Raw genomic sequence first — 71,815 nt, forward strand, 5'->3', positions numbered from 1 at the left:
TTGCAAGAACTTAAAACTGAAATGTTACATGTTAAAACATGTTTCAAGTCTTGAATACATCATAAAATCTGCATTCCATGTCTGGAGAAATAACAAATTATTGGCCGCATGCTTGCTTCAAAGTGCAATAAGCAGAAAATAGAGTCAATGTGTTCTTATCCAGCCAACATTGTTTATCTGTGATGATGCACATTCTCATCCAAACTCAAAACTTATTTATCAATTAAAGGGGAATCACCAATTCACAAGCTCAAGTCAAGATGCCTCTTCCAACTTATGCATAGGCTCTGTCTAACAAGCAGACCCAGATACTTAAATTCAAATACATCAGTTGGTTTACTTAATTGTCAAGCTCAATGGGTATTTATTATCATGCTTCAGAACCTAGTTGCCCATTCATTAGTCAACTTTCATGTTTGGGTTTGATAGAGTATACTACATATCCTAAGTGATTGGTAAAACATATAAGCATTTCTTACAGGCAGTTACTCACTCCCAACTCCTTTTTGTGATTAAAGTAAACTCAAAACTTGGTTACGCTTGCTCCTCTTAATGAGGAAATGTTAGGTAAATGAGAGTTGAACTCATAAGGTGCTTCAAAGACAAATTTTGGGTGGCATGTTGTATAAGGTGCTTCAAAAATCATAACAATGAAGTCTTTAATTTATCATCTCAATCCCTTGTTCTTTTTTGAATGTTCACACCATCATTGAGAGAACAACTTATACTTTACCAATCACTTATGATAAATTTTAATTTATCATCCCAATTATAACTTGAACTTTTGAAAAAAGAATTATCAATATTGAAGATCTCAATAGCAATTGAGAGAACAGGTTACAGAGGTTAAAAACAGAGACCTTGGAACGTGGTGCAATATGATTTATAATCAAATAAAATGACATTATTCGAAAACAGCATATTTTTCCTAAATTTATGCCCTAAGATTATTTCTCAGGGACAAAATTTAAAGAATGAGATCACCTCATTCTGCACTTTGAATGGTCAAAAAAGAATAACTTGAAGGGAAAACAATTGAAACTGCTTGTTTGGCTATGACCCAACTACCCACCAAAGTGATAATATAGATTAACATAAGATATTTTGCTTAGTCACATTAATCAACTTTATAGAAGATTAATCTGACTCAATTTTATTTTATATGTCTTGTTTCAGTTTTTGTCAATGTGAAATCTGAGACCCATTTTCCATGTTCCGGCTCTGTTTTCCACTGGAAAAGTTGCTGGAAGCAGTGACCACATCAATACTTTGTTCAGAAAATATTAAATAATGGTTCTGCTTTTGATGCTATGCCAAATAAAAGTCAAACATTCTAGATTGCTGGTTAGCATTTTCAACTTCAAAGCTTTCAGTTTGCAACCTTGCTCATCTTCTTTCCAACCGAAGCTGATTTGATAACTCTGTTTCTTCCACCCCTCGACCATTTCTTGTATACTATGGGAGGCTTGTGCTCTGTCTCGATTTCGATTGAGAATACCATCTCCTTTTGTTGCAATCACGCAGCAAAGCATGCGAGTTATGCTTGCAGACTGGGGAAACATTTAGATGTTCTGGAAACCAAAACGGAAGAATTAAAAGCATTAAGAAATGATGTGAAGAGGAGAGTTGAGATTGCTGAAAGGCAACATATGAAGCGCCTTGACCAAGTTGAATGGTGACTGTCAAGGGTTGAAGCATTGGAAGGAGAAGTTGAAGATTTGATGAAGGAAAGTGTTAATGAAAAGAAATGTCCTGGACGTTGCTGCCCCAAAAATTGCTGGTCCGGTTACAAGCTAGGAAAAAAGGCTGCTGAGATGTTAAAAAAGGTGAGAAGACACAGGAAGAAAGGACAACTTGAAAGGGTGGCTGAAACACTACCTCCAGCACCAGGGGATTTAAAGCCTTGCGAACCTACTGTGGGTATGGAGTCCATGATTTCAACTGTTTGGAATTGCCTCAGTGAAGAGCAAGCAGTAATCATTGGCTTATATGGAATGGAAGGCATCGGCAAGACTACTTTGTTGACTCAAATCAACAACATGCTCCTCAGCCTTCCCAGCAATTTTGATTTTGTGATCTGGGCAGTAGCTTCTAAAGACCTTAAACTTGAAAAGATTCAAGATGAGATTGGAGAAAAGATAGGGTATTCTGACAATATGTGGAGAAATAAACATATTGGGCAAAAAGCTATAGACATATACAGAGTCTTGAGTAATAGGAAATTTGTTTTGCTATTAGATGATTTATGGGACCGGGTTGATCTAACAACGATTGGAGTTCCTGTACCAAACCAACAAAATAACTCCGAGGTAATCTTCACTACACGTTCCAAAGAGGTGTGTGGTCTGATGGAAGCCCATAAAAGGTTCAGAGTAGAGTGCCTGCCACCACCTTTTGCTTGGCATCTGTTTCAAAAGAAAGTTGGAAATGACACTCTCAACCTGCATCCAGATATTCCTAAGCTCGCAGAAATTGTGGCCAAAGAGTGTGCTGGTTTGCCATTAGCACTTATTACAGTTGGTCGAGCCATGGCCTGCGAAAAGACACCAAAAGAATGGATTCGTGCAATTGAGGTTTTAAGAAAATGTGCCTCAGAATTTTCAGGTATGGGGGATAAGGTCTTTCCTCTTTTGAAGTTTAGTTTTGATCATTTGCCTAATGAGAAAGTAAGATGTTGCTTCTTGTATTGTACCTTATTTCCAGAAGACTTTGTCATTTCCAAAACTGATTTGATAGATTATTGGATTTGTGAGGAACTTTTGGATGAAAGTAATGACAGAAATAGAGCTCAAAACCAAGGCTATGACATTATTGGGACACTTGTATATGCGTGTTTATTGGAAGAAGAAGGTGATTATGTGAAAATGCATGATGTGATTCGTGATATGTCTCTGTGGATAGCCAATGTTTCTCAACGAAAACACATTAAATGCTATAACTAATGACTTCTTCCAATCTATGCCTAATCTAAGAGTGTTGGACTTGTCCAGTAACAGTGGGATAACTGAACTGCCCCAAGGAATTTCAAAACTGGTTTCCCTAAAATATCTCAATCTATCCAAGACAAGCATACGACAGCTGCCAAATGAGCTCAAGTCCCTGGAAAAGCTGGAATATTTGAACTTGGAGCATACATATGCACTAAATACAATTCCATGCCAACTGATATCTAGCTTTCCATTCTTACAAGTGTTGAGAATGTTTGGTTGCGGTTTTTCTGATCTAGTTGTGCACGGTAATCTACAGTCGGGGGGAAATGAGTGCTTGGTACAGGAATTGCAGTGTCTGAAAAAATTGAGCATGTTGAGTCTCACGGTGAAGAGCGCTTTTGCACTTGAAGGATTTTTAAGCTCCCACAAGTTCAAGAGCTGCGCTCGAGACCTATGCCTTGAGTTTTTAAGTGATTCAAATGTTCTAAATATTTCATGTTTAGAAGATATGAAGCAACTCAATATGCTAGAAATCTCTGATTGTAACAGTTTAGAAGAGCTGAAGCATGATTGGTTGCAGGAACCAAGAAAGATACTCACATCTATTGATTTCCACAGCTCAATGATCCTCAAGGACAGATGCTTCAACAACCTTCAAAGAGTAAGTGTAGATAACTGTACACGATTGGGGGATTTGACATGGCTCATGCTTGCCCCAAACCTTGCTAGTCTTTGCATATCAAGATGCTCCCAAATCAAAGAAATAATCAGCACAGCAAAATGCGGCAGATTTGCAGAAGTACCAGGAAGTATTAAGCCATTTGAAAAACTTGAAGTTCTCCACTTGTCTTACCTACCAGAACTAAAATGCATCTACCAGGATCCCCTTCCATTTCTAAGTCTCAAGGAAATCTCCATATTTGGGTGTCCAAGGCTTAAGAAGCTTCCGGTCAATGTAAAGAATGCTGAAGGACATGGCATTGCCATTCATGGATGGGAATTCTGGTGGAAAGAATTAGAATGGGAGGATGAGACAACTAAAAATGCTTTTGTTCCCTGTTTCAAATCTATGCCCCTCAATATCTCACCACAGTAACTTACAATGAAGCAAAGAAATGCAGTATCAGAACATCATCAAATTGCAGATGAATGATTCTCTTTGTCATAGTTCGCTTTTTCATGATACTGAAAACTCTGGTTTTCTTTGTTGAATCATACTCCTTTTCCTTCTTTTTGGTGAGAGAATCATACACTTTGATGAACTCAGAAAATTTCAATTTGAGCTGTCATACACCATAAACTTGGGGACATCTCTGCTTTGTAACTTTCTTTCGCATCAGGTCACACAGGGCTTGGAACTAGAATTTTAATCTTTCCAAATCCAATAGTTTACAGTGAGCATTAATCCAAGAAATTAAGCAAGAAATTTTCAAGTTTACAATGAGAATTCGCTATCTACCTACGAATTTCCCATATGCTTAGTGAAGGAATGAATTTCATTTTCCTGTATGCATTATTTCTGCTACTGCACTTGAAAATGTCAATATCAGGATTTTACCATGATTGTAAGACGTAGATCAGGTCAGATTTACAATTCAACCTCATTAATACTTTAAATTTATAATGATTGTTCCAATCTCTTATGGTGTGCTTCAGAATTCTGACCTACACATCCTCCTTGTTCAAGTTACTAATTGAGATTCCAAGTGCACATTGTTCCTTCATCTTTCCTCTACATATCGGAAAGAACAAATATATAGATAACTTGCAGTCTCTTTTCCTATCAGTAGACAAAGGAGTTAAAATATGCATTTTATCAAAGTCTAATCCAATCTTTAACTTTCTTGAACCAATACCTATCCATGTTGTGCTAGGCATACAAAGGATTAAAGTGAAACACACACATACCTTACAATAACATAAAACCAAAATGTGACATGTTAAAACATGCTTACAGTCATAAATACATCATAATATCTGCATTCCACATCAGGAGAAATAACAAATTATTGTCCACGTGCTTGTTTCAAAGTGAAATAACCAAAACATAGTCAATGTGTTCTTATCCAGCCAACACTTTCTATCTGTGATGTTGCACAATCTCCATTAATTTCATTCAAAAAATTATGAACTAATACCATCACATTCTCATTGAAGTTCAATTCATTTATCAATTAAAGGGAAATCACCAATTCGCATGCTCAAGTCAAGATGCCTCTTCCAGCTTATGCATAGGCTCTGTCTAAAAGAGTCAACCAACCAGCCCAGATACTGAAATTCAAATACATCAGTTGGTTACTTAATTGTCAAGCTTGATAGGTATTTATTATCATGTTTCAAAACCTACTTGCCAATTCTTTGGCTAACTTTCAGGTCTGGGTTTGATATAGTTAGTACATATCTTAAGTGATTGGTAAAAGGTATAAGCATTCCTATAGGCAGTTATTCACTCCTAACTCATTTTTGTGATTAATGTAAGCTCAGAACTTGTGAAATGCTTGCTGCTATAAACAAGAAGATTTTAGATAAATGAGAGTTGAACTCACAAGGTGCTTCAAAGACAAATTTTGGGTGGCATGTTGTATAATGAACTCATCATATCCAACTAATATACCACATAAAAATTTTAGAACAATTGACTAAGCAGTCTGATTTATTCAACATGCTAAATGACCCAAGGCTTCCCCTTCATATTTTACTACACCAAAGAGGTACTTCTTCTCATTAATAAATTTCTTCGTAGTTTCTGTTCTTATATCCTTTCTTAATAGACACAAATAATACAGAACAATACGGGGATCATTTTCAGTACTTATTCCCCAAGAATGATAAGAAAGCCTGTAATCAAAAGGGAAAAAAATCCACAATAAGAATGCATAAAACTACTTATTTAGCACCCTTTACGTACCTTCCTCCACAGCTTGCTGTGCCCACTTGATAGTTGACCTGGCCAATGCATCCATTGGGTCAATACATTTCTTAAGAAGAGGATCATCCCGAGGCAAAAGATCACGCATATCATCAGACGCAAGGATAACAGCGTTAACCGCCCTCACCAGGAGAACCTGGAGTGCAATTCTCAGCAGATTCTGTGCCCCTTCCATGTCTTTTCTATTTAAGGCATCAATTGCAGGGATTACAGTGTGTTCCATGGTTGCCTTATCTGGCAGCACAACCTCAAAACCCTACATTAATATATTGAAGTAATAAATAAGTGCTCAAATTTGCAAATAACTAGCATAATTGTGCTGAAACTAGTATCATATAGGTTTAATATTTTTCAGTTACAAAAATCATATGGAATTTAAAGCTCCAAAACAAGTAATTCCGAATTTAAGACAAAAAAAAATAAAGGAAAAAAGGCAGAGAAAGAGACATTTCAACAAGGTCATAACCTTAAGGTCCATAACATCGGTGCCATCAAATTTGGGGAACTTTATCCACAAATCTTCCAACATATGTACAGCAACATTGCCAAGTGAAATGAGGCTATAAAGATAAATTGCATTTCAGTCATAACAATGAAATCTTTAATTTATCATCTCAATCCCTTTTTCATTTTTGAATTTTCACACCAACATAATGAGCTTCTAAGTAAGAACTTAAACTTATGACCAAATTATCAATATTGAAGATCTCGATGGCAATTGAGAGAACAAGCAACAGAGGTGAAAAACAGAGACATTGGACCTTTTTGCAATATAATTTATAATCAGATAGAATTAGCTCATATCATGCCAAACATATATTCCAAACAAGCTAAGAGGTAACCCCCCTCAGTCAAAGACAGCCCATGAACGTCAACAAAAGACAAAGCTAGTGTTGTTCTACTGTACCTGCCTTTCTTCAAAATTCAAAACTTTTAGTTAGTACATGTATTACCTAAATATTTAGGCCTCGTTTGGTTGATAAATTTTACTTTCTGTGTTTTGTTATTTGTCTGTGTTTTCTATTTATTTTTTATTTTTACTTTTTCCTTTTGCAACACACACACACAAAGGCAAAGGGAACCATATTTAGTACCTTCAAAAGCATTTGCAGCACATGAAGGTCGACCATGAAGGCTACTGTTGCCTGACTAAAATACCTTCTTTTGCTTGTAAATGGCCATGATCAATTTAATAGTTTATTACTTAGAACACAAACTCTCCTAGGATACAGTCATTTTTCCCAAAAAGGGCAAGAACATAAATTGAAACAACATTTTTCTACACTAAGATTATTTCTCAGGGCATAACAATTCAGAATAGCAATAGAAAAAATTTAAAGAATGAGATTACCTCATTCTGCAGTTTCTCTTGGTAAAACCCTGCTTTTAAAGTTGCATCTGTGGCAAGTACCCCAATTCGCAAAGGGCTCCCAGCTTCCAGTGGTTTCAACTTGGCTTCCTTAAGCTCCCTGGCAACACACTCACCCATATGAAGGGAAGGAACAGAACATCCCTTAAACACTTCATCGTGCCATGAGTGTGAAATATGACAAGGCACCACAATGCAGTGAGCTCCTGACTTCTCAAGGAAGACCCTTTTACTCCATAGATTTTCAACAATCCGGGTATGATCGAATTGTGAATGTTCATTTCTAGGGCAGAGAGAAGCAGAATTCCTCTCCATCGATAAAAGCTCCCTATTCAACACTGGATCAGAGCAAAGAACAAAAGGCATGCAATTCTTTTCATTCTCTTTACTCCAATGCACTAGTTTTCTCACGAAATTGAGACTGGAATCAACAGATACCCCTCCAATTATTCCCACGGCATTTGGATGACTAAGCAAGGTCCCTGCAGAGCTAATTAAAGAAGCTGTACCTGAACTAGAACTTTTCTTAGATTCAGGAAATTTCCCACTTTCATCAGTGTGTAAGATCACTGAGGATGGGGACATAGCTAGAGCCGGATCCAACCTTCTCTTACAAAAATTTCTCTGCGTAGTTACACAACTCCACATGTAAGATGGGGAATTCAGTGACATTTGCAAGCTTCCACCCAACATCTCAACATAAAAGGTATCAAATGAAACCCAAAATACAAGTATAAGATTCTAAATTCCAGTGGGAAAATATGAGGTTCTGGCAACTGAAATCCACCTCTGGAACTAATGAATTAGCAAAAAATTCATAGTTCACCTGAGAAGGCCAAAAATAGAAACCATCTCAACATTCTGATATCAACCAACAAAATTCCAACTTTCAGAAACTGCTAATTAAATAAGTACTCAAAAGACCATGTATAGTATCTTCTACTCGATTTCTACCTTCTACAACCAAAACCACTTACAGAACTAGCCAAAAGGCCAAACTTGATCAACCTTCAACCTTCAACCTTCAAAAACCAAAGTTTTATCATAAACCCTACAAATGAAAGCCTAGCTTTTCCAAATTTTAGCTCGCAAAAGATAAAACTGTTCTAACAAAGCAAACCAATTCCAAACGACAAAACCACTCTAACAAACCAATTAGGTTCACCTTAGCAAAACCCAACTTCCAAACCCAGGAGGGCTTCCCTCTCCAAGCCTCCGGACTTCAAAAGAAGAAACCAAACAAAAAGAAGCAAAAATCAACAAAGGCAAAGTGAAAGGCGCAAAAGTTCCAAGCTCCGAGGACTTCCTTGATATGCACCAGTGTTTTAGGGATGGACCAGCGGCTACTGCAAGTGGGAATCCTTGTGCTTTGAATAAGCATATGGATCTCTCTATATCATATTTTTCTCACTGTACTGATAACTCTGGTTAAATTTTAAGTGGGAAGAAAACTGAAAAATAAAAATACAACAAAGTGAAACAATTGAACAGAAGTAAGTCTCTGTCTGTGTCTGTCACCTTTTGTTTGTAGCATGTGCAACTTGGGGACCCTCATTCTGCTCCGACAATGTCCTTCTCAGTCTCTGTGCTTTACGGTTTCCATTTAATTTTTTAATACAATTGCTGCTTTAATTTTTCCTTTTCAAATATCATATAGCATTAGTCATTTGGTTAATGTGCCTTCCTTTTTTGATCCATTCTCACCACTGCTTGCTTCTGTTATCTGCCTTGCTTGGTTTTGGGCCTTCACCAACTTTCTCAAACAAAGGCTGAAACATCATTTTCTATTCATTAAGCAACTCTTTCATTATTTTTTCCTGATTTTTAGTCATCAATGAAGCTAGCTCAAGAGGATACATTTCCATTAAGCAAAGCTTCAGAGACTCAAGTTTTTTTTCCTTGGAAGCAATATATTCATTTAATATTTATTCAAATTTCTCCTTCATTGTCTTTGTTATTGACTTCAACTCAACAACATCAAGATTTAGTTTGGGGGATTCGCTGGATTGGGAAGGTTTTGGTTGGCTAAAGACATGAATAAGAAGAACTGAGGTCTCAAGAAATGAAGTGTCCTGTGAATTTGCAGCACAACTGAAGACACGAAGGGAGTTATCGGGGGGTGCAAATTTTGGGCCTTTGCTGGCTATCTAAGGAAGAATTGGAGAAAGGGAGGAGGGACTGGACTAGCTGACTATGAAGAATTTGGTTTTAGAAGGGTTAAATAGTTATTATAAAATATAATATATATTTAATGTTTTAAAAATATAATATAAATTTCAATTCTTCCACTCATTTGGTTAAGAAATCTAGATATCGAAAACTAACTAGTCTTTAATAAACAAACTGGTCGTTTAACAAATTTGGTTGAACTAATAGAATTAAATTCAATTTGGTTAGTTTATTTAGATGGATTCCGCTTTGCTTAACTCTAGATGTAGTTGACAGAAATTGTTTTATAATTAAATACCATTTTCATAATGAATAAGAAAGGTCCAAAGAAAAGTGTAAATTAAGATTGAAATTTGAATTTGATTCTTTTACTTTTTAATTTGGTAGTTTAGTTTCTTTATTCCAATTTTAATAAGTTTAGCTCACGCACTTTTATTAAAAGTCAGTTCAAGAATAATTACTAGCAGTATTAAGATTTTACATTTAATTTGGATAATATGACATTTAGCTAATGACTTGACATGAATTAATCATTTAATTATGCGACACATATTGATTTAAAGAATATCATACTTTATTTTAATTAAATAATAATTAATATTTTTAACATTTTAAGGAAAGGAATTTTAATATTTTTTATTAAAAAATTCAAATTAACATGTTATATTATCAATCAAAATTTATGCAATTGAATTTAACTTCAAAAAAATTTAATTTCATTATCAATTATTCTTGAATTGACTTTTCATAAAAATGTAAGAAGTAAATTCATTCAAACAGAGGTGAAATGACTAAAACCATATAATAAAAATAGTAGAAAGACCAAATTCAGATTTCCACTATCTATTTCATGAAGGTGAAGAGTATTTATTAACTGGATAGCATAATGTTTGAATCTACTACTTGCATTTAAGGTGAATAAAAGTTCCTTATTATTTTTCTAGGACCATGCAAATGAAGAAATTCATATTATGATTGTCAGCCAATATTTTCTAGTTTCTATTTCATTGAGATAGAATTAAATCTTTAGGCAACTATGCTTGGTCAAATAGGATGATGATTAACATTTTTGTCTACTTTTGTAACATATGATTCTAAACCACAAATTCCTTAAAGAAATAGCAACTCGACAAGACTTATTTATTGGTCATCAAAGGCCCCCATTGCCACAATTTGTGAGTCATGGCTAAGGTCGAAGACTCGGGGAGTATTAGACATGACAGCACTAGACCAACTCAAAGTTCCAAGCGGGGACATCTGTTTGCTGAGCAACATGGACAGATTACGCAATTGAGAATTTTTCACCCTGGGGTCCCCTTGTGCTTTGCTAAGGAAAATGGATCCTGGCCATGTGCCACGTAGCAAGAGAAAGTAATTGATAAGGCTGCAGAGCTCAAGCCGAGGAAATGTTTTCAAGCCCTTACCATGAAAGACTTGGGTTTAACCTGTAAAACCAACAGCTGATTAACCACATCTGCAATTGCCTGTGCCAAGTCCCTTTTATCGAATAAATGCGTAGGATATCTAACCAAGCACGGTCCATTTACAACTTTGTCCACATTACCCAACTTGTAAAGTAGTAATATTCACGTGTATATATAAAGTGTACACTTTACTGAGCAACTTCTATTAAAATAATGATGTGATTGAATAGTATCACAGTTCACATTTACCTGTAAAAGTTATTTGTTTTGATTTATCGAGCCTTATAGTTTTACTCCATAAAAAGCAACTTACATGTTAAAAATTATGTGAACATTTGGATACCATATTATATTTTAATACACATTTGAAGTGAGATTTAGAATTCTCTTTTAAAACCGTGACACATGGCAGAGACATATATCATAAGTTGGGGTCCAATAGCGAGTTAGTGACTTGCAACAAGAAGCCTAGGTGCCCAACTTTGTACAATCTAATCCAAAAATTAGCTATCTGCTGTGGAGCTTGCTTATGTAAGGTTTAATTTATCATTGAAGCAAAATCATAGTAGTGAGATTGCAATACTGTGTAAAATTACAATTGGTGTAATTGGTTTTTAGAAAGACATCGATGACATTGTGGGAGAGAGAGAAAACAACCATACATTTCTATTTAAGTTACAAGCTATTTGAATCTACTCCAGTAAACTGTACAGAGGTAATCCAACTCCCTAGTCCCTATAGAATCTCAAAGTTGCCCTAAAATTACATCTCAATAAGTTTAAAATGATTTGTCAATAATCTCTATTCCATGAAAGTTCTGTTGTATCTTTCCTTCCCAAGATCCCAAGGTGGGCCTATATGTTAGGTACTCAAAAATGTTACCACCAAAGTATGCATGCTGGATCTGCCTTCACAGAATTTTGACTCGCCTTGCTTTGCAACTATGGATTAATTTTCTCACATCCCTTCTAACTGACAAAAAGGCACAAACCATAGCAACAATCATTGTTGGGTACATATGAATAGCTTTTGTGGGAACCATAATGATTTCTCTGAGAAGGCCCCATATTATAAGCATCGTCCCAAAAAGGCTCATTCTTCCGTGCCTTAAGAGACTTATAAATGCTCCTACAACAGCCAAGTAGCTCCCTGCAAGAATCTGGTGCAATGCAAAAATTGGAATATGAGATCATTGGCTTAAAATTGAAGAACATTGAATAACCAAAACTTCCACATGTAATTAGACATTGATCAATGATCAAGCAACATATGAGTCCTTTGCCAGTAAAATTTTGATTTAAACCAACCTCTAGGCGCTGAAGATCAGATGCTGCAGGAGGCTTCCTCACATTGGTGAGGTTATATAACTTTAACAATTTGCCATAGCTTGGAAAAGACCTGTTTTTGATGATAGCATTGGCAATAGCCCCTGGATACAGAAGAACCTTAACTACACATGTAGGGAAGAGCTCACTGGCAATCAACTGAGAGGATGTTACCTCAATAGGCGTTTTGCATATTCCAAATCTACATGGTACCCTGTAGAGTTGAGAAAACAACATGTTAAGAAGGTTATTACTAAATGTGTAGATGATATTGACAAATATTTTTGAGTTCTTTCTGCGCTTTAATGGCATTTTGACAAATTTCCAAACACATTTTATCAGCAGCGGAAGAGTTTTGAAAGGATTTCAGATTCTAAATGAGAACAACACCTGCATTAATCCTGGATCTGTATGCAGGCTCCTACGCTATTTACAGAAGAAAAAGATATAGCTTGACTAGAAATCAATTCTATAACATGTCATGGAGTAGATTCCTGGTGCGTTTCTCTTGTTTGTCAGATGTGGCAATATAATTTTTAAGCACCAAAGAAAAAACAAAAACTAATAGGAGTTATGTGGCTGGTTGCAATGCAAGAAAAATACCACAAATATGAACAAACAAAAGAAATCCAAAAAGAGAAAAGGAAGTTAAGAAGTCAGAGTTGTAGCATAATGCTATGCAAATTGCACTAGACTTTCCAGATTTTGGTTAAATAAAAAATGTGGTGGCCAGGAGAAGAGAGAAAAGCAATGGATAGCATGGAATATTCTATTTCTGTGAAATTAAAAGAAAAAGAAAAAAGGAATCCCAGAGGCATGTGATGCTTATACATTTTTAATTTTCGTCTCTTGTTGCTGGGTATAAACTACCAATCCATCATTGTCAATAAAATTAAAAATTAAAAAAAAATTGGGATGGGAGGAGAAATGGGGTTACCTGAAAAGAGGGATTTGAAAGATGATAAGAAGGAAATACATAAAAGAAGCAATGCAGGATATGAAGCTTGCCCATTTCCTTGAAGAAGCCATTGGAGAAGGAACCCACGATATGGAAGGGAAAAAAAATTGCAGCGAGGAAATAGGAGAGAGAGAAAATAGAGGGAAGTTATTGTGGTAAAACTTGTTGGGAAGGGATGGAAATCACGGGGTCATATTGTTCACACGTCTGCGTTTGAATTTTGCTACCTTATTACATGTATTCCCTCTCTCTCCACGAGTTTGAATTCCTACCTTCAAATAAAATAAATGAATCCTCGATTCTCGACACCTCCCTAATTGGGTTTCTTAATTGCCCTTTTTCCGGAATAAAAAGACATGGGGAAACAGACAAACCGTCCTGTGTTCCATGTGAAGCTTGAGTTCCGATACTTTGTAATATCTATCGATTTGTTGCATGCCATTTTCTTTGTATGCAATATTAGTTTAGAATGGAAAATTGTTTCTTGATTTATAGTAGTAAATACTGTCCTTACGTTAAATATGATATAAACAATTGGTGTTATTTCCGAACATATATATTCAAGCATCAAGCTGATCCATTTATTATGGTGATTGTAGACTCCAGCGCAGTAATGGGGGAGGGTGGCAACCTTGATTGAAAGTAGGCAACATCCGTAGAGAAATTTATTACATATGTTGTTGCATTTGCCCCGTCAATGATGTTCTTAAAGTCCGGTTAACTGGTGTCCACGGTGAAAGAGTCTACATAGTACGAGACAAGCTAAATATGTTTAAACCTTGCTTGCAGGGGCTGAGGGTAATATATTTACGAGGGAGTGTATTTTTCTAAAATTTTTAAAATTTTTTATATGTTTTTTATTATATACTTACTGCCTTGTCAAAAGTATCTTCTAACTTTTGATAAATCAATTAGTTAAATGATAGTATTCAAGTATCCGAGTATTTGGCTCATTGATTGGTGCATTATTACACTACTTAAAAAGCATGATTCGAATCCCGCCCTCATCCAATTATAAAAAAATTAATAATAGTACTCAAAGTTAGGCACTATTTTTCATCCTTTCAAATTAAGGGGCTTAAGACTTAAAAGCTTATCATATAATTTTTATTGGACTTTAATCATCCTTCTTCTTAATTCTCATTTAAGGAATCAAATAGTATACAGTTGAATATATTATCTTTAACTTGATGGATACAACATATAATATAATCCTGAATGATCATATATAATTGTGTTTCAATAGTTATTTTATATTATACTTGTCGCAAAAAAAAAAATAATAGTACTCAAAGCTAGGCACTATTTTCCATCCTTTCAAATTAAGGAGCTTAAGACTTAAAAGCTTATCATATAATTTTTATTGGACTTTAATCATCCTTCTTCTTAATTCTCATTTAAAGAATCAAATAGTATATAGTTGAATATATTATCTTTAACTTAATGGATACAACATATGATCTTATCCTGAATGATCATATATAATTGTGTTTCAATAGTTATTTTATCTTATACTTGTTGTGTAACATATTTTAATATTAGTGAACATGATATATAATTTGTCAAAAGACAACTGTCTATTGCTACATGATATATAATTTATAAGAGTATCCCTTTCTCAATGTTACATGATATTTGTTTATATGGAATCCTCTTCGTCTTTAGCCTTTAATAAAAATTGATCAACTTCACTCCTGCACATGTTAACTTGACTATCATTGATGAAAAATGTACATATTAGTAGATTTGTCAAAATGGGCCTAACCCATTAAGTCAACTTATTTTTTATTAAATATAAGGTAGGTTGGATTTGAAAATTTAAACCCATATTAGAATCGAGCCTAAATAAGTCAGCCCATCAGATCAATGAGGTGGGGTGGGTTAAGGCGGGCTAACCCTGTGGGTCAAAAAAATTAATAATTTAATTAATTTAATAATTTATACATTTAATTATGTAAAATTAATAATTTAGTTACCAATGATATTGCATATTTTATATATTTCAATGTCTTTAATTTTTACTTATCAAATTAATAATTTATTTTAGATTAAAACTTATTATTTCTTTTTCTTTTATGGTAATGAATATTAAATAATAAATTGATAATAATTTAAAGCTTGAGACATCATTGTTGTCTAAACAAGAATTAAATGTTTTGCTTGAGGATGAGAATTGAGGAGCATATAAATGAGTCTTGAAGTTTTTATTATTTGGTTATATATGTATGTTTATGAGATTAGAGTTTATGTTAAATATTTAACTTTATTTATGTAATTTATTTATATTTGATGTAATTTTTTTAGTTTATAACATGTTTTTATTATTCAATTTATAGATTAAATCATACAACAATTTTATTAATAAAAAATTTATTAGATAGAATTATAAAAATAATTTTTTTTGAAAAAATATAAATAGGTTACCTAACTTGACCCATAGGTTAGCAAGGGGTGAGCTAAGCTGAAATTTTGATGACTCATGTAAAAAATAAACTAATCCAGCCCAACTCAAATTTTTTCAACCTACAAGGGTTTGGGCTGGACTGAGCCAAGTCAATCCATATTAACAGCTCTACATATTTATGCATATGTTTCAAGATAATGTGATAGTTATATTGAATTTAAGTTATTTGTGAGAGAAATTGTTTGGTTTGCGTACATTTGAATTTGAATTTTAATTTGATGGAGTTGTGATGGTATAGATAAAGTGTCCGAATCCCCCCATTTGATAGGATTTGAATGCTTCTAGTTTGAATTCTCCTTTATGTCCTTGCAAAATGGTGGAGCTACACTAATCCTACTTCGTAATAGCAGAAACCTTTGCCTGGGGAGGGGTTTGGTGAGTCCATCAGCAAATTGGTCAAATGTGGGGATGTATGCTTCGTTGAGTTTTGCCAAAATTGACATGTTGCCTTCAAAATGATGGTCAAGTGCATAATGTTCCATTCAAAAGTGAAATACCAAAATTTTTTAAACCGTAACTTTTAATTATAATTACACATAAATTTATTAATTTATAAAATAAACATTTTATCTTAAACAATTAAATAGTGTTAAAGTTTAAATTAAAATATTTAAAATGCTTTTTTTTTATTTTTTTAATCAATTAACGGCCAGATCTGGTTCAGATCTAATCAAATTTCTCAAAGAGCACCAGTTTGGTGCTGCCAAGGTCAATGCTTCCCAAGAGGCACTGGATCTGTTCTCCTTCGTGAGCTCCACGTTGGGTGCTCCTCACCCAAGGAGCACCACCTGATCGATGCTCCCCTCCTTGGGTGAGGAGCTCCCGATTAAGTGCTCCCCAGGGAGCACCCGATCAAAGCTCCTTGGGGAGCACCATGTTGGGTACTGCCGATTTGGTGCTCCTTCCTGGGGAGGGAGATCTGACTCCCAGTCCCAGATAAGAAATTTTTTTTTCAAAAGAAAGAAAATTAAAAATAAAAATATATCATTTTTATATTATGATAATTTTAAAAGTTGATGAAAGATAAAATTATTTTTTTAATATTATCAATTAATAAAAATAAACATTCCGTTTTAAAAATATAAACAATATTAACAGAATCTATAAAATAATTAAAATATTTTTTTATTAATTTAAAAAATTATTTTTTTTAAAAAAAATAGAGAACACCGAACTCCCCAAGAAAGGGGAGCATCGTTTTGGTGCTCCCGTTCCTTAGGGAGCACTGATAGATGCTCTCCCTCGGTGCTTTCTTTTTTTTTAATTAATAAAAAATTAATAAAAATTATATAATAATAATTTTTAAAATTAATAAAAAATAAAATTATCATTTTAATATTATCAAGTCATCAAATTAACAAAAACACTAATGATTAACTAACGGTTAGAATTTATGTGTCAAGTAGAAGATATTTTTTTAAGATGTAGTGTCTATTTTGAAAACTAATAGATTTACTTGCAATTTTAATTAAAACTTAGAATGATGTAATTTATCCTTAAATTTAACTTTTCTTAATAAACAAACATAAGTCTTTACTTGATGGGCAAACATAATTTTTAAAAAATAATATTAATTTAACTTATGAAAATTATAATATTTTTCATGAATATTAAATACTTTGTCCATCAAAATTATTTAGAGGAGCTTTTTTTTTTCAAATGTGGAATAATAAAATCCACCAATATTTCAAACTACCAACGTTTACACTTTTACACCATCCTATCAACTTTAAAAAATTAATGACTAAAACACTAAGAAAAACCTTAACTTTTTTTAAATTTCAATATATAAACAAGTATATTCTTATTGCGCCCAATTGAACTCTTTAAGTATTACTTTTGTTTAATCAAATCCTTATTTAGATAAAAACCTTTAAAATTCATTATCATTGTCATACTGTCTATGCGACTATTATCTATGCCATGCTGACGCCTACATGGCATGTACATAGCAAATTAAGAGCTCTATACATGCAAATGTGGAATGCCATGTAAACATCAGTTTAGTATAAATTTTGACATGGACATTGATATGAAAAAGATAATGACCACATAGATGGTGGCGTGGCCTAGGTATATATCAAACTTCAACAGGCTTCCTTTCCATTCAAACTAAGAGATTAATTAAGTAAAAATAATATTTTAAGAGTTCAATTAGATACAAATAAGAAAAATAAAGGCTGGAAATTTTGAGATGGTACAAAGACTTAATTTTTTAATATTTTTAACCTTTTTTAATCCTTTTTAACAAGGTAGTTGATTGAGCTGATAGTCAATTTGATTATTACATTCATACAGTAATAGCAAAAAGGTACAAATTGATATTCTTCTCGTTTCTATTCTATTGTATACTTTGACAATAAATACTATTCATGCTTTCGAATGTTCTCCGGTTAGAGCACATGCAGGGTACGGCTTGGGGGCCTGTAGACAAGAATCAATCCCTTTTTCTTGACAATACGTCAATACCCTTACCCTTACCCTTGCAAGTTGCTGATATATCTTTCTTCAAGGGAAATTTCCTATTTTCTGCTGCTTTCTTCTTTCCAGGAATCACTGGACCACACATCACCTCCCGACGGTGAACAGGACAAATGGTGAGCTTTTATTAAAATTTTACTGCCTTTGTCACCCCAATCTCTCCGACTTGCATGTGACTAAATTTTGTTTATTTGTTAACAAATCATGTAGAGAATTTCAGATCTTAAAAGACATCCTAAATAAAGTAGAAACAAAGACTCTTATAAAATTATATTTAGTCATAATATTTGAAAAAAAATTTTAAATTATTTTAAAAAAATTTTATTCGTTTATTACGTTCAATGAAATTTTTATATTTTTATTTAAGATTAAATATGCTTTATGATTAATGATACATTAATTATCAATAATCAAAATATCACTCATTATTTTATATTCACATCATACTAACTTAAAAAGTAAAAATATTAATTTTTTAATAATTTAAAATTTTTTTAAATATTATACTTTAAATTTTCTACACGGTAAAAGCTCTGAAGTAAAATATTTATATCACATAATACCATAAGTTCGTTAACCTAGTGAGATAATTGCAATTGTAAAGAAAAATGTCATTTGTCTTAAAAATGCTCTAACTATGAGTATGATGCCAACATCCCAAAATTTTCCAATAATAGAAAAATAAGAATACATGTAGCTTTCAGTTAAGTAAGCCACCATTTCATAATGCTTAATTTGTCCAATTGTCTTCCACTATTAAAAGCAAAAAAAGAATAACAGCAATTAATTAGGGAGAAGGCTCCTTCTGATTATGATAAACACGGAGTCAACATCATTACTCCTAAGCTGTCGCAGTGGCGTGTTTGTTTCATCTTGTCTTCAAAGGAGGAACTTAGAGCTCTCTTTTACTCATACAAACATATTTTACCAATTTCTGCTAATGATAATCATGACATAGAGTAAACAAAGCATCATTCCTTCAACGTGGCCAAATTTTAGTAGCTATAAACTCTTTAGCATAATATGATGAGCATCTTAAATAAATAAAATGTGTTAGGGACCAGCCTAGAACCAAAAGTCAAGATTAATTGCTACAAAAGCAAAAGTTCAAAGAGATTGGTGCAAATGGGGAGAGAGATTTTGTCCATTTTTATTCTCTTTCTCTTGCCCTTTGGGCTCTTCCGAGAACCATCCACTCTGTTTTTATATGAATAAAACAGCAGACTCACATGTGGGTCAGATATATAGTCGATGTGGGTCACACATCTCAATACCGTATGGTCCAATCATTCACCCTCCAATAATTGCCTGGTGACTATCCCAACCTACACCAACCGTATATCAACTCCTCTATGCCTTGAACTTGAAAAAAATCTGCCACCATTTTTTTTCTCTGTTCTGTACAAATGTGGAGCACCCTTCCCTTTGATATTCTAGCTAAAGTCTTCTCCTTCCTCTCCCCAGACTCCTTGGCATGTGCCAGGTCGGCTTGCCGGCAATGGCACACGTGCGCCAGGACGTACCCCTCGACACTGCCTCAACACCACCAATCTTGGTTCTTGGCTTTGCCAACTCGCAACCGTGGCCAATGCTGCTATGTCCATAATCCGGTGGTCGACAATTGGCACATGCTCTCACTTGATTTCTTGCCCGACCCGATTCGACCGGTTGCATCTATTGGTACCCTCATCCTTGTGAGGCCAACGAATTGTACAATCCTTCAATTAGCTCTATGTAACCCGTTTACTAGGCAATTTAAGTACCTTCCAATGTTGAACATCACTAGGACCAATCCAGCCGTTGGTGTTGTAATATTAGAGCCAGGCCAACCTGGTCCAAATCCACATTTTAGAGTTTACGTGGCAGGCGGGATGTCCGAAGCATCGCGTGGCGGTGCTACGTATGAGGCCACGCTGGAAATGTATGATTCCATGGATGACGCGTGGCACATCATGGGGTTCATGCCTGTGGAATTTGCAGTAAGACTCACGGTTTGGACACCAAATGAGAGTGTATACTCCGACGGTGTATTGTATTGGATGACTTCAGCCAGGGCTTACAGCGTGATGGGGTTCCACCTCGGTTCCAACACATGGCGAGAATTGAGTGTTCCCATGGCAGACAGGCTGGAATTTGCTGCACTGTTGTGGCGCAATGGGAGGTTGACACTTGTCGGCGGCACTTGTGGAGAGGACGCATGTATATGGGAGCTGAGGAAGGGAGATAGTTGGGGCTTAATTGAGAAAGTGCCTATTGAATTGGGGATAAAGTTTTTGGGTGGGAAGAGGAGTTGGGGTACTACTAAATGTGGGGCAACTGAGGGGGCCATTTGCTTGTATAGAGAATTTGGGTCAGGAATGGTAGTTTGGAGAGAAATTGAGGAAAAGGTTAGATGGGAATGGTTTTGGGTAGAAGGGTGTCATTTCATTAGGGACAAACAAGTGCAAAATTTGCAAATTAAAGGTGTGTTCCTATACCCAAATCTTGCTCCATCCTGCCTTCTAAGTTGATAAATGAGATCAATACGTTTATTAGTTTTGTGTGCTTTTTTTTATTATTATTTTTGAAACTGCAATTTGCTACTTGCAAGTGATGAGTCAGGTATAAGATGAAATAGAACAATGAAAAGAGAAATGAGGAAAAACAAAAAAAAAATCTTCTATATTTTCGCATTACAAGAAATTGGATCAATGCTTTTATTAATTTTGTTTGCATTTTTTTTATTTATTTTGAAAGAAAAAACAAAATGTATACTTTCATATTACAAGAAATGGAAACACCAAAAACAATATTTTCATATTACAACAAATTGCTTTTTTATTATTTTTGAAAGAGAAAACAAAAATTTATATTTCATATTATAAGAAATGGGAAAAAACAAAAAGCAATGGTTAACAATGTCATCAATACTTTTATTAGTTTAGAAGCAATCTTATATATTTTCATATTACAAGCAATGGGATCAATACTTTTATTAGTACAAGAAATGGGATCAACACTTTTATTAGTTTTGTTTTTTTTTTTAAGTTCTGTCTGCTTTTTTTTTTTTCATATTACAAGAAATTTAACAGTGATGTCAATACTTTTAATAGTTTTGAAGCAATCCTATATATTCCACATTACAAGAAATAGGATCAATATTTTTATTAGTTTTGTTCTTTTTTTTTTTGTATTACAAGAAAAGAAATGGGATCAATTCTTTTATTTGTTTTGTTTACTTTTTTTTTCACATTACAATGCTTTCTTTTTCATATTACAAGAAATCTGTTATTACTTTTTAAATTTTTTTTACATATTATAAGAAATCTTTTTTTGAATTATTTATATATTTTCATATTACAAGAAATGGGATGAATACTTTTATTAGTTTTGTTTGCTTTATTTTATTATTTTTGAAAGTGTTAATAAAATTTTTTTATTCAAATCTTTTTTTTTCATATTACAAGAAATCTTTTGGTACTTTTTTTAATTTTTTTATCGAATTTATTTTAAAATTATTTTTGAAAGTGCTAATAAAGGGTTTTTTATTCAAATCTTTTTTTTTTCACATTACTTGAAATCCTTTATTACTTTTTTAAATTTTCTATTCAATTTTTTTAAAATTCAATTTTTTTAAAATTATTTGTGAAATCTTTTCTTTCTCTTTTAGATAGTAAAAAAATCATTTGTGAAATCTTTTCTTTCTTTTTTAAAAAGTATTTATTAACGCTAGAAGAAGGGCTTGAACCTTCGACCTTGTGGTTAACAGCCACACGCTCTAACCAACTGAGCTACTCCAGCTATTTGAAATTTATTATTCTAAAGCTACATAATATACAAAAACTAAAAGAAAAGTTAATTTAGTTATGTATGTTCAAAAATTTTCAATACTTTCATGTTATTAATATAATGCTACACAATTTACATCTTATTATTAATCTTGTGCTATACTATGTACAAAAAATAAAATAAAAGTTAATTTGGTAATATATGTTCTAAAATTTTCCTTTCTTGTAAAAAACATATATGCAATTTGTTATCCTAAAGAAGAAGCTTCAACCTTTGACTTTGTAATGCTACATATGTACACATACTGTACAAAAAAAGAGTTAAGTTAGTTGTATAGGTTCTAAAATTTTCCTCTTAGAAAAAGTTAATTTAGTAGGAAAGGCTTGAACCTTCAATCTTTGGTTAAGGTTCACACGCTCTAAACTAATGGAGCTATTCCCGCTATATTTATAAAATTAATCTTGTTTTACACAATGTACAAACTCTAAAACTATTAAATTTGTAATAAAGAAAAAAATTAACTGTATAATATACCAAATCTAAAACTATATGTTAAATTTCATATAAAGAATTTATATACAATTTGTTATGCTAAAATTTTATTTGTGTACAATTTGGCTTAACCCTTCAACCTTTTGGTTAACAGCCACACGCTCGAAACCAATTGAATTACTACATTTTTATTCATAAAATTAATCTTGTGCTACACAATGTACAAAATCTAAAACTATATATTAAAATCTAAAACAAAAATTGATTATATAATGTGCAAAATCTAAATTTAAAACTATATGTTAAAATCCAAAATAAAAATTAACTATATAATATACAAAATCTAAAATTATATGTTAAATTTCCCGTAAAAAATTTATATACAATTTGTTATTCTAAAATTTTCATTTCTTATAAAGAATTTAATATACAATTTGTTATGTTAAAAGAATAGTTTGAACCTTTACACTTTAACTAACTAAGTCCAACTATATTTATAAAATTAATCTTGTGCTACACAATGTACAAAATTTGTACAAAATTTAAAACTATATATGTTAAAATCTAAAACAAAAATTAGCTATATATTGTACAAAATCTAAAACTATATGTTAAAATCTAAAACAAAAATTAATTATATACAATTGGTTATGTTAGAAAAAAGTCCTAAATCTTCGACCTTATGCTTAATAGTCACACACTCTAACCAACTAAGCTACTCCAGCTATATTTATAAAATTAATTTTGTGCTACATAGCTACTCCAGCTGTTTTTATAAAATTAATCTTGTGTTATATAATATACAAAATTTGTACAATTGGTAAAATTTTCCTATTACGCTAAATTTTTTCTTTCCCATAAAAAACTTATATACAATTTGTTACGCTAGAGGAAGAGGTTGAACCTTCGACTTTATTATTAAAAACTATATGCTTTAATCAACTGAGCTACACTAGTTATTATTAAAAATTATATGCTTTAATCAACTGAGCTACACTAGCTATATTAATAAAAATAATTTTATATTACATAATGTATAAAATTTGTACAAAATCTAAACCTATATATTAAAATTTAAAACAAAAATTAATTATGTAATGCACAAAATTTGTACAAAATCTAAAATTATATGTTAAAATTTAAAACAAAAACTAATTATATGAAATTGGTTGCATTAAAGGAAGGGCTTAAACCTTTGACCTTATCCTTAACGTCACACGCTTGTCGGTAATAGCTACATGCTTTAACCAACTAAGATATTTCAATTATATTTATAAAATTAATCTTATTTTATATAATGTACAAAATTTGTATAAAATATAAAACTTATTAATTTGATAAGATATGTTTTAAAAGTCTTTATTTGTTATACTCTAACCAACTAAGCTACTCAAAATAATGTACAAAATCTTGCCGTTAACAACCACACGCTCTAACTAACTAAGATATTCTAATTATATTTATAAAATTAATCTTGTTCTTTATAATGTACAAAATTTGTATAAAATATAAAACTTATTAATTTGGTAGAATATATTCTAAAATTCAATTATATTTATAAAATTAATCTTGTTCTATATAATGTACAAAATCTGTATAAAATATAGAACTTATTAATTTGATAGAATATGTTCTAAAATTTTTTATTTATTACACTCTAACCAACTAAGTTACTCAAAATAATGTACAAAATCTGTACAAAATCTAAAACTTAACAATTTGATAGAATACACTTGTCGTTAACAACTACACGCTCTAACTAACTAAGATACTCCAATTATATTTATAAAATTAATCTTGTTCCATATAATGTACAAAATTTGTATAAAATATAAAACTTATTAATTTAGTAGAATATATTTTAAAATTCTTTGTTTGTTATGCTGTAACCAGCTAAGCTGCTCAACATAATGTACAAAATCTGAAAAAAAAAATTATAAAAATTAATAATTTGGTCGAATATTTTCTACTCAAAATAATATTTATAAATTAATATTGTTCAATGTACAAAATCTGTATAAAATATAAAACTTATTAATTTGGTAGAATATGTTCTTTATTTTATTTATTAAAGTAGAAGAAAAGCTTGAACCTTTAACCTTGTGGTTAACAAGCATACGCTCTAACCAATTGAGCTACTCCAATTTTTTATGATAAATAATAAAACAATTCTTACATATATTTTTGTTTACATGTAACTAGAATTTCTAAAAATAATACAAAATGAACGGATTTGATAGATCAATGTAATTTTGATTTGAATGTAATATTTATATTGACAATCGTGTTATTTTTTATTTATATTTAAATATTTTTAATTTGACTAAAAAAAGTATATTATATAATTTTTACATTTGAAACTTCAAATGGTATTAGACTTTAATTTCTTGAAGTGGAATAGCATTATTGTATATTATACTTACTTAAAATAGTCATACATTTTTTTAATTTTAAATTATCCAAGGGTTTTGTGTGATGGGTTGGACCAAATTAGAAGAGCTATGATTGTTGAGGTTAGATCCAATGTAAAAGAGTAACCAATTTTTTCACCAACCTTTTTTCTTTATAAAGAGAGAAATTAATTTAGATTTTTTTTAATAAGATATCAAATTTGGAAAAAAAGAGATTTGACTTTAATTTTTGAAAGAATTAAAAAAAATACCTACAATAATATGTATTATTGATTGAATAGGAAAAGAAATTTTCTTTTTTGTTATGATAGTAGTTTTTTTTCTTCTAAATATGTCATATGAGTACACAAACTAAATAAGAGGAGGAAATTAATAGAAAATTTTTCTTGTTGGATTAAGAGAATATAAAGAAAAACAGATAATTTGATATTCAAAAAAGAACCCAACACAAACCTAAAAAACAAAGCACAAACTTATAAATCTTTACAAAACTTAAAAGTTATTATAAAGCTCTTATGAAAAATAATAACTTTTAAAATTAAGTTAAAATTATTTGATAAATTTACTTTTTATAAACTCTTTTTTATAGATAAGTTGTTTGACAAAATAACTTATATAAACTCTAATTTTAGTTAAAATTACCATAAAGGGTATTTAATAAATACATTTTTATTACTCACGAATTTCTTTGTTCAAAATAAAAAAAATTAACTTTATTTTTTATCTATTTAAAATGAATTTTTGAAAATATAAAAAAGATTTTTATATAACACTAAGTTTGTAATTAATAATAAATCATAAAAAAAGATTTTCACAAATAATTTATAAGTAACATATAATTCATAAATAATTTTTATTGAATAATAATAAATAAATAAAATTAAGAGAAAAAATGAATCAAATAAAAAAAATGAGCCATGAAAGAAAGCAATGAGTCAATTACTAGGACCCTTAACCCTAATAATGGAAGAGAACTCAAAAAAAAAGAAGAGAAATTTAAGGTGGTAGTAATAATTCAGGAAAATCACATTTAGCTATTGATGTCCTTACCAATAAAGTTTTCCTCCATGAACAATATTATCTCAACAATCATAATTAACAAATATTATTTCAATTTTCATCTAATTTATCTTAATAACCTTTGACTTATTTAATTAATTATTTCAATTATAATCATCAAATATTATATACACCATAAAAAAGTTAAAATTAAATAAACATCACATAATTATAATATCAAACAATAAACTGAGAAATATCAACTAAAAAAGAGAGTTTTGAAAGAAAAAAATGATAGAAAGTAAAATGAAAAATAAAATAGAAAAAAAATAATACCTGAATGCAGTTTTAAATTTTGGATCTTCTTTTTTTTTAATTTTTGTAAGAACAAAAAAAAACCTTTGAATGATGATTTATTAAAAAGAAGAGAGGAAAAGGAGATCGATAGGGAGAGAGGGAGAGAGTTTTTTTTGAGAAAGAGTCTTCTTAGGAAAAAATAGCTCTCTTAATAATTTGGTTTTTTTTTTAAAAAAAGAGAAGAGAAAGTTTTTAATTGGAGTTTTTTTTAAGTTCTTTTTTTTAAAATTTTATTCTTAAAAAAATTTATCTTTTTTTGAAAAGCTTTTAATGAAATCCTATTTGACCTAACTTCTGTTTTTAAGCAGTAGATAAATTAAAAATAAATAAGACCAAACAGGCATGAAATTAAAAAGAAATCATCAATCTTTTTTTTTTGTTTCCTCAAAATTTTGATTTGGGTCGTTTTTCAAATTTTTCTAACAAGAATTAAAAACCAAAACAAAATTGAATTGGCCCGAATTCAGAATTAAGATTTTATAAAAAAGATAGAAAATGTCAACAATATTTTAGACAAAAAAACCAACCCAAGGTTGTTGGGAATTCTGAGGTAGCAAACTGGTTGGCAATAAAGAAAAAAAGAAAAGCCATTTAAACTTAAGAAAGTAAAGAAAAATAATAAAAGGAAAAAAAAATCCATCTCAAATAGAGTTGGAATCAAAGCAAATCACCGTCAGTTTAGGCCAAATAAAATGAATAAAGAGCTATATGGTTACTATCACATTTTTATGAACCTTTCTTTGCTTCAACTCTATCTTTAACAATTGAATTTTGCAATGACTAAATCCTAAGTTAGAGTTTGAAATTCTACAAATTCTAATTTTTATAACACATAATTTACATGGTTTTTTGAAAAAAGTGAAATGATCTTTGAAATAGTATGTACTAATAATACTTTAATATAATCTTAAGAGAAGATTTTTTTTAACTTTCAAAAATAAGGTGTTTTCATCAATAACCATCTTTATAATTTTTATTGTTTTTAGTTAAGAGAAAAGATTTTTGAACAAAATTGTTTTTTAATCAAACCTTTTCAAATTCAAGGGCACTTATTCAAAAAAATGTTACTAAATGCCATGTTAAAAAAAAATTTCTACACATCATGTTTAAGGTATTTAACTTCAAGAATTTATGTCCTAATGAAATACAAAAATAGAAATCAAGTTACACACTATGTTTAAAAATAATATTGTCACACACCATATTTAAAAAAATATTGTTACATGTCATGTTTAAGGTGTTTAACTCTAAGAGTATAAGTTTTAGTGAAATACAAAGATTAAGACTAAAATGCACGTCATATTTAAAAAATAATTTTGTTACACACCATGATCAAAAAATTTTTGTTATATACCATGTTTAAAAAATAATATTGTTATACATCATACTTAAGGTGTTTCATTTCAAAAGTTTTTCCTATTAAAATATAAAAATAAAGACTAAGTTACACGTCATGTTTAAAAAATAATATTGTTATACGTCATGTTGAAAAAAAAAATATTATTGCACGTAATTTTAAAAATGCTTAATTCCAAAAGTTTATGATCTAGTGAAATACAAAAATAGAAACCAAGATACACGTCATGTCTAAAAAATAATGTCGTTATATGTTGTGTTCAAAAAGATGTTAAATTTAAGAGTTTATATCGTAGTGAAATACAAAGATAGAGACCAAGTTACACATCATGTTTAAAACATAATATTGTTACACACAATGTTCAAAAAATAATATTGTTACACACTATGTTTAAAAAAATGTTGTTATACATTATGTTTAAAGTTTTTAACTCCAAGAGTTTATGTTTTACTAAAATATAAAGATAGAGATTAAGTTACACACTATATTTAAAAAATAATGTTATTATAAGCCATGTTCAAAAAAATGTTGTTCACACTATGTTTAAGGTATTTAACTCTAAGAGTTTATGTCTTAGTAAAATATAAAGATAGAAACCAAGTTATATACCATGTTTAAAAAATAATGTTATTACACATCATGTTAAAAAATAAAATTGTTACACGTCATGTTTAAAGCATTTAACTCAAAGAGTTTTTATTTTAGTGAAATACAAAAATAGAGATCAAAATACACATCATGTTTAAAAAATAATGTTGTTACAGGCCATGTTTAAAAAAATATTTTTACATGTCATGTTGCAAAATTAAAGTTGTTACATGCCATGTTTAAAATATTTAACTCCAAAAGTTTATGTGTACAAAGATAAAGACCAAGTTACATGTTATGTTGAAAAAAAAATTGTTACACATTATACTAAAAAAAAAAGTGTTATACACCATATTTAAAGTGGTTAACTTCAAGAGTTTATATCCTAATGAAATATAAAGGTAGAGATCAAGTTATACTATATATTTAAAAAATATTATTGTTACACACCATGTTCAAAAAATTTTTACATGTCATTTTGAAAAAAAAAATTTACACTTCATGTTTAAGATGTTTAACCTTAAAAATTTATATCTTAGTGAAATACAAAAATAGAAATCAGATTACATACCATGTTTGAACCATGTCATATTCAATAGATTTGTTACACACTAAATACATTAGACTTGTTACATGTTGGCATGACGTGTAACAACTCTGAGTAGTGTTCTAATTTACAAATTTCGCTTATAACTTCAACCCATTAACTTTGGAGTTCTATGAATGTTAACCAATAAGCCCAAAAACATACATTCATATTATCTCTACTTTTTTGTCTATAAATCGACAACGATATGGTAAGCAATAGACAAAGAGAGATGGTAATAGTGATAAAATTAGAGAAAGTTAGATGACGAGAGAGAAAATTTTGGAGTACAGTAGATAAATGCAGTAAAGAGAAATCGATAAAATTAGATAGAGTTGGATAGCGAGAGAGAGAAATCAAAAACACAGTAGACAGATGTTAGAGAAAGAAATCGAAAGAAAAAATTGTGATAAATGGTTTAATTTACTTAAAATAGCTTCAAAGGCATTTTTATCAAGTTATAATAAAAATGAGATAAAATTAATTAACTTTATATTAGAGGTTATTTTTAAAATAACTTTATGAAGTTGACAATTTTTCATAATTTTCTCTAATTTTGATGTAATATAGCAATAATAATTTCTCTTTTTACTTCCTCTGAGGAGTTATGGAGAAAATAAGTCACCAATCAATAATCTATAATCACATTCATTGCCAATTAACAAAACAAAAAACCTTAAGTCATAAGTTTGCTTTACCACAGCTTGTTAACCATTTATAACTAGTAAATCTTTATTAATGATGGTTAAAAAGTTTTTTCCTTTTGGAAGCTAACGGCTAAAAATTAAAACAATGTTAGTGACTAAAGAATGGATTTATATATGATGTACTGTTATGTCTTTTATAAATTGTCATTGAATAAGAGGTTATCACCTCATGAATCAGTAAATTTAAAAATTTATAAATCTTTGAAAATAAATAATTAAAACAAAAAATTTATAATAGAAAAATATTTATTCTTTTAAGGATGGCCTTTAATTTTGACATGGCATGGCACTATAAAAGGCTCCTAAATTATTTTAAAAAATTAAAATAAATATTTATTCTTTTACTGTATTCAATTAAATTCTTACATTTTTATCTCTTATGACTAACGGTTGAGTAACTATTATTATTCAAAATATCACTTGCCATTGATATTAAGTTGACATGGAATGTAAAAATATCACATGATCATATCATTGTGTCATGTCAATATTTATTATAATATATTAGCATGCCACGTTAACATCACTTGATATAAAAAATAAAAAGATACCTTTCGACTAACAACAGCAAAATCTATTTAACTCAAAATAAAAGTATAACGACTTGATTGAATATCATAAAAGAACAAGAGTTTATTTGAATTTTATGAGTAGTTTAAGATTCTTTTTGGTATTATGCATTTTGACATGTGCCTAATAATTAATAGAAGAAATTTTTTTTCTTGAACAAATATTTTTGATGAAATTTTTTTTTGAATAAATAAATGCAAGATATAAACTACATATTGGAAGACCAAATGAATTACATATTCATTGTTGCATTACTAATACTCAATTAAATGTACTTTTAATATAATTAAGAGATAGTATTACTTTGCGCAACAAAATGCATACTTAATAAAAAATATGGTCATTATATAATTGAAGCCACTAAAATAAAATATGCAAAGTAAATCAACTTCAAATAAGAAACAATAAAAAAAAAAGTACTTCTGTTTGATTACTGGCACATAAATGCGTGCTTAATTGCCGATATTGAATTGGTTGTTATTTATTTCATTTTTCTTTGGATCGATTGTTTTAGAGAAATCTCATATTAATTACCTCCTCTAAAACATTATCAACTTAATATATATAGTCAATTTGTATTATTTAAAGTTTGAATTTTAAAATATTATAATATTACTTATCTAATCAAATTGCAAGAATAAATAGGACTAGAAAAATAGATTGATATTTGATCTTTTTATTTATTTATTTATTTTGGGGTATTCGGTTATTTCAGATTTTAGAATGCGGTTTTTTATCTATTTGGGTCAAATTTTGGTGAATAAATTTTTCATTTGAACCAATAAAAAATTAACTGTGAAACAAAATATTTTTAAATTACTATATATATTTTTAAATAAATTTTAAATAAACTCCTTGTGATATGACATTTTGTTCATAATACTTTTAACTTTTTTTTAAATGAAAAATGGTGTTAAATTTTCAATTACATTATTAGCAAAAAGATAATAAGACTCTTATTATTAAACTCCTAAAAGTAATATAAACTCCAAAAGCAAACCCAAAAAAATCATGGAACCCACCTGAGATTAACATAAAACAAGAAAGAAGGAAAGTAAAATTTAAGAAATAAGAAAAGTAAAAACATCTAGACAGAAAATAAAACCCATTTTACAAAAGAAACAAGAGGACTTAATAAGGATCCTCAAACGCATCAAAAATCAATTAGACCAACAAACCAGTAATGTCTTTAGGTTTTTTTTTTTTTTAAAGGCAAGAACTAAGGTTTATAAATATAAGGATTGTATTTTTTTTAATTTAATAAGGTTACACTAATTGGAGTTATTGTGAAATACAAAGTTTTGTTTGAAAAAAAATAAAACCTTTAAGATGTTATGGGAGAAAATATCATACTACAACGGGTTTATGTAAAATTTATCTATATATATTATTTTTAATAATCCTTCCTAGTTGTTTGAAATAACTTATTATTGTGAGATTTATATATTATTGCTATGTTGAAATCTATATTTGTATATATTATCTAGAGATGTTATTTTTATATATATTATTTTTAATTAATATGAATTTAAATTTAATTTTTAAAAATTAATTTAAATAATTTGATATTCGATTGGTTTAATCATTTCTAGATATTTGATTCGATTTAATTTTATATGTTTTAAAATTTGTAATAGCGAACCAACCATTTGCACAACCTTATATTTAATCATTTAGTTAGTAGCAAAATTCCTTGATGAGGAGATTTTGCTCTAAAAGAATTCCCTCTATTTAGTTATAATTGAATTTTATTTTTTTTTAATTTGCAGCCAACCTTGCCTGTCCTTATTTAGCAAAATTGAAGTAAACAGAATCAAAATTTGTCCAAACAGGACCAAATGATGTTTGACCATGTCGGTCACAAATACCAAGTGATCCTCGAGAAATAACTGGATGAAGGATAAGGATGGAAGCATTCCCTCTTACTTACACGTGCAAAGCCGAAATGTTATTGGTCTGTCATTGCCCACCTGTTCAAAGCTTCACGTTTCAGCTACATGCAGTTGACTTGCGACAACATGACTCCCTAGTTTTTGCTCGTTTCATCGTCATCTTTCAATGATTTCCACTGCCCATTTTGATAGTAAACGAAACGAAACAGTTAAATTCCTCTTTGTCTTTGTCAAAAGCCGTCAGGGGAACTCTTTGTTCTTGTTTAATTCGAATCTTCTCTTCAACTCATCCAAGGTATGCTTAATCTATGCTACAATTCTTAAGATGTTTGCTTGCATGTTAGAGTTGCTTTGCTCTTGGATTTTTAATGGAGTGTTAAGAACTGGGCTTGGACTTTGGGTTATTTTTAACAACTGGGTGTTGTTTATCATGGATAACTTGGCGGATTAATGGATATACCTCATTGTATAGAAGCTTGGTTTTTCCCCTGCTGATTATGAGTGTTGTTGGTCTCAAACCATTTGGGTTATTTAGGGTTGTCCTTTCTTATTATTTTTTTAATGATTTTCTGGCAAACCGCAAAGTATATGTTGTGCTTATTTATAGCTATTTTGATTCATAATCTGGGTCCAGCATTCTGTGTCAGGCAGCAGAGCTTAGGGGAACTTTTATTTACATTGTTTTTCCATAATTCTTGCTGATCTTTTTGTTCCTTGTAGGATTGAGTTGTTTGAGACCAAAATGGAGCTAATGAGGTTTCCTGAAAATAGTTTATGGGGCACTGTGGAGGACTCATTCAGGCCCTCTTTTTGTTTTCTATCTGAGCAAAATCAGAGTATCAAAATGGCTGGTTCCACACTAAGTTGCTGGTGAGTATACAGGCCCTTTTGTACATTTTCACTTGAATGATTGGTAGGCAAATGTTCTGACTGTCAGAAATTATGGTGAAGGAGATCTCTGCTATTTGCTTTGACTGTGGATTAGCTGGATCTCATGTAACCTTTTGGAGTCACTTAGATCATTTGTTTTATCATAATTAGCTCCTGCTGAAATTTTGGAAATACAGCTGCTCTGCTGTTTCAAGTACTGATGGATGCACTTCAAGCTGTTGCTTCTGCAACACAGATAATATCCAGTATGGTGGGGGCTGTTGGTGCATTAGAACAAGCCTCTAGAAATCTTGATGAAGCTCCAAAGAAAATCCGAAGCCTAGAAGAATTTGTGTGTGAGCTTGAGAATTTGACACAACGAGTTAGGCAAAAACATGCCAACAAGCTTCATAATGCCCAGTTAGATTATCAAATTCAAAGTTTGCATTCCCTGATTGAAAGGCTGCGCCCAAATATCAGGAAGGCGAGAACAATTGTGTCAAAAAGTAAAATTAAGAACATTGCTAAGGTATTTTGGAACTCCATGGCTGGAGATCCACTTGGAAAACTGACACATTCAATTAAAGACGATTTAAATTGGTGGCTTGAAACTCAAATGTTGGCCCAAAATGTTGAGAAAGTAATAGAATCAACAGCACAAGACATTCCAATTCGATTGAAAATAAAGGCTGATCAAGGCCACCCGATTTCTAGTAAATGTAACTTTGTGAGGGATTTACTTGAACGGGCCGATTCTCATCGAGTCATTCTAATTGTGGGCTTATCTGGTATTGGAAAGTCCTGTTTAGCTCGCCAAGTAGCTTCTGATCCACCAAAAAAATTTGTGGGTGGAGCAGTTGAACTTGGATTTGGGCAATGGTGTAGTCGAGCTGCATGCAATGGCAGTAAAGCTGAATATCAGAAGCGTTTGGCAAGGAAAATTAGCAAATTCTTGGTGCAGATTGGATTTTGGAAAAAGATTAAGGAGGAAAATAGTGGAGATCTCGATTATGTTTGTTGCTTGCTTCAAGAAGCCTTAAATGGAAAAAGCATTTTAATCCTTCTTGATGATGTATGGGAGCAGGACATAGTTCAGTGGTTCGCTAAACTGTATGATAATGATTGTAAGTACTTAGTAACAACAAGAAATGAAGCTGTCTATGAAATTACAGAAGCTGAAAAGGTAGAGCTAAGCAAGGATGAAATAAGGGGGATAAGCAAGGAAATCCTCCTCTACCATAGCCTCCTTAGCAAAGAAGAGCTTCCGGTACGTACCCTTTCCTTTGGTAGAATGACTTAGTTCACGTATAGGCTCTGATAATTGTTTGGTGAAATTTTCCTCAATCCCAGCATTTATTTTGTTAATTCATGGTAACACACACATGATGAACTGTTTTAGCGTGGATATATCTATAAGAAAATCTGGTTTAGGTCCTATAGGATGTCCACCCACCCATATGTATGCCATTTATGTAGTAAATGAGTAACATGTCACTCCAAAAGCATCATCCATGGTCTTGGTCTTTATCAGTAATTGTGTATGCCCTGTGTGGAGTTGGGATTCATTAATGAACAGAAGTTGTGGAGGTTTGTTCAATGAGATGGCATAGCCTCTCATTTGCTATTTGAAACCCCAAATAGCAGCAGAACTTCTCGCTACAGTTTACCGTTGGTTTATACCCCACAAGTCATATTCCTTTTGTGTGTGGACCCCCCTGGATGTTAAATGACACAATCTCTGTTCTGCATTCTTCTAAACTTAAAGTTGTCATCTAGGTCTTTTTTGCTCATTTTGAGAAAAGAAGTCTTTTTTCTTTAGGTTCCTTCCTAGATTAATTACGGAACTTATTTAATGGAGGATGAAAATATGCTGGTTGAGGGATTAAGTTATCTAAGACTTTATTTTATATTTTACAGGTTTGATTGTAATCTTTACATATATTAAGGCTATTTTGGATTATTTTGGTTATTTATACTAATTAGTGTTTTACTCTTTTTTCTGAGTATTAGAGTTTAAGGGTTATGTTTGGTATTTTTAATTTTATTCAGGATTAGGTTTAGTTATTAATACTTATGTTATTAAAGTTTCGGGTAGGCTTGAATTTATGAATTATTGATATATTCTGGACATTTGAATAGTGAGGATTTCTCCACCCAACCCCGCCCCTGTTGATTCTTTCTAGTTTTCTCTTCCTAGTTCTTCCCTCTCTCCCTATTTCCTCTGTTTCTCCCCAATTGCTTTTGCCTATCTCTGGATCTTACTCTAAAGTTCTTTTATCTATCACTTTTCCTTGTTATAGATCACTTGTTCTCGACTGATTCTTTGCTTTCACACATCAAAGATTTGTATATAGAAACTAAACCAAAATAGTTCTGTAAATCCTCATATCTTATTCTTATTTTTTTCAGAATTAGTTCTCAGTTATATGCTCTTTGCTACCTTTGTCAGGAGCTTCATTTAAGAACTGTATTAACTATGCATGATCACCATAGAATAGGGGTATGTTACCCTTGAGATTTAATTGCACCATTCTCCGTAGTATCTGCACTATCCTTATTTTGAAGAGATTAAATGCTTGATTTGCATCACTTTCGTTGCATATTATGAGTACCAAATATATTCTTCCTCTAAGCAATAGGTGTCTGCACAAACCTGCTTAACCTTTGCCCACCTTCTGATGCAATCTAGCTGCTTTGAGATAGTTTGTTTAGGGATGCTTTGATTGCCTAATATTTTCTGAACCAATAGGCATGGTTATGCGTTGCTCAATGTGAATTCTTTTTTGTGAGGGGAGTGTGAGTATCTCTATGCCACATGAAACCTTCTACAGAGCTGTCTGAAACAACTTTAAAGTTGACAAATACCTTAGATACTATATATGCAAATTTTCAGACATTCTCAAAGATCTGACTTAGACAGAAATTAAGGTCTTTTGATAACTTATGTAAATTTTCATGATCATTTTTAGGGAACCAGAGTTCAATATGAACCTAAGTTGAGAACTTTATAAATTTCTAACCTCGCAAAACCATAATGAACTTAAGTTAAGATTCATCCAAAATGCTAAAATGTAGCATATTACATAATAATTAACGATCAGTATTTACTCTTGGTTTTTAATTGCATTTTATTTTAATAGTTTTATTCAATGAAAACTTCATTTACTGTTCTGAGTTTATCCTATCCTAATAGGTCATAGCAGAGAGCTTACTTGAACGATGCGGCCACCACCCTCTAACAGTTGCTGTTATGGGAAAGGCTCTCAGGAAAGAAGTAAGAGCTGAGAAATGGGAGAAGGCTATAACCAATCTATCAACATTTGCAACATGTGCACCAGGTCCTGTCTCATATGTGAATGAGAAAGATGCTGAAGACACGTTAACCATTTTCGGTTCGTTTGAGTTTAGTCTAGAAGCAATGCCTGTGGACTCAAAGAGGCTCTTCGTTGCTCTTGCTGCTCTTTCATGGGCAGGACCTGTACCAGAAGCTTGTGTAGAGGCTGTATGGTCATTTCTTGGGCAGGAGAGCTTGTTTTCTCTCATTGTCTGCAAGCTTGTTGAAGGGTCTTTATTGATGAAAGTAGACATGGATCCCTTGTACCAAGTACATGACATGGTTTTGCTGTACCTTGATAGCAAGACTACTGATTCAATTGAGATGCTACTACATGGATCTACACCCGAAAAAACTGCATTTATTTGCCCTTGGCTCCTTATTTTTGGGAAAGAGAATGTCAAAAAGATTGTTGAACAGAGGATGAAGCTTTTCTTCGAAATTTTAGAAGAAAAACAAGCGGTTATCACCTTAGAATCCATTATTCAGGCTCTAATGGCAAGCAACTCCATTTCTGAACTTGAAGCAAGCAGGGTGAGCTTTAGTTGGATATTGGGACCCAGGATTGCAGATATCATCTCAACTAATTCACAGAGTCTGATTGCAGTGTCTGCAGAAGCCATCATAAATATATTTAGTAAGACTGATTACTGCAGCTATTTTCCATCCCTTGAAACTGCCAGTACAGTTGACAAGTTGGCAAGTATATTAGAAAGTTGTGAGGATCCTGAAATCCAAACAAACGTTTTAACCATCCTTGCCAAGCTTGCAGAATTTGGAAGCCCAGAGATTGTTGATAAGGTGCTTCAGAGTATCCCCTTTAACCAGCTCGCATGCTTGCTCTCTCCCGATGCCAAGGAATGGCATGAGAGCATGTTTACAATATTGATGTCATTGACCAAAGCTGGAAAGTCAAAAGCAGTTGAGAGAATGTTTGCTTTTGAGATTGAGAAGAATCTTATCAAACTTATTGAGAGTGGATCTGAAATAGTGCAACACCATGCCATTGTCACTTTGAAGGCATTTTATGAGCTGGCAGGCCCTTCATCAAATAGTTCTCTTCGACCTGCAAATCTAGACCTCTTGCCATGGCAAGTGAGACTGCGTCTGGATAGGTTTGTTATGTCAGACCGGAACATTCCCCTTTCACCAAAGCCACAAACTTTTGACGACCTCATTCACAAGGTGCTAGACTATGACAACAAACAGGTATTGGAGGCAATGCAAGATCTCATACCAATAATTGAAAAAGCTGGAGACCCAAGTTTCAGAGAAATGATTCTACAAAGTCCCCTTATTAGAAGGTTATCAGAACTTCTGCAATCCGGACACACAGAACATAATCCTGTGAGATCTGAATCTGCCTTTTTACTCATGAAGCTAGCTTACTCTGGTGGAGAACCCTGCATTAAGAAATTCCTAGAGTACGATGTTATTCCTGAGCTGGTAAAGATGATGCAGTGCCACATTGCAGAGTTGCAGGATTCGGCCTATACGGCTCTGCATCAAATGCTTTATGGCAATGGTGGGGTTCTTGTATTGAATAAGATCTTCCTAATGGGTCTAATAGATAAGATAGCTCACGCACTTGAGAGCAAATCTTTGAAGACTCGGGAAGTGAATGTGCATTTTATTTTGGATATTGTTGAGGTGGGAAATAAAAACTGCTTAGAGCGGATGCTGTCTTTGCAAGTTGTGGAGAAACTCACAAAGTTAGAGAAAAGTGGTGGGGGCTCTGGTGAAAATGTGGTTGGATTTCTGAAGGGAATGGATAAGTGTAAGCTTCTGTCAGTGGCAGAGCGAAAGGTGATGAAGCAACAGGTGGTTAGAAGGGTGAGGACCTCCTTGAGAGGCCACAAATGTGAAGCTCGGACTTTAGCAGCTTTAGATGCTTTCCTCTCTGGAGGGTCAAGGGCTGCAAGTAGTAGTGGCAGTGGTAGAAATAGAAAGTTATCTAAGACTTGAAAAGAGAATTGTACTGGCTCTGTCTGGCTTTTAAGGCATGGCCTTCTTGCTGCAGCATTCAGATTCATTGTGCAAAGAATGAATATATTGTTTTTCTCAATTTTTCATGCATACTATATGGGAACGTTCTTCTTTTCTTTTTGACGAGATTTGAAACCTTCAAATGCAGTTTCTTGAACATTCTTTCTGGTTTCTTGGCTGCTAAATACTGCAGAATTAATGAGAACGACTTCCATTGAGATCCCCACGCATACTAGCAATGTTGATCTTTCTTAGTACCCACTTGTACAATCAGCTCAGCAAATGACAGCTTTTACACAAAACTATCACGCATGCTATTGAACATAACCCTAGATCAGCCAAAATGGAGGAAAGCATTGATGTAGCCAACTCCACCTCATTCAAAGCTTTACATTTATGGAGTTGAATCAGGTATTATCATCCATGATATTGATGCCACCAAATGCCAAACAAATTAGATCATTTCATCAATATTATCCAAAAAAACAAAAATGAAATAATTTAGCTTATTTCTTTATCTTAATTTTCTCTTTTTCCTTGTTCAAGTTACATCTGTCTTTGCCCAGCCCTGAATGCACTTAAGAGTGAATGAGCAAACAGGTCTGGTATTAGGCTACTGTAACTGCTACTAAATACACATCAGTATGAAACATCTTTGTCCTAAAGAAGAGGGAGAAGGCATCATAGATAGACCTTTTTCAGGTTTAGCTTGTCAGCTCCTCCATTAAGCCCTATTGGTACAAGGAAAATAATGAAAAGTTAAGTAACGATTCAGCATCTCATGAGACAATTAGAGCTAACTAACAGGAAGGAGCAACCCACCCGTGCAATGTATTGCTCAGCATCAGTTCGTTTGAGAAAGTGCATGGAGTGGCGAGCAAAATTGGCAGATTTATCACTGAGAATTATTCCGCTACCCAAATCTTCAAGGACTCTAACTTTGATGTAGGGATCTTTCGGAGGCACCATATCCTGACAAACCAAGAACTTTAGCCATTGCAATCTAGTTGACAGATGCTATGTAATGCTTTATGAGAAAGAAACAAAATCTGCATATTAGAAGACCACCAGTTTTTGGTTTATTATTTGCTTGAATACAGTTTTGTTATTTATTAGCCAGTTTTCATTATTGGCATGGTATCTTTCAAACACTTTCATTCAGTTTTCTGTAACACCAACAACTGAATCATAATTTTCTTAACGGCCTCCATTTTAAATTTTCAATCGTAGAAGGTTTAGATTGAGATAATCCTAGAGTTGTAAGCTCACTAATAAAATGTTTAATTCATATGAGAAGTGGGAGAAAGACATTACCACATTCACATTGAGGCTCAGTTGTGACATGTATGATTTCAAAGATTTAGAATGATCTTTGAAATATTGTTCCTCTGAGTCACTGAACTTCTCTTGAATTTCGCGTGGAAGTTCATGAAGCAACCCTACCTTCCATGCCAAATCTCGTATAATATCTGCTCGGTTATACCTGTATAAAATTAGCAGGTGATGATAATGAACCACATCTAGTAACAAGCAAACTAGCAAGAAGCAGTTTCACTAGGAAATGACAACACAAAGTATGAGATACTTACACATATGCCATTAGGCAACGCTTGTTGCGAATTAAAGAAAGGTGGTGGATGAGTGCTCCATAGTGGTCTGCAGTTCTAGCTGTTAGAACTTCCAGTCCCTCCTCTTGCATTTTCCTGTTGTAACATAAATCATGTTGATGATGGGGCAGACTTGATAAACGTGCAGCTAAACTTTGATCCTAAAATGAAAAAATTATATAAAAAGAGGTGTTCCCAAGAGTACATCATAGATTGGGTACCAAAAATCTCTGGAGAGAATATTTCATTAGTCATTTTTCAACCTCAAGCTCCATTGCAAGTTCATACACACAGCCTACTGCAATAGCACCCATATATTTGAGAATTGAGGTAAAATTCAAGGTCACAATATTGCAGGTTTAAGGGTATAACTTTACCAGCAATTGTAAAAATTTGACATCCAGCTGATTTCAAGAATTTTACACAACATACACAATGAATCTCTAGGAGGTCGTAGAACAAAACTTGGAACATAGAGGGGAAAGTTTGATGCAGATCCATTGACTAAAGAAATGAAAGAGGTAGCACCACCTAATCTTAGCAGGTCGATGTAGTTCCAAGAAGAGGGGAATAAGGAAGGGCAAATCATTTTATATATATATATTCTTATTAAAGTAAATTTTTTTAATTAATAATTTTCATATTAAAATAATATTGATTAATTTTTTATTAACCTTAAACTCTTTTTTTAAATGTGTTGTACTTCATAAAATTTAAATTTAGCTATACTGAAAAAAAAGAATTTATATTCCATTGAATCATCGAAAAAGTTTAAGCAGTGAAAAATGTTTCTTTATCCTACACCTTTTTTCCTCCTATATTACAGAAATGCATCAGTTTAATTTAAATATTATATTTATGATAAGTTGATCTACCATAAATTGATAGATCTCATCCTTAGATTATTCAATGAAATTTTGTCACATCAAGAAAGACAAATAATAAACGATAAAATTATAAAGTCAAATCGTATTAGTCATAAAAAACTATGAGATTTATATAGCTAGTGAGTTTCAATTATTTTGTCTGACTAAAAGCAATATACATGATGGCTACAAATATAGAAAGGTTTTTCTTAATTAATAGATGATCGTTTTACCTATACAGATGATTAGCTTAGGAAGCTTGAATGTGAACTGATTTTGAGTATTTGTGTTTGAACAATGTATTAAATTAACTATTTGATAAATGATATGATTTGTTTTATCTCTTATCATAATAATTTAAATTTATTTTACATACAAAAATAAGCAATAAATTTTTAATAGCTTAATAATTAAGTATGATATAAATTTTTCAAAATAATTTAACAAAATAAGGAAACATAATATTTTGAAAGTCATTTAATGAAATGAACGAGAATTTTATAGAATTAATAGAATATGCATTTCAATATTATGCATATTATAAAATAATCAAGGTAATAATAGATTAAAAAAAATAATGAGGTTATAGGCAATCAACTTTTTACTAAAACAGATCAATTATAATCTAATGATAATCAACAAAAACGTTATTATATGTTGTGATTTGTCTTACTAATCAATCAAAATTACTTCATATATATACTTATAAAAGTTAAATTATAATTTAATGAATATTAATAATTTTGTCCTAAAATTAGGTATTTAATTGTGACGTAATACCTCTACAAGTTACTCAATGATCAACTTATATTTATTTATGAGTGGTTTAAATATTATATGTATGACAGAATATTTTTTATTTTTTCGCTTTTCCTTTTGCTTACGAGAGGGATGATAGTAAATTAAAAAAAATAATGAACTTTAACATGATAATTTAAGATTTTAATAAATTGGTCCAACAAATAAAATAATTTTTTTAATAATCTCCACTTATTAGTCAACCAAATGTTAATTAAAGAACACATACGTCACTCATAACTAATTGAATTTAATTATATCTATAAGTAATTTGGATTGATTTGTGGTAAGAAAATTATGACCTATTACTTTTTTTTAGTTATAAGTGATTTATCACTAATTATGGAATTATATGCCCTTTTGTCATTAATTATAATTAATTAATTTTACTCTATTATTATTTACATAGTGAATAAATCACTATATAACTTTCATATAATTAATACAGAGTGTGTCTTAACAAATGTTTAAAATTTGACTTATATCATTTTCTATATATATAACTAACAAGGAGTGATTGATCACTGAAAAAGTATTTGTCCAAATTCATGTGTTTTTTTTTTTTACTTTTATGATTTTAAATTTATTTATTAAATCTTAATTAGTTATAGTATACTGTTTCCTATTTTAGCCATAAATTTTGTATAATTTTAGTATTTTTCCTAAAATACATTTTTTACTTACATATATTTCATGTCTTTTTTTTTTAAATGTTAACTAATTGAAAATTGACCAAATCATGATTTAAACACTGATTATGTTTGATATTATAATTATGGCATTTAAAAATTAAATCAACATAAAGCGTATGTGCAACAAAACTAGTTAAAAATACAGCTAAAGAAGAAAATAGCAACAAGGAATTACCGTATTAATGACTGAAGTGCATTATGATGTTCATTGCATTCTTCAATTACTCGTTCAAATAGCTCATTCTACAAGATCACATCACATACAACAATTTAAACCAGTACAAATTCACTTAAGCACAGTTTTGACAGCATATATTATGAAATTTAATAAATAAAAATTCTAACTGAAGGGCTTAAGAATAGCAAGTATAACAAGGTAGGGCTCAAAGAATAAGAACCTGGAGGTCGAGGGTTAGGCAAATCACAAAAAAACAAAAGAAAGAAAGAAAATGGTTAAGATGGATTCAATACAATGAGTACTCATCTAAAGATCTCTATGAAAAATGATGAAAACAAGTAGTCTCTCAACACTTGGCATAGCAAAAAGGAAGCATATCAAAATTTGAGGCCTTTATGCTGGTAGCCAGCCAGTGGCATGCAAAAACATGATGATAATGTCATTAGGCAAAATGTATCCACATATACACCTCTGTGTGAGTTTCTGCTTGGAAAGAATCTACAATTATACAGAAATACAAAGGACATCTATTCTAAATTACTAATAGCCTTACACATCCAACACATGCAAAATCCTCATCAATCTAACAGAGGTTATATTACGTTAACAATAAATCATCAATCTTGAGATATATATATATAGACAAAATAAGCTGTTTACTTTCATGCAAATATTGTGCATACACATCCAAATTCAAAGACAAGCAGAATACCCACCAAGCAAATTTTCAATATATTGTAACAACTAGGATCATTCGTTTCTGAAACATTTAATATATATGCAACAGAAATAATTACAATACAAAGCGAGCAAACAAGCAGCCTTACACTGACAATCTTGAGATGCCTTTTTCCATCACTGGCAAACTCTCTCACCAGCTCCTATGACTCTCTCCCGTGCATCTTCTAAAGATTAAAACTTTCAGTACCCCCTTCAACTCTAATTTTGCCTTCAAACTCCAACATTTTTTGAAACATTTCATTTATGCAAACGATTTTAAATATTTTTCCAGTTAATTAATACATATGATTGCTATAATAGCTATTAGAATATACAAAGAAACAAAGATGCAAATATTATCTCAAACTCATAAGATTCTAAGTTGAAAAGGGGATGGATTTGATTTCAACTTTCCAGTTAGTATATAAATTGACGTATCTTTGGAACAGTAAGAATCTGTTTAACTCCAAGTTCCATTAACCTATTGCACATCCAAGACTTGAGAAGATAATTGTCTTGTTCAAATCAAATATACTTACGTTTCTTGATTCTAGATAATTCTAGATTAAGTGATATTAAAACAGAGCATTAGAAATTAAAAAAATAATACAAATTAAAATTCTTGCTGCTTTTATCCATTTGTCCTAAATGCTTGACTACATTTCTCTCTCAATATCTTATAAACATACACTGATAATTTTCACCTAAGAACACTATAGATTATGAGCATATCTCCCATAAAAATTAAAAAATAAATAAACCTAAAAAGCCTTGTTTCCCTTTAAGATATGCTAGGTGAACAACCTATACTGCGGTTTAACTTTTCACTTTGTGTGGCAATGTCTCATTCAGATTTCACGGGTTTATTGAACATCTACATAAATTGCTTTTTTTATTAATGATAAGATTGGAAGTTGGAGTTTTTATGCCAAAACTTGTTGGGTTCTACCAACTCCTTTGTTAAAAAAAATGAATTCCCAATTTCTTCATCTTTGAAAGAAAGAAAAAGAAAAGACGATGGATTTCAATAACTTCATGGATTAACCTAACCATAACCCCCTTCCTAACCAGTGGCCTTTAAGGACATCTCTACGATGCTAATAATTTGATTCAATTAAAAGGAAATTAATACAATTAAGAAGTAGGGTCTTGTACCTTGACCACCTTAACTTAATGCATGCAAAAGCATCAGCAAAACAAGCTGGGAGCAACCTGGTTAAGGGATCCACCCCTTGTTTGATAATCTCTAGAATTCGTGAAATTTTCTACCAAAGAAACACAGAACAAAAGAGGGGAGAGATTCTCTTGCAAACCCAGCCCCCAACACGCCAGAAATTGAAATTTATTTTAGTACAATAAATGTGCCCATTGGAAAAGATTCTTCCAAGGAATCAAAAGGAAAGAGAATAACAAAGAAACAGCCTTTTGTTATTACTTAGGAAAACAAAAAGGAAAAGTAGATCAAATCAAACCCCTACATGCATGTATTTAAGTAACAAATAAGTGCTCAAAGTTCCCAGTTAGCTAGCACGATTCTGCTGAAACTAGTATCAAATAGGTTTAATATTTTTCAGTTAAAAAAATCTTAAGGAATTTAAAGCTCCAGAAGAAGTAAATTAGGAATTTAAGACAAAACAAACCATAGGCAAAAAAGAAAAGACATTTTAACAAGGGTATAACCTTATAGGTCAATAACATAGATGCCATTAAATTTGGGAAACTTTTGTCTGCATATCTTCTAATATGTGTACAGTGACATTGCCAGGTTAAATTGGATGCAGAGGCTGTAAAGAAAAATTATATTTCAGTCATAACAATGAAATCTTTTATTCATCATCCCAACCCCTTTTCTTTTTTAATTTTCATACCAGCTATAATGAACTTTCTTAGTAAGAACTTGAACTTATGACCAAGTTATCAATATAGAAGATCTCCATAGCAATTGAGAGAACAAGTTAAAGAGGCTAAAAATGGAGACCTTGGACCTTTTCATAAGCTGATGTATAATCAAATAGAATGCACTCATATCATGCCAAACATATAATCTAAAAAGCTGAGAGGTAACTTAGAAGCTATGAAAGAAAATATGAGCTGTACAAGACTTGGCAACTCACTGCCACCCACTTGCCTCAGTCAAAGGCAGTCCATGAACAATGTCAAAAAACATGAAGCTAGTCTTTATTAAAACCTTTTAGTTGCGCTACTCTTATCTGCATTTCTTCAAAATTTGAAACCTTCAGTTAGCACATGTATTACCTAAATATTTGAGGTCCATTTGATTGATGCTTTTTAACTTTTTGTTTTTGTCTCTGGTTTTCTATTGTGTCTTATTATTTACTTTTTCCTTTCTATTCATTTGTTGCCCAAAAAAAATGTAAAAGGCAAAAGCATCAACCAGATGGAGCCTCAGTTAATGCCTTCAAAAGCATTAAAAGACATGAAGGTTAACCATGAAGGATACTCTTAGCTGTCTAAAATACCTTCTTTTGCTTTTAAATGATTAATGTAATAGCTTATTACTTAGAATACAAACTCTCCTAGTACACTACCATTTTTTCTTAAAAAGGAAAAGAAGATAAATGAAAAAAAACAACATATTTTTCCTAAATGTGTTCACTAAGCTTAATTTTCAGGCCAAGACAACTTGGAAAAGAAACAGCCAAAATTTGCAGAATGAGATTACCTCACTCTGCAGTTTCTTTTGGCTGCTTTTGAAGTCACATCTGTGGCAAGTACCCCAATTCACAAAGGGCTCCCAGCTTCCAGCAGCTTCAACTTGGCTTCCTTAAGCTCCTTGGCAACACACTCACCCATGTGAAGGGAGGGAACAGAACTCCCCTTAAACACGTCATCATGCCAGGAGTGTAAAATATGACAGGCACAACAATGCAGTGAGCTCCTGATTTCTCAAGGAAAACCCTTGTAATCCATAGATTTTCAACAATCTGGGCATGATGGAATTGTGAATGTTCATTTCTACAGCACAGAGAAGAAAAATTCCTCTCCAGGGATGAAAGCTCCCTATTCAACAGTGGATCAGAGCAAAGAAAAAAAGGCATGCAACTCTTTCATTGTCTTTACTCCAACACACTAGTTTTCTCATGAAATTGAGGGTAGAATGAACAGATACCCCTGCAATTATTTTGACAGCATTTGGATGACTAAGCAACGACCCAGCAGAGCTGCTTAAAGAGGCTGTACCTGAGCTTGAACTTTTCCTAGATTCAGGAAATTTCCCACTTTCATCAGTGTGTAAGATCACTGAGCATGGGGACATAGCTAGAACTGGATTCAACCTTCTCTTACAAAGATTTCTCTGCCTAGTTACACAGTCTGATCTGTGAGAAGGGCAACAATCCAGTGACATTAGCAAGCTTCTATCCAACACCTCTACATAAAAAGTATCAAATGGAACCCAACATATGGGTATAAGATTCTAAATTCCACAGGCAAATATGAGCTTCTGGCAACTGAAATCCACCTCCAAAAGCTAATTAATTTTAGTCAAAAATTCATTGTTCACCTGAGAAGGCCATACATAGAAACCATCTCAACAATAAAATCCCAACTTTCAGAAACTGCTAATTGAAAAACTACTCAAAAGGCCACTTATAGTATCTACTCCCTTGACTTCTACCTTCTACAACCAAAACCCACTTACAGAACTAGCCAAAAGTTCACACTTGATCATTCTTCAACCGTCAAAATCCAAAACTTTATCATAAACCTTACAAACAAAAGCCAAGCTTTTCTAATTTTAGCTTGCAAAAGATAAAACTGCTCAAACAAAACAAACCAATTCCAAACAACAACACTAACCAATTAGGATTGTCCTAGCATATTCCAGACACAAAAGCAAAAACCAATTCAAAACCCAGGAGGGCTTCCCTCTCTACGCTTCCAGAGTCTGAAAAAGAGAAGCCAAACGAAAAGAACCAAAAATCAACAACGGCAAAGAGAAGGCACAAAAGCTCCGAGCTCTAAGGACTTTCTTGATATGCAGCAGTAATTTAGAACATCTATTCTGAATTACTAATACCCTTGCAGAATCAACACTTGCAAAATCCTCATCAATACTTTAGAAGTAAACCGTCAATATTCAAAAATATTTAGACAAACAACCTATTGACGTTAATGCAAAAACTGTGCACGCACACCCAAATTCAAAGAGAAGAAGCATACCCACCAAGCGAATTTTCAATACATTGTAGAAACTAGGTTCATTCATTTCTGAACATTTAAATAAATAAATATATATATATATATATATATATATGCAGCAGAAATAACTTCAATACAAAACGAGCAAGCCAGCAGCCTTACGTTGAAAATCTTGAGATGCCCTTTTTCACCACTGGCAAACTCTTTCACCAGCTCGTACGCCTTTCTCCCGTGCATCTTCTAAAGATTAAAACTTTCACTACCCCCTAAACTCTAATTTTACCTACAAAATTCAACATTTTTTGAGACATTTCACCGAACACGTTGCATAATTTAAAAATATATATACATGCAAGTGATTAAGCTTTAAGAAGTGTGCAAAGAGTGAAAGAAGAAAAGAGATGTTAAAAAGTCACGAAATAGTAAAAGTGGGTTTTTAGAGAAAACAAGCATAAGTACCTGTTTTGGGTGTTTGGCAGAAAAGAAAGAGCGAGAAAGTGAAGGAAAGTGAAGAGAAAAACAAGATTCTTTGGATCTAATAGCATGGTGGAGGTTTTGGCGGGTACATTTTTAATTTTTAAATTCAGCGCCACTAGATGTCTAAATTCTTTGTATTTGGGCTTTATTATGTTTTCGGCCAATCATTGATTAATGGATCTCTAGCCTCAGCATGTACACCGGATAACTTTAAAACAAAAAGACCATAATTAAAGAAAAAAATTAAAATTCCGGTTGGCATTTTTTATTTTTTGCAAAAAAAAGTAAATATATAAAAAAATCAATAAAAAAACTTAAAGATAAATAACAAAATGTAAAATTATAGCATGAGACTCTAACAATTCTCTAAACTATTTAAAAAATTTAGATAAGTTTTTATTTTTTTATTATGTTTAGTTAAATCTCTATTTTTTATTTGGAGTGAAATACACTCTTAAGATTAAAAGTTAACTAATTATCATTAATTAAAATATTATTTATCATTTTTATACCATGTGAGGTTAATATGAAACTTGAAAAATATGACACGACTATGTGTCACAATCATAGTACGAAATCATGTGAATCTCACATCGAAAAGATATGCTCATATTAGGTATTTAAGAGTTCACACCATCTTCAACTTATGAAATCTTTTTTGTGGAACAAAATCTTGAAACTAATGAGTTAAAGCAAACAATATCTCCCAAGTGTTAACATGGACCATGACACTAAGTCATCATATAATATCATTATTTGTTATGATATGTCAATATATCATGTCAATACTATGTCATATAATAGTTAATCAACATTAATTATAAGAGTATATTTAATTCAAAATAAAAGTATAATAATTTAAAAAGAATAAAAACTTGTTTAGATTTTTTTGAATGCTTGAGGAACTTTTCTTTAGGTATTGTGACTAAACATATCAACCTAACAAATCTAAATTATTTGAAGGTGCACTTTTTTCTTAAAGAGAAGTTAATATTATATATATACATATATATTATGTACACAAATTTAAATAGGAACATTTTATTATTTTGTAATTTAATTTGTAGCAAAGTTGGTCCCAAACAAAATGATGTTCATTTATTTACTAAATGGGGAATAATGGGTGATACATGTTGTAGTTAATGGTGTATATACTCAAAGCTGAAGCAAATGGCTGTATATGACATTTGTTTGGATATGGGATGTGAAACATGTTAGAATTATTTGTAGACTCGGGTCTCCCTAAGTCTAAGTTGTAGGGGTGTTAAGGTTTGTTGGTTGATTTTTATTTATATGTAATCGTAAGTCCAAGGCCAATTTGATTTTTGGCAACAAGCAATAAAAATTGCATACTATTTTTTTTAAAAAAAGACATAATATATAAAAAACTTCTAAATTATTTTAAAACATTTAAATAAACTCTTATATTTTTATTGTGTTTAATTAAGTTTTTGTATTTTTATTTTGAGTTAAGTAAACTTTGTACTTTTCATTATGAGTCAAATAAGCTCTTATGACTTATGATTGACTTAATTAAAATATCATTTGTTATTTTATGCCACGTGATACTAATGTGGCATATGCCAAAATATTATAATTGGTTATAATATGAAATGCTAATATATCATAATTGATAATAACATAACATGCTAATTAAAAATGATAACATGATCATGTGACATTTTTCACCCCCCATATCAATGTCATTTCAATGCCATGTGGATATAAAACGACAAGTGATATTTTTACTAATGATAATTAGTCACTTTATTAATTATAAGAGTTTATTTAATCTAAAATAAAGATATAAGAGCTTAGTTAAACGTTATAAAAGAATAAGAGCTTGTTTGAATATTTTTAAATAGTTTAGGAGTTTATTTAACTATTATATCAAAAAAATGATGTAAGTTAGCTCAATCATTGAAATAATAATAAAATTAATAAGTGACCTTTTTAATATGCTCCATTACTTATTTCATTTATATTAATTAAACTTGATAATTGAAAGTGATATTGCTTCCACGTTTAAATTTGTTTTTCTTGATTCATGACAATTCAAGAACAATAAGATAAAGTAAGATGCCAAACGTATTAAGTTATAACACTTTCTTGTTTCAAACATCTTTAAAAAAATTGATTTAAAGAAATCTAAAAAATATCATAACAATGAAATAATTTAATTAGAGGTAATAAGAGATTGAAAAATTATCTATTAAATTAAAAGAATTCTTACATACTCATTTTGGATCATGGTTTTTTCTTTTAACTTTTTAGATTAATATTTGATATATTGACAGTGTATAGTTTCTACACTATCAACTCATCAAATATTGTCAAAAGTAAAATTAAAAATCTTTAGAGACTTAAACTTTAATACTAAACCATTTTTAATAATTAATTAAATAAAAATTAAAAAAATCATTTTGTCTCTCCCTATAACTCCCTCACAACTTCTTTGATTGTTTTCTTGGACATTTTCAAATAAAAAATGATTTCATATCGAAATAGAAAGAAAATTGTGACTGTTGGAAATTAAAACCAAAAGAAGGGTTATGTTTGTTGAAAATAAAATAAATAAATAAATAAAATAAAACAAAAATAAGAAAAGAGTCATGTCTATTGGAAAAGACCAATAGGAGCAACTCTTTGAAACAGATACAAATAGTGTATGTTGAGAACAGGCATCTATGCCTATAAAAGAGGACCCTCTTTATCCAACGTACATAAAAAGAAAAATAGTAATATCTCTCCTTCTTCTTCCTCCAACATCTTCCAAGTTTTCTTTTATATTATTTTCTTGCAGAAAAAATATTATAGAAGTTTGATAATCTTGTTATACTCTGGTGAGTGCTCAGTGGATTGATTTCGTCAGTGCAAAACACTATCAATCACTAGGCTTCATTGTATCTTCGAGGTTTATATTCCGTTAACTCTTTTGCACACTACAAGCGAGGGCGAATAAAACCTTAAGGATAGTGGCATTGATACACGCCTTGAAGCCAATTTCTAAGTTTTTCAGTTTGGTGTTCTAACAATCTTAAGGTTTTAATCCCGTTCCAACAATGGTTGTTGTAAGTGGAACACTAAGAGAATTAGCTTCTGACTTTGTAAAATTAGATCGGTTTGATGGCAGTAACTTTCTAAAATGGTAGAAGAAGATGCATTTCCTATTATCAACCTTGAAATTTGTCTATGTTTTGACGACACCTAGACTAGAAGAAGGAGAAAATGAGTCTGTTGCTACAACGAGAGAGAGGCGAAAATGGGACAATGCCGATTATATGTGCAAAGGTCACATCTTGAATGGTTGCTGATGGCTTTATTGACACATACCAGAACAGTTACTGTAAAAGAATTATGGGACAAACTGGAAGCCAAGTACATGACAGAAGATGCAACAAGTAAGAAATTTCTTGTTAGTCGTTTTATTAATTATCAAATAGTAGATGGGCGTTCTGTTATAAAATAATTACAGGAAATTGAAAGAATGCTTAATCAGTTTAAACAATATAAAATGAACATGGATGAAACTATAGTTGTATCCTCCATTATAGACAAACTTCCTCCATCATGGAAAGACTTTAAAAGAAGTCTGAAACACAAAAAGGAAGAAATAACTCTTGAGGCTTTGGCAAATCATCTTCGAATTGAAGAGGAATACAAGAAACAAGAACAAGTCGCTGTTTCTGATGAAGCCAAAGTACATGTAGTGGAGGAAGGACAAACCACTAAACCTGCCAAAAAGAAGTTCAAACAGATTGCTAATGGTCTGAAATTCAAAAGAAAGAACAAAAGCACATGCTTCCATTGCAAAAAACTACGACATTTCAAAAGGGAATGTCGATTATTGAAGAAGAAAATTACTTCTTCAAATGGTGCTGCTTCTGAAAACTTTGTAGCCATGATTTCAGAAATCAATATGGTTGAAGAAAATGATGATTGGTGGATTGATTCAGGAGCAACCAAACATGTGTGCAATGACAAGAATTTGTTCAAGAATTTCACTCCAAGTGACTATGAAAATTTCCTATATATGGGAAATTCTTCCACAGCAACCATTAAAGGCAAAGGGACTGTTGAACTTGAGTTTACTTCTGGGAAAATTCTAACTTTGAAATATGTTTACTATGTTCCAAAAGTTAGAAAAAATTTAGTGTCTGGAAGTCTATTAAATAAGTTTAAGTTTAAACTTGTATTTGAGGCAGATAAATTCATTCTGTCCAAGGGGGGTATATTTGTTGGGAAAGGTTACATGTGTGATGGAATGTTCAAATTAAATATTGTTAATAATTAGAACAAAATAGTTGTTTCTGCTTATATGATTGAGTCTTCTTATTTGTGACATTATAGATTAGGACATTTAAATTATAGAAGATTGGATGATATGTATAAAATGGACTTGATTCCAAAATTTAATCCAAATATTGATAAATGCAATACATGCATGCTAACAAAAATAACTAGAAATCCTTTTCCTAAAGTTAAAAGAAATACTAAATTACTTGAATTAATACATAGTGATGTGTGCGATATGCATAGTGCACCTACATTAGGTAGAAAGAAATATTGTCACATTCATTGATGATTTTTCTAGATATTGCTATGTATATTTGTTGCATTCTAAAGATGAAGTGCTTGATAAATTTAAAGTTTATAAATTAGAAGTTGAATTACAATGTGAATATTTTATCAAATATTTAAGATCAGATAGAGGTGGAGAATATTATAGTCCAAGTTATTTTAGCTCTACTAGAATAATCCATCACATTTCAGCACCTTACACGCCACAGCATAATGGTATATCAGAAAGTAAGAATAGGGTCTTGATCGAAATGGTAAATGCTATGTTATCATATTCAAGTCTTGGAAAAGATTTTTGGGGAGAAGCTTTGTTAACAGCTTGTCACATATTAAATAATGTTCCTATAAAGGAAACTAAAATGACCCCATATGAACAATGGAAGAAAAGGAAACCAAACCTTAATTATATGAAGGTTTGGGGATGTAGAGCAATAGTTAAAGTTCCGGAATCCAAAAGAAAGAAATTGGGTGAAAAAGGAATATAATGCATATTTATAGGATATGCACAACATAGTAAAGCATATAGGTTCATGGTAATTGAACCAAATGATTCAATTCCAATCAATACTGTTATTGAATCAAGAGACGCAATATTTGATGAGAATCGATTCAAATCTGTTTTATGGCAACTACAGCCACTACAATCAATTCAATCAAATGTCATTCCATTAGAACAAAATAAAAATAATGATGAATCTAGCCCATAAATAAGGAAAAGTAAAAGGGCTAGAAAGATAAAAGATTTTGGTCCAAACTTTTATATGTTCCTTATAGAAGGAACGGGAGAAAATATTGACAATAAGATTCCTTATTGTTTTAATTTAGAATCGGATCTTATTACATATGACAAGGCAATGAAGTCTCAAGATTTTACATTTTGGAAGGAAGCAATCCATGATGAGATGGACTCAATAATGGGAAATAATACTTGGATTTTGGTTGATCTTCCACTAGGTTCCAAACCAATAGGTTGTAAATAGATTTTTAAAAAAATGAAAGTAGATGGAACATAGACAAGTTCAAGCAAGATTAGTAGCCAAAGGCTTTACGCAAAAGCAAGGATTGACTACTTTGATACTTATGCTTCAGTAGCAAGAATTACTACCATTAGACTTCTAATCTCCCTTGCATCAATATATAAGTTGATAATTCACCAAATGGATGTAAAAACATCATTTTTAAATGGTGAATTAGTAGAGGAAGTCTATATGGAACAACCAGAAGGGTTTGTTGTTTCAAGACAAGAGCATAAAGTTTGTAAACTTGTCAAATCATTGTAAGGGCTTAAATAAGCACCAAAACAATGGCACACAGAATTTGATGAAATTGTTTTAGCTAATGGCTACAACATAAATGAATCTGACAAATGCATATATAGCAAATTCCAAAATAGTAAAGGTGTTATAATTTGCTTATATGTGGATGATATGCTAATATTTGGTACTAATTTAGAACAAGTCGAGGAGACAAAGAAGTTTTTATCGAAAAACTTTGCAATGAAAGATATGGGTGTGGTAGATGTTATTTTAGGAATTAAAATATTTTGAGATGAAAATAACATAACTTTATCTCAATCACACTACATTGAAAAGGTGCTTGAAAAGTGTGACATTACTAATTGTATACCAACATCTACACCCATGGATCCTCAAATTAAATTATTACCTAATTCTGGTAGAACTGTTAATCAATTACAATATGCAAGAGTAATTGGTTGTTTGATGTATGCAATGACATGTACAAGGCCAGATATAGCATTTGCTGTTGAAAAATTGAGTAGATATACAAGTAATCCAGGCACTTTGCATTGGCAAGCTATAAATCGAGTACTAAGATATTTAAAGAAAACAATTAATTATGGACTTTACTATAATGGATATCCATCAGTACTAGAAGGATATTCGGTGCTAGTTGGATTACAAGTTTAGAAAGATCATGCTTCCACAAGTGGATGATCTTCATGCTTGGTGGGGGTGCCATTTCTTGAGGGTCCAAGAAACAAACATGTATAACTGATTCTACCATGGCAGCCAAATTTATTGCATTGATTGCTGCCACCAAGAAAGCTGAATGGCTAAGAAATTTACTCTATGGTGTGCCTTTATGGCCTAAACCAATTTCTCCAATTTCTATCCATTGTGATAGTGAAGCAATCTAGCAAAAGCATATAGCCAAATGTATAATGGTTAGTCTAGACATATTGGATTAAGACATAGCTATGTTAGACAATTAATTTTTGATGGAGTGATCACTATAACTTTTGTGAGGTCTAGTGAAAACTTGGCTGATCCTTTAACAAAAAATCTTGCTAGAGATCTTGTAAATAAGACCTCAAAAGGGATGGGCTCAAGGTCATAAATTGAAAGTCACCCATGGTGGAAACTCGACTCAACGCTTGGTAAAACGTCAAGTCTTGGGTTCAATGAGACAAAGTACATCATTTGTATGTGGCTGCTAGCACTATAATATAATATGTTATATTCCATCCTAAGTGAAATGCTAGGTACCCGTAATGGTAAGGAAAGGATGAGTTATATATCTTAATAGACCCATAACATAATTTGTTAGAATGCTTTAGTTATGGGGCATTCATGGGATCTACTTATGTGAGTGTGAAGTGTGGCCGCTTCTAGGAGATTCAAGAGCTTGGCTTTAACAGCACTCATGAAAAGAGGTATAGAGAATGGCCATAAAAGCATCGCCTAATACTGTGCATTCATTGGTGTTGAAATATTGTGTGAAATGTGTTCGGTTAACCAAATGGAATAGCTGGTTCAAAGTATAATCTACCACGCAATTTCGGTTAACTTTAATATGTTTTCACTAAGTGAAGGTTCAATCGGAAAACCTTCATTTATGCAATTGATTTCCAAGATTATCAAAAAATTTGGATTAATTTGAAATGGTAGGAGATGTTGGATATTTTCAAATAAAAAATATGATTTCATATTGAAATAGAAAGAAAATTGTAACTGTTGGAATTAAAACAAAAGAAGGGTTATGTCTGTTGAAAATAAAATAAATAAATAAATAAAAATAAATAAAAATAAGAAAAGAGTCGTGTCTGTTGGAAAAGACCAACAGGAGCAACTCTTTGAAACAAATACAAATAGTGTCTATTGAAAACAGACATCTATAAAGAGCCAAAGTACATAAAAGAAAAACAATAATATTTCTCATTCTTCTTCCTCCAACATCTTCCAAGTTTTCTTCTATACTATTTTCCTGTAGAAAATATATTATAGAAGTTTGATAATCTTGTTATACTCTGGTGAGTGCTCAGTAGATTGATTTCGTCAATGCAAAACGCCATCAGTCACTGGGTTTTATTATATCTTCGAAATTTATACGTCGATAGTGATATTGATACGCGCTTTGAAGCCAATTTATAAGTTTTTCAATTTAGTGTTCTAACATGTTTTCCCTTTTAATACCTCCCTAACTCCATTATCTTCGTCTCTCCTTCTTCTTCTTCTACTAAAATTAGATTTAATAAAATTTTAAAAGATTGAAGATAATTTTTACTTGTTGACTTTAGTGATATAATTTTTAAGTAATTTTTATCTTTAATTTAGGGTTATAATGTGATAATTAATTATTTTTTAAAATAAATAAATTAAGATTTTATTTTTAATTTAATTGAAGGTTATAATATTATCATAATGGACGGTCAAATCGGTCAGCTACCCACCCCTTCCAGTTCCAATGCTAACAACAAAAGAATTACTTCCCCGTTGTGCTACAAGACATTTAGATTCAGCAGCACTTTTTCTTTCTCTTCTCTCTCAAAAAAAAAAAAAAAACCCTCCTTACCAAATTCTGCACTCTTTCTCTCTCTTAGGGTCCCAACAACACCCTCCCTTTTAGCAATATGCCTACTAAAACATAGAAAAAAGAAAGGAGAAAGAGGATTTAGGGAAAATTAAAAATATATTTTGTTTTTTAATTTTAATGGGAAAAAGAGGAAAGAAGAAGAAGAAGAAGGAGTTAGAAAGGAATTAAAAAAAAAAAGAAAAACAATAAAAAGAAGGATGTGAGGGGGTTGGAGAGAGAAAGAAAGAAATTTTTTATTTTTTTATTTAATTAATTATTATAATTTTTTAATATTTAAATTTCAAAATTTTTATTTTTACCTCATTAATAGAGTGACAGCATTTAATGAGATAACAAGGCATCAAATGTAGATACAAACATTTTACATTAAAAAACAGCTAAAGCATAATCCACACGTAAATGGGCGGTGGCAATGCATTAAAGATCCAGAAAATCGGAATGCTTAGCATTTCGTTGGTATATGTATCAAAACACTGACGGATTTTTAGCAGAAGATTTCGCTGGTCCTTTCCACTGATATTGATATATTTGGTCGATAACTAAACAAATTCTTCGATGATAGAATTAGTCTGTAAACATACAGTCCGTCGGTGAATCCGTGGGCTCAGCTCGTGTGTTTATTGTCACCTTCCAGAGTGGAAACAGGATGAGCAATTAAGTCCTTTTATATTGCCAAGAAAGAGGTGTTCAACATAAAAATGATTAAGCTAAAAACAGTAATAACTTTTTTCTTTCCAAACCCATAGAATCTAATCCAAAGCAACTTTCAACGAACCACTCAAGCAAGTTACTAGTTTCATAATTATGACATGTAGCTTTGTAAAGGACAACAAAAAAAAAAAACAAGACGGTCAGGCTAGTTTGTTGTCATTATCATTGAGCCCCCCCTCCAAAAAAATTATATACCTTTTCTTTTGATTATTTGATCAATCATGTCACGACATATCATTGATTAATTTTATTGTAAAAAATTGCTTTGTTTTAAAAATAAGGAAAAAATAAATTGGTGTTCAATTATAATGTTGTTGATAATGTGATGATCAATGATGACAAGGATATTGATGAAGTTTTAGACTTGGCATTCACATTAATCAAAATTTGGTTGCTTTTTCATCATGGGTTGCCCACCAAATTTCAACATCCTTTTAATAATGAATGTAATTAAAAGATGTGGACCATTATATAGGTGGGGGTGACAATTTCACATTTTTCCAAATTCTTGACTTTTTGGGGTTTTTGCCATCTTTGACAAGTAAGTTATAGTACAATTCAAAATCAAAGAGGAAGATACATGTTTGACTCTTATGATCAATTACTAACTAGTAAACTTATTACTCATATTCGTCTCAATCTTGATCATAAGATAATTGTGCTTTATATTGTCAAGTCGGATACCCGATTAAAACATTACTCATTTCCATCCTTTGTAACCTGGTGTGAATTTATTTTGTAGAGAAACCCTTCATTACACTCAATTACTAGATCCATTATATTTAAAGTAATTACTCTTGTCAAATTTAGCATTAGACCTCTATCTCCACTAATAAGTTCATGAGACATTACAATTGATAAAAAGTTTTGAAATAAGTTATGTTTTTTCGTATCTGATATGTATAGAAAAATTGTTTTATAGTTTATAAATTAATATGAGTTATGGTTATTCATACAAGCGTAAGAAGAAACTAATTATTTCAGGCTTATGCATATGGTTTTCTATTATTACAAGTTTCATATATCACCTGAGGATTGAAAAACAAACTCATTGATGAATTGAAAAGGTGCAAATAAAAAGGAAAAAAAAAAAGAGTAAAATGCCTTTAGAGGATGGATGTGGCATATGAATTTTGGGTTTCCATTGACCATCATAAGGCCATGGAAATGCAATGCAAGTGTGAGACAAAAGGTCAGCAAGTGCATATGAACTAGCTGGATCCAGCACATGGACCCAATATTTATGTAGCCCCTTTTATGGTCAATCTTCTCACGTCTACGCTTTTGACCTGTTGCCAATATTTGTTGATCTAATCTCCAAGGCACATGGACTCTTCGGTTTAAGCTGAGATGATCACCCCAACTTCTATTTCTACTTCACCCACTTTAAATTCAAATATGAAAGTTGCAAATGATTTTTTTTTGGTGAAATTACATATATCAGTACAATTACAATTCGTACTTAAATAAATTTTAATATATATATATATATATATATAAAAGACGAAGTGAAAAATAAATAAATTAACAAATTAATATAAAATTAAATAAACTTCACACAGACTGGATTTGAACTGAAATCATTTTATACTTGAATTTGTCCCTCCCTCCCAAATTTTATAGCTACACTATTGTGTTGTAATTTTTTTTATATGACTTGAGAAAAGAAGAAAAACTTACATTTTACCATGTTAGAGTTATAAAAAGAATTATATTTTGTAAATTATAGTGAAAAATTAAAAAAAAAAAGTGTTAGTGTTTTACTTACAGAACTACTCATTCTGATTAATGAGCTAAAACAATTCCTTTGAAAAGGTGTTGCGTTTGACCCCACAAAGGGAGGTAGCCCTCTCTCATTTCATAAATCTCGTCCACTCATTTTTAGAAGTGGACATCTAAAATGAAATCCTATGGTAGACAACATTTAGTACATCTTAAAAATGGTAATTAACTTATTAAATACGTTTATAAATATAACTTTATTTATGGCAAGAAATTTCTTTAAATACAATAGTAATAACTTTTACAAGTCATTAATAACATATTGAAATTGGAAATAACTATTCTACTATAAACAAAAGCCTAAGTATAATATTTTTTCATGGATTATTATTAAAAATCCATTATTAACAAAAAGACTGGGGGGTTTGCGCGTTAGCTAAGCTGGCCTAACGTAGCTACCTAATCTCCCTTGTGCTCCCCTCCTCTTTCACCATGTTTCCTCAATTTTTTATGTTTGTTTGAAAGAAGCGCCATTGGATTAAACCAATTGCGTTGGGCTCACCCTAAACACTGTAATTATAAATGTGATTATTAAAATTTATGAAAAATTTAAGTCAATTATTATTAAAATTTTAAATTTAAATTTTTAAGAGTTATATGATTTAAGTTTAAAAAATTATCGAATGTGAATGTGCTTGTTAATATTTATATATGGTTTTAAGTCAATCTTTGTTAACAATTTAAACTTAATTTTTTGAGAATCGTGTTGTTTAAGTTTGAAAAATTATTATGCTAATTGTACTTGAAATTGGATCATTATAATTGGTATTGGAACATGTCTAAAGGCTTATATATCATTTTGATGAGATCTTGATCATATGGTGTGAACTTTTATGAAGACATTAATAATTTGAATCGATGGGAATTATGATACCTTGTGGGATGTAAATGTAATTATTAAAATATATAAAACTGTAACTCAATCACTACTAGTTCAGATTTGAAAAAATATTGAACTAGTAATGCTTGAACTCGAATAGTTACACCTAGTAAGCCTACTACATTGGATCTAAATTGTTATCCTCCTATCCTTTTGTTTTTTTTTTTGTTCTCTTTTTTGTCCTCGATAATATAATATGTGGCAAAATTACCCCTTGATATGGAATTTATTTACCTTCATTTTTTCCTTGCTATTTATTTAGTTTTTAATTTTTAGCCTTAATTTAATATTATTTAATAAATAACAAGCAATGAAAAATATATACATAAGTTCTTTCAAATTATTTAAGAACTAAAATTAAGTAAATAATTGTATAAATTTGTAAATAAAAAACATAATGAAATAAATAAACAAATAAAATTGACATGTTTAATGATTATTATTTTATTGCTTCTAAAATATAAAATAGTTTTTACTAATTAGTAGATTAAAGAATTATGTTATGTGTTAATTTTTTTACCGAATAAAATTTTTAGATTTATAAAAATGCCAAATAAAATGAAAAATATACTTATAAATATTTATTTATACACTTCCAACTTAGTATGTTTAATAATCATATTCTCTTTTCACCTCATTGTCACCGCTGGTTTTTGCCACACACACCGAACCACTGTCAATTTGAGTATTTTCAATCTTACTATTACCAATCTCACCGTTATATGTTGAAATAAAAATTCAATTATCCGAATATATATATATATATATATATAGATTTTTATTTATTTATGCAAATGTTAAGCATTAACAATGTGCCAAAACTTATAAAGATGGGGGATAGGTATGTGAAGTTGGGTACCCAGCCAAGCCATCACATGAGACTTTGACTATATTCATTTCTCATTTCAAGATGTAATTTCTTTCCCCAGAAGTTAGTGAAGGTAAAGTTGTATGAAAATATCTTTTCTACACCATCAGAAATATATTTTCCTTCCTGAAAAATAGTTGAAAAAAATATTTTCATACGACTTATAAACTAATAAAGAAAGAAGTGACAGGCAGGTGAGATATGTTTGGTTGAGATTCTCCCAAATTCTCTATATGATCCTGAATTCCAGATTCTCTCTAAAACAAAACAAAACAAAAAATCTCTCAATATCTACTCCAAAATTAATCTTTGCTAGAGTCAATAGTCTTTTTCTTTTTCTTTTATTTAGAGTTAAATTGCCCTTTCAACTTAGGGGGAGAGCTAAATTATGAAGATTATGAATTCATGATAATCATAAAAATTGCAATTGAATACTTCCTACAAAATAATTCTCATATGTCTTGATTAACACAATTAATGAAATTCATACAATTACCAATTTAACACTTTAATCCTTTGTTTAGAAGATTTGATGATCAGGGCCAGGTCATTAATGTTACAAAAATTAATGATCTTAATCACAATTTAGATCCACTTATTAAATCTTAATTATGCTCGGTAGTAAAAGAGTCAACAAAATATTAAACAATAGTATCATAGTATTGCATGATTAACTTTGTAGGATCAACTTTTTTACAATTAGATTAATATTTAAATTTGTAATTAACAGTTGACAGGCAATATATATATATATATATATGTAAAGCTTGGAAATATTGACTGAGTTGCCTTATTATGACTTTTTCTTAACCAAATCTTCAAGATTTCTCTATCCCTTCTCTCGCTCGCTCTCTCTCTCTCCATATATATATTTATATAGATATATAAGGGGCCATTTACAACAAGTTGAAATTTATTAAGTACTCCATTAACGAGAGAAAAAGAAAAGATCCAGCGAGAGAGCTGCCATCTACCATGGCTGGTTTGCAAAGATCCGCAGTGTCTTTTAGGAGGCAGGGGTCTTCTGGGCTTGTTTGGGATGACAGGTTTTTGTCAGGGGAGTTAAACCAAGTGAAACAGGAACAACAGGAAGGAGAAACAAAGCAGCAGCTACAGCAGGAAGAACAAGGGCAGCTGCGAGACAATAACCAAGAAAAAGTTGATGTTATTAAGGATGTTAAGCCGACAAGAAACATTGGTCCAATCAACACCATTGAAAGAAGCCGATCCAATGGTGAAAGACGAGGTTACCGTACTGGTAAGGTGTCCCCTGCTATAGAGCCGCCTTCTCCGAAGGTTTCTGCTTGTGGGTTTTGCAGTGCTTTTGGGAAACAAGCCAAGAATCATAGGAAAAAGCCTGGTAAGCGTAGATCAAGATAGGTTTTTTCTTATTCATTTCTTGTATTTTCCGGTAACCGGAGGAGGGAATTCCGGTGAACTTGATGGGTAGTATTGGTATATTTTTAGGGGGTTTAAGTTTAAGTCGAAGTCCATCTCACTGAAATCTGAGATGTGGGAGTTTTAGTATTGGTAAACAGATTATGGATCTCTTCTTTTGGTGGTTAAAGTTTTGATTTTGTTAATGTTTCTTGCCTTTGTTTCATTCAGAATTTTGTGGTTTGGGTGGATGTAATTAAATTAATCTGTAAATGTTTTTACTTTGGTTCTGCTGAGACAATTTTCACATGTACAAAAGGCAAAAAATCTTGCTTTAGACTCTTTTCTCTTTCTTTCCTCATACTAAGGCATCTCTGGCATCTTGGTCCGATTTGATCTGCTTTTCTTTCTTGTTTTCCTTCTGATTCCTTTGAAGATTCTTTTCCAATGGGAATTTTTATTGTACTAGGAAACAGTTTTCAATTTCTGGGGTGTTGGGATCTCTGTCTAAGTCTGTGTGAAAAAGGGTTGGGTTTGCAAGAGAATCTCTCCCCTGTTTTGTTCTCTGTTCCTTTGGCAGAAAATTGCAGGAATTCTAGGGATCATTAAACAGTGGGGGTGGACCCTTTCACCAGGTTGCTCCCAGTTTGTTTGTTGATGCTTTTGCTTACATTGAGTCAAGGTAGTCAAGGTACAAAGGCCTACTTCTTTCAACAGAACCAAATTATAAGCATCTCAGAGATGTCCTTGAAGGCCCTGTGTTTAGGACTTAGGGTAGGGGACTATGCTTAGGTTTCTTTTGCTTTCTCCCTTAGAGGAACAAAATAGGAATTCATATTGCCTTTTTCTTACAAAGGAGTTGGTAGAACCCAACATAACTACCTAGCTAGTTCTGGCATAAGAACTCCAACCTCTAATCTTATCATTAATTAAAGAAAAGTAATTCACATGGAGTTCAATAAACTCATAATCTCTAGTGTTCTTTGGTGGAAATTATTAGTTTATGTTATTTAAGACAATGTAGTGAAGCATTTAGGACAAATGGATAATAAAGAGGCACTATGATTTTTTTTTTAATCTAGAATTATCTAGAATTAGGAAATATAAGTTTATTTGATTTGGACAAGACAATTTATGTGCTCAACCCTTGGATGAGCGATGGGTTAATGCAACTTGGACGCAAACGGATATGCCACTTTATATACTAACTGTAAAGTTGAAACCAAATTCATCCCCTTTTTAACTTAAGTTTTGCATCCCTTTTAATTCTTTTTATGTTTATATTAATTAACTAGAAAAACATTTAAAATTTACTTTGCATGATCACATTTTCCCAACTTTCCTAGGGCCTGAAATTTTACAACAAATATATTAAGAATAAATTACAAGCTCGAACTATGGAGGTTAATCTCTAGTTAATGAGGGGATATCCGCTGTTTTTTTTCTCTTGTTGACATGATGTCTCTAATAATTGAATTGATAAAAACAAAAGAAGCAAGGAGATAAGGGTTGGTGATATGTGCCTAAGACTCCATTGTCTCCCTCTCTCTCACGTGTGCTAGAATTAGGCTACCTTCTTCTCCAAATTGAAGGAAAATGACAATGAGGCCGAATCCACTCTATCCGGAATATAAACAAGAGAAAAATATTCTCAGCCATACATCCCCCCCAAGAAATGCTAAGTGCTAAATGTCATTGGAGTTTTGTCAGTGTATTAAAAACATTTTAATTACAACCTTGCTGTCTCAATCTATTAGTAATAAAGCTAACTTTATGTCATGTCAAGTGTTTTTTTTTAAAAATAAATAAAATAATTTTAAAAATCTCATATTAAATAAATAAAAGAATTCTTAAATAATTTATAAACGGTAACGTTGTAATGATCTTATAATATTTATGCTGTTAAAATATGAAAAAGATTGAAATTAAGGGTTGAATTTGAATATATAAAAAATGGGTTAGCAACCAAGCATGCTAAATAGCGAATTTAGATGCAAGAAAACCTAAGCATGTAGGTACCAATGATTTACGGACTAGGTTCGCATGCTTCTCTTTCATTTTCCTGATTTCTATTTCCTTTCATTCTTCGGGTGGCTCGGGGGATGGGCTCATAAAGATGTGTTTGAGCTCACCTTTCCTGTTTGGTCAACTACTGGGGCATGGAAGTCGACGGTCTATTGTGGGTTGGGGGTCCCTTTCAATCTCAATCTTCATCGACTCAGTCGCTAGCCTTGGCCCATCTATCCCCAACATGTATATTAATAATTGGTATGAAGGCCTTGATGTAATCATACGGTGATGAGGAGTTGTGCTGCATGTTGAATGATAGATAACCGACCAAACTTGTGGGCCCCCAATTGCACATGTGAACTGAAAATACCTCTACCAATTTGGTCATCGAGGTGGAACGTGCTGGGAAGCTTCAAATCTTCAAATGCATGTTTCTTTGTGTCTTTTGTTCCCTAGCACCAAAACTTGTTACTTTTGTTATAATCTTTATATTTCATATATCTTTTAAGTTCATGAATGGACTCATCCATGAAATCTAAGATGGGATAGCCAAATTCACATTGTAAAGTTGATAACTTTACAATGTTTGGTATGAAAGAGATGAATTTATATTTTTTGTGATATATCTAATTAAATTATATCGTAACATATATTTTAAAATAAGTTAACACAATATAAGGTTATAATACAATCATATTTTTATTATTTTTTATTAAAAAAAATAAAAAATCTCTTTTAAATATAACCTACTTTTCTTAATTTGACATTTTCAGGAATTATCAAACACATAGAAGAAGTCTGGTACAGTAGATCAATATAATAATTTTTTTGATGAATTTACATATATTAGTAATAAATTTAATCAAGTATACCATTTACAATTCATATAAGAATATAGACAAATCAATCAATAAAATTGCAAAATTAAATTTTATCACTTTAAAAAAATTAGAAATAATTTTAAATTTTTGAAAAAAAATCTCTAAATTTTGAAAAACATAAAAATAAATTTTTTATTTTAAGAAATTCTAGAAATTTTTGAAAAACACAAAAAATATTTTTCATTGCTAAAAAAATTCTAGAATGATAGAAAATATAAATAATTTTTATGTTTAAGAAATTATAAAAGATTAGAAAATCCATAAAATAAAAAATATAATTAAAATTTTTGAAAAGAATAAAAGATATTCTTTTTTATGCTTATAATTTTTTTAATTTATAAAAATGATTTCCTCTCTGTAATTTTTAATAAATTTTTAAAAATAAAAATATTTCTTTTATACTTTTAGATTTTTTTCAAGTAATCTCTTTTGGTTTTTTAAATTTTTTATTTTTTCAAAACATAATTATTTCCATTTTTAATTTTTAAGAATTTTTCAAAACAATAAAAATAACAATATATTTTAAAATTTTCAAAATTATTAACAAATAAAAAATTATTTTTAATTAATATTAAAATGGATTTACCCTATCTAATACTTGGTTATTTGTTGAGAAAATGTTGGCTCTGTTTTATTGTTGGTGTCAATCAACTTTGACATTTTATTTTCAATTAAGCTCTCGAGGAGTTCACTTTTATATTTTGTGACTTTCTTATTATGGTGTTTTATGGTGGGCAAGTTCTGTACTTTAAATTGTTTCCCAATTGTCCAGCAAATTGCTCGATCATTTGATGTATATTATTTACTTTCAATTAATAATTGAAGTTCAACCAATATCTGTGTATTATAGAACAATTTATTTTTATGAAGTTTGATAGTCAAATTTTTATAAGTTCCTTTTTGTTTATATATAAACTAAATTTGCATTATAATAAATAAAAATAAAACATATGAGATTATTGTTATAAATGTTTGGTCGGATGTCCACACTCCGCAGTCCTATTTTCTTAGTGCTCATTTGACTTGATTTATATTTAGCTTTTTTATTACTTAAAAGTAAAAGCTGGATGAAACAGGATTTCATAAAAAGTTCTTAAAAAAATAACTTTTTTTTTAAAGAATAAAATTCAAAATAAAGAGCTTGAAAAAAAACTTCAATTAGAAGCTTTTTCTTTTCTTATTTTTTAAAAAAACACGCTAACTTATTAAGAGAGTTATTTTTTCCCAAAAAGATTGTCTCTCTCAAAAAATACCCCTCCTCTCTCCTTATCGATCTCCCCCTCCTCTCTCTCTTTCAGAAAATCATCATTCTAAGATTTTTTTTTGTTCTTAAAAAAATTAAGATAAAAGAAGCTTCAAAATTCAATACTGCATTAAAGTTTTATTTCTTCTTTTTCTTTCTATTTTATTTTTCATTTTATTTTTTGTATTTTCTTTTTAGATTTTGGATCCTTTCTTTAATAGTTGATATTTCTCAATTTATTATTGAATTTGACAATTATGTGATGTTTATTTATTCTTAACTTTTTTATGGTGTATCTAATATTTGATGATTATGTTTGAAATAATTAATTAAACAGGTCAATAGTTGTTGAGATAAATTAGATGAAAATTAAAATAATATTTGTTGATTATGGTTGTTGAGATAATATTGTTCATGGAAGCGAACTTTGTTGGTAAGGATATCAATAGCTAAACATGATTTTCCTGAATTATTACCATCACCCTAGACTTCTTTTCTTCTTTTATAGGTTCTTTTTCATTGTAAGGGTTAAAGGTTTTAGTAGTCAACTCACTACTTTTTTTCATCTCTCATTTTTTTATTTGATTCAAATTTCTCTTGATTTTATTTATTTATTATTATTCAATAAAAATTTTATTTATGGGTTATGTGTTGCTTATAAATTATTTGTTGAACTCTTTTTTAATAATTTATTATCAATTATAAACTTTATGTTATGTAAAAATCCTTTTTATATTTTCAAAAATTTATTTTAAATAGATAACAAATAAGTTAATTTTATTTATTTTGAACAAAGAAATTCACGATTAATAAAAAGTTATTTATTAAATACCTTGATGGTAATTTTAACTAAAGTTAGAGTTTATATAAGTTGTTTTACCAAACAACTTATCTATAAAAAAAGTTTATAAAAGGTAAATTTACCAAAAAACTTTAATTTAATTTTAAAAGCTATTATTTTTTATAAAAGTTTTATAATAACTTTTAAGTTAAAAAAAAGGTAGGCCAAACATGCTCTTAACCAATTTATTCATCAACGCAGCCAGACGGGCACACCTATACACCTATATAGATGTTGTTATTGGTCTGCTACATTAAAGCACTTCAGGACTAGGTCCAGGCCAACTATATTATCTTGGATGGGTTGGTCCATTCATTTCTATGAATAAGTTTTCTTAGTTTTCTACAATCATCCTTTGTAGTTCTATATCTAGTAACTTTCAAAGTTCACATGTGCATGTTTCACACTAATACCACATCCTTACAACATCAAGCTCTACTTCACCTAATAGTCCTACAATATCAAACTTTAATTAGCATGATTTAAACTTGATTGCTTCAATTGCACTTTAATTAAACTTGATATTTGATTCTTTGATTGCACTTATGAAATTGATCATGATAAACTTGTTGAACTTTAAGAAAATAAATTTAGATTCATCTATTATATTGGTCAAGATACATGCTTACATGATTTTCTATTTTGTTTGACTTTAAAGTTTGAAGTCTAAAACTTGACTTGAGCTATGCATTTGATTATGAATTTAATTGTCAAGCTTGACTATGACATATACTGTGAGTTGACATAGTTGAAATTTATTTTGAATATATATTTAACTGTTAACTATGTCTTCATTAAGCCTTCATGTTTACATGATCTAAAGATTTTGTGTGTATCCAACTTTAGCATATAGGTTATTATAAACAACTTGACATGTCAAATGGAATATGACCAATAGCTTTTGTTGGTAATGAATGCCTAATCTCTTTTGTGAATCTTGACAGTTGCTATTCATTAATGCTTGGATGAACATATTCATAAGTTGAGTGCTTTATCTTTAATTTTTTGTTTAGTATCACTCATGAATTATGAAGAATATTGAGAAATATCATGTACCATATTAAAGTTCAATGCTTGCATTGTTTGGGTATATGTCTATATATCTGTGAAAATTGAAATCATGATTAATGAAAATAACCATTTTATTTTTTGTAATCATGCTAGTGCTTACTTGATCAAAATATTCTCTTGCATAATTTCAATAAGTGCAAAATACTTTGATCATGCTTCATCAACAATGATATGCCTTTTGTGAAAGCTTTTCTTGAATTGAAAATTTCATATATAATTTGGAAAATACATCTTGCAATGTTTGCTTCAAAATGACTTGGATAAATCATTGGTTAAGAATGATTTGGAAGAATACTCGCTAAAAATGCTTAATGATAATATTTTTTTCAATCTTCTCCTTGAGTTGCTATTTTTATATGAATTAGGAAATTTCTTGAAAATGCTTGATTGATATTGCTTGGTTGGTTGATATTGAGAATAAATAATGAATATTTGATTGTGATTAATTATTGATAATGCTTGATGATAATTGAAAATGATGCTTGAAGACTAATGATACTTTAAACATGCGTAGGAACTACTTTGCAAATATTTCTTGAAAATATGAGTATTTAATGTATATGTTGAATATTTATTCAAATGCTCATACTCTTTTAGTTCCATGAATACTTGAGGATTAGGGAAATAAATTAAATATCCATTTGGATGCTCATTTATTCTAGGCTCATAATTTCTCTCTTAATATTTGAGCTATTAAGAATCTCTAACAATTTGTGTTGAGCTTATGATTTCTTGCAAGGGAGTCAATCATTGTCACTGATATCATAAGTAATTAAGATTTTCAATAACAAGGTTTGGTGAGAATTCAACGTTTGGTGTTCTTCACTACCGGTAACATCTTTCTAACACCAAAATTGATATTGCACCTTATATTGCTTCTTACTTAAACTTGAATGTTAAAATGTATAATTGGTATCAAGCCTTAAGTTTTTTTAATTAGTATCTAGCTTTAAAATTAGTACCAAGCTTTAGAATTGTCTTTTCTCACTTGAGCTTTAAATTGATCATATCTTTTTTAAATGTGTTTAAGCCTTGAAGTTGATATGCTTAGAATGCTTAATGATAGGGAAAGTTTTTACTAATGCTTTACCAATTGATGTAATGAGTTTTAAAATTATTCCATCTCTCATAAGAGATATTGTGCTTTTACAAAAAGGGAGATTTTATTTATATCTGTCAATTGGTATATTGAACTTTAACACTTGATATTGGAGTTGAAATATGGCTTATTTGCTTATTAAACATCTTTATGCTTATCTTTCTTAAACTTCATAAATGTTATATCCACATTTCGCTTATATATATATATGTGGCATTCTTGTTGATGATTCTCTTGATGAATTAATACTTGAATGTGTTTAATGGTTATATTTTTTAATGACTTGGTTGAGGATATTAAGTACATATATATGATGACTTGGTGGCATTATGGTTACATATTCATGGTCTTAATGCTTATATTGTTGATGTTTTTTCCTAATCGTTATTTCTTAAGTTTAAATGTTTAATGCTTAAACTTTTAACCTTTTTGATATAACAAAAAAAGAGAGAAGGTTTATGAGCAAATTTAATTTTATGCATATGTTGAGGGGGAGATTTCAAAATAATTTCAAATGCAAATTATGCTCATAGTTTTGTCATATCAAAAAGAGAGATATTGTTAGGTTTAAAATTATTATAGTTTTGATTATGACAAAATTAGCAAATTTGCTCGAACATTATTTGAGTGATCCTTGACAGGTTCTTAAAATGATTTAACTCTCATATATTTGTTTTTGCATAGTTACAAGCTTGAGTTTTGAAGTTATTGAACTCTGACTATAAGCTTGTATGACTTAGTTGTATGAATGTTTATGATTCCCATTCATTAAAGTTTAATTTAAAGACTAAAGGAAAATCTAGATGCACTTTTTAAGAGAGAATTTAGAATATCTTTTTTAATAATGACAAAAAAAAAGAGAGAAAAGAAGGACTAAGTTAAATAGAGTTTGATAGGTCTTTATATTTAATTTATGTGTGTGATGTTTAGTTATGGTTTTGTTGACTATTATGTGCTAGTTTTTATAGATATTCAATATATCTTGTTTAACCATTGTGGATATTATATATCTTGTTTAACTACTGTGGATATTATAAATATTTTATTGTAAATCTTTAAAGAAAACTAGATGCATTAACTAAAGAGAGTAACTCATTACGCATAAAGATTTGAAGCATTCATATTGAACATAGACATTGCACTCTTAATGTAGGAGTGTTTTGTCATATCAAAAATAAGAGAGAAAGAATGTTGACTTTATGCGTTTTTTATAATAACAAGGCATTCTCATTCATTGGTGTTTAATTATATTATTTAAGTGTGCAAGAGAAAGTTTAAATTCATTAATATATTTGGTATTTGAAAGCAAGTAAAGATGCTTGTTCAGTTGCAAGATGGGTTAATCGGTTAAACAAGCAAATAAGAAAGAGCTTTAATGAAGATGGATTAGTCATAACCGATTAACATAAATCCTTAATCAATTAAAGCAATTATAGGGGCTACACTAAGAACTGATAGAAAGGTCTTAATTGGTTAACACAAGGTTTAATCAGTTAAGTGAGTTCTGAATACAAAACAAAATCCTTTTAATCGATTAAAGGGAAGGGGTTAATTGGTTAAAGGTTAAAGTTAAAGTGTCAAGAAGTGCCAAAATTCAAATTCAAAATATTGATGATCGTCCAAGGCACCAAACCAAAAGATTTAAAGTTGAAGACTTCTAATTAGTTGGAGCCCATTTTTATTAGTTAAGGATGAATGAAGAGAAGTTTCAATAAGTTAAAGGAAGCATTAATCGGTTGAAAAGAAGGTAGCCAATAACGTGCTTGAAGGTGCTTGAAAATAGAAAGTTATTAATAAGTTAAAGCTACCGTTAATTGGTTAACATAGAGAAACAGAGTACAAGTCAAAGAAGGTTTAATCAGTTAAAACAGGCTTAATTAGTTAAAGGTTGCCTTTAACTGGTTAATGAAGCACTGCATGTACATTTAAATTTAAGTACAAAAAGAAAAATGACGGTCAGAAGTAGCTAGTTTTTGTCTCTAATGGCGAGAAGTGATTTTTCAAGTATTTAAAACCTTTCTAACAGTAAAAAATCATATAGAGAAGCTAACCAAAGTAATTTGAGTTTAAAAGACCAAAAACCTTTTCTACACACTTGTATTTCACTCCCTACCTTTGAAAAAGTGTTTGAGTTTAACTTTGTACATCTTAGATTAACTAAGTGATCAATTGTATTTCATTTTTCTCTATTTCTTATTGACTTAGAGTGTGAGAGACATTCTAAGGGGTAAACCAAGATTGGGTTAGCTTGGTTGTTGTTGTAGGTTCTAATTTAGCCTTAGAAAAGTTAGTTTTGGGTTTTGGTTAATCCCTAAAAAAACAATTGTTAAAGGTTGTAGCTAAGCTTGTGAAAAGCCATTGTAAATGCTTGGTGGAAGCTTGATAATTTCATTGATTTAGTAAATTTTTTTAAAAATCCTTGATTGGGAAATCGAGGTAGTGGATGTAGGTTGATGTAGTTCAAAGGGATCGAATCACTATAAATCATTGTGCTTTGTCTACTTTCTTCTATTTTCCTTTTATTCTTAACTCTTAAATCACTCTTTCAAGAAGTTTTAAACTTCCATTATCAAATTCCCTCAATTAGCTCTTAACTTGGAAAGGATTTTCATGTTATTTCGAAAGTGCTATTCACCCCCCTCCAACACTTTTTTTTGGGACCAGCAGTATTAATGTTCCCTTAAACCATGTCAATCGCATTTTGAAGCATGCAAGGATTCTCAAGTTATGACACATACTCCACTTGATCAAAGCATGTGTTTCCAGCACTTTCCTCCACCACATCACTATTGGCTCCATAAGTTTTTGATGATAATAAAACATTCTCACTCATTAATGGTTAACTATACTACTTAAATGTACACAATAAAAATGTATGTCGATAATAAGTTAATCATTAAAAAGCAAATATCAAAACTCATAAGAATAAAGGAGTTTCAAATGAGCCATAAATAGAAGCCTCTTAGTCAGATAACCAAGGGAGTAAGTCAGCTAAAATTCAAAAGTGAAATTGGATGGTTCAAAGACAATAAGCTCTCAATTGGTTAAAATCTTACTAAACAGATTAACGGAGTAAAGCAAATTATGAGACAGAGAAGACTTAATTGACAAAGAAGTATTGTTAGCCAGCTAAGAGCTCACTGTCAAAGAATTTGATTATGACAGAGAAGAC

At 30.7% G+C, this 71,815-nt stretch overlaps 6 protein-coding genes, 1 non-coding gene and 2 pseudogenes across 13 annotated transcripts; 4 read left to right on the forward strand and 5 right to left on the reverse strand.

The window, feature by feature from the left end:
- Positions 1-887: 887 nt before the first annotated feature.
- Positions 888-4,689, forward strand: LOC110427441 (putative disease resistance protein At5g63020 pseudogene; annotated as a pseudogene).
- A 127-nt stretch (positions 4,690-4,816) lies between these two features.
- Positions 4,817-8,818, reverse strand: LOC110427444 (aspartate-glutamate racemase family). Of its 5 annotated transcripts, XM_021442969.2 has the most exons (5): positions 8,394-8,816; positions 8,183-8,250; positions 7,211-8,054; positions 5,839-6,115; positions 4,817-5,201 (listed from the first exon to the last, which is right to left on the reverse strand). In XM_021442969.2, exons 3-5 carry the CDS (start codon positions 7,919-7,921, stop codon positions 5,182-5,184), a joined length of 1,008 nt encoding a protein of 335 aa, XP_021298644.1. In that variant the 5' UTR covers positions 7,922-8,054; positions 8,183-8,250; positions 8,394-8,816; the 3' UTR covers positions 4,817-5,181. The 5 variants fall into 5 exon arrangements, with proteins under 5 accessions (XP_021298644.1, XP_021298642.1, XP_021298643.1 ...); XM_021442967.2 differs by having other exon boundaries at positions 7,211-8,250; XM_021442968.2 differs by having other exon boundaries at positions 8,183-8,816.
- Positions 8,819-11,462: 2,644 nt separating this feature from the next.
- LOC110427498 (uncharacterized) lies at positions 11,463-13,270 on the reverse strand. The gene is made up of 3 exons (XM_021443044.2): positions 13,084-13,270; positions 12,129-12,360; positions 11,463-11,980 (listed from the first exon to the last, which is right to left on the reverse strand). The coding sequence occupies exons 1-3, from the start codon at positions 13,173-13,175 to the stop codon at positions 11,732-11,734; spliced, it is 573 nt and encodes a 190-aa protein (XP_021298719.1). The 5' UTR covers positions 13,176-13,270; the 3' UTR covers positions 11,463-11,731.
- Positions 13,271-19,366: 6,096 nt separating this feature from the next.
- On the forward strand, positions 19,367-20,672 carry LOC110427479 (protein UNUSUAL FLORAL ORGANS-like). Its single transcript, XM_021443022.2, has one exon. The coding sequence runs from the start codon at positions 19,456-19,458 to the stop codon at positions 20,557-20,559; it is 1,104 nt and encodes a 367-aa protein (XP_021298697.1). The 5' UTR covers positions 19,367-19,455; the 3' UTR covers positions 20,560-20,672.
- Positions 20,673-21,755: 1,083 nt separating this feature from the next.
- Positions 21,756-21,829, reverse strand: TRNAN-GUU (transfer RNA asparagine (anticodon GUU)). Its single transcript has one exon. It is a non-coding gene; the product is annotated as a tRNA-Asn (tRNA).
- A 10,001-nt stretch (positions 21,830-31,830) lies between these two features.
- On the forward strand, positions 31,831-38,092 carry LOC110427385 (uncharacterized). Of its 2 annotated transcripts, XM_021442884.2 has the most exons (4): positions 31,831-32,071; positions 32,497-32,646; positions 32,844-33,913; positions 35,840-38,092. In XM_021442884.2, exons 3-4 carry the CDS (start codon positions 32,867-32,869, stop codon positions 37,943-37,945), a joined length of 3,153 nt encoding a protein of 1,050 aa, XP_021298559.1. In that variant the 5' UTR covers positions 31,831-32,071; positions 32,497-32,646; positions 32,844-32,866; the 3' UTR covers positions 37,946-38,092. The 2 variants fall into 2 exon arrangements, with proteins under 2 accessions (XP_021298559.1, XP_021298558.1); XM_021442883.2 differs by having other exon boundaries at positions 32,497-33,913.
- Positions 38,093-38,302: 210 nt separating this feature from the next.
- PSF1 (partner of SLD five 1) lies at positions 38,303-47,615 on the reverse strand. The gene is made up of 7 exons (XM_021442885.2): positions 47,448-47,615; positions 47,151-47,271; positions 42,105-42,172; positions 39,556-39,669; positions 39,281-39,449; positions 38,789-38,938; positions 38,303-38,697 (listed from the first exon to the last, which is right to left on the reverse strand). The coding sequence occupies exons 2-7, from the start codon at positions 47,223-47,225 to the stop codon at positions 38,671-38,673; spliced, it is 603 nt and encodes a 200-aa protein (XP_021298560.1). The 5' UTR covers positions 47,226-47,271; positions 47,448-47,615; the 3' UTR covers positions 38,303-38,670.
- Positions 42,101-47,055, reverse strand: LOC149526401 (uncharacterized; annotated as a pseudogene). The gene is made up of 4 exons (XR_016352057.1): positions 46,950-47,055; positions 46,691-46,734; positions 42,935-46,263; positions 42,101-42,172 (listed from the first exon to the last, which is right to left on the reverse strand). The product of XR_016352057.1 is annotated as an uncharacterized LOC149526401 (transcript).
- A 13,296-nt stretch (positions 47,616-60,911) lies between the features above and the next one.
- Positions 60,912-61,835, forward strand: LOC110427427 (MAPK kinase substrate protein At1g80180-like). Its single transcript, XM_021442951.1, has one exon. It carries the CDS (start codon positions 61,097-61,099, stop codon positions 61,499-61,501), a length of 405 nt encoding a protein of 134 aa, XP_021298626.1. The 5' UTR covers positions 60,912-61,096; the 3' UTR covers positions 61,502-61,835.
- Positions 61,836-71,815: the final 9,980 nt, after the last annotated feature.

This window comes from Theobroma umbraticum, unplaced genomic scaffold (assembly GCF_002168275.2).
Source record: "Theobroma umbraticum cultivar Fairchild unplaced genomic scaffold, ASM216827v3 scaffold_34.0, whole genome shotgun sequence".
In the NCBI taxonomy this organism is placed as follows: Eukaryota; Viridiplantae; Streptophyta; class Magnoliopsida; order Malvales; family Malvaceae; genus Theobroma; species Theobroma umbraticum.

What these genes read in the sequence shown, in the direction of transcription:
- LOC110427444 (XM_021442969.2), bottom strand. Translation starts at nt 7,921, where the DNA reads ATGTTGGGTGGAAGCTTGCAAATGTCACTGAATTCCCCATCTTACATG. An exon ending in AAGAGAAACTGCAGAATGAG is followed by an intron (nt 6,116 to 7,210) that starts GTAATCTCATTC and finishes ATATTAATGTAG; the next exon opens with GGTTTTGAGGTTGTGCTGCC. An exon ending in ACAGCAAGCTGTGGAGGAAG is followed by an intron (nt 5,202 to 5,838) that starts GTACGTAAAGGG and finishes TTTGAATTTCAG; the next exon opens with TATCTGGGCTGGTTGGTTGA.
- LOC110427498 (XM_021443044.2), bottom strand. Translation starts at nt 13,175, where the DNA reads ATGGCTTCTTCAAGGAAATGGGCAAGCTTCATATCCTGCATTGCTTCT. An exon ending in TTTCAAATCCCTCTTTTCAG is followed by an intron (nt 12,361 to 13,083) that starts GTAACCCCATTT and finishes TCAACTCTACAG; the next exon opens with GGTACCATGTAGATTTGGAA. An exon ending in CTGATCTTCAGCGCCTAGAG is followed by an intron (nt 11,981 to 12,128) that starts GTTGGTTTAAAT and finishes GCATTGCACCAG; the next exon opens with ATTCTTGCAGGGAGCTACTT.
- LOC110427479 (XM_021443022.2), top strand. Translation starts at nt 19,456, where the DNA reads ATGTGGAGCACCCTTCCCTTTGATATTCTAGCTAAAGTCTTCTCCTTC.
- LOC110427385 (XM_021442883.2), top strand. Translation starts at nt 32,867, where the DNA reads ATGGATGCACTTCAAGCTGTTGCTTCTGCAACACAGATAATATCCAGT. An exon ending in TTAGCAAAGAAGAGCTTCCG is followed by an intron (nt 33,914 to 35,839) that starts GTACGTACCCTT and finishes CTATCCTAATAG; the next exon opens with GTCATAGCAGAGAGCTTACT.
- PSF1 (XM_021442885.2), bottom strand. Translation starts at nt 47,225, where the DNA reads ATGCACGGGAGAAAGGCGTACGAGCTGGTGAAAGAGTTTGCCAGTGGT. An exon ending in GCACTTCAGTCATTAATACG is followed by an intron (nt 39,670 to 42,104) that starts GTAATTCCTTGT and finishes ATGTTACAACAG; the next exon opens with GAAAATGCAAGAGGAGGGAC. An exon ending in CTGAGCAATACATTGCACGG is followed by an intron (nt 38,698 to 38,788) that starts GTGGGTTGCTCC and finishes TTGTACCAATAG; the next exon opens with GGCTTAATGGAGGAGCTGAC.
- LOC110427427 (XM_021442951.1), top strand. Translation starts at nt 61,097, where the DNA reads ATGGCTGGTTTGCAAAGATCCGCAGTGTCTTTTAGGAGGCAGGGGTCT.